The sequence below is a fragment of the Leguminivora glycinivorella genome, chromosome 17, assembly GCF_023078275.1.
Source record: "Leguminivora glycinivorella isolate SPB_JAAS2020 chromosome 17, LegGlyc_1.1, whole genome shotgun sequence".
In the NCBI taxonomy this organism is placed as follows: Eukaryota; Metazoa; Arthropoda; class Insecta; order Lepidoptera; family Tortricidae; genus Leguminivora; species Leguminivora glycinivorella.
The window spans coordinates 18,030,647-18,101,815 of record NC_062987.1 but is presented as its reverse complement, the minus strand read 5'-3'; the positions used below and the strand labels follow the sequence as shown (position 1 = coordinate 18,101,815).

The window sequence follows — 71,169 nt, the reverse complement described above, 5'->3', positions numbered from 1 at the left end:
ACTTCACTTTCTCAAAATGCCTAAAATAAAGTTTCCATGACAACTGTATTTTTACAGTTTTTCATAAATAGTCAGCTGTATGTACTTTTTTTTTTTTTTTTATTATTATTATAAATGGGCTTACTCTTGACCACAGACTAGCCAAAGGCAAAGACGTGGCCTACGATGGAGTGAGCTCGCCCAGAAGATGCCTGTTCACTCTTGATTTGAAGGTTGCCGGGTTATATGAGCTCGGAAATATAGCCGCCGGCAAGGAATTCCACTCCTTGGCAGTGCGCATAAGAAAAGAAGAAGCAAAGCGCTTCGTGCGGATTCGTGGAATATCCACTTTAGTAAATGAATACTAATGTTAATAATAAAATACATTGCAAGGAATATAATGCACAGTAAATAAAATTTTAGGTATTCTGAGAAAGTGTCATATTGAATTTTGAACTAATTAATACATTTCAAATATTGGATTGGATGTAATAGGCCAATGTGATTTTGGCATTTTGATGTATTGAAAATTGGTATTTTTGTAATTTTAGACCTTTTACTACTAATCCGTTTTATCATTGCGACATTCTAAGAACATGGTATTATCAAATTTGGTTGTAACGATCCGTAATCTCCCATGTCGGTATATTCTTTAAAAAAAAAGAAAATTCCCGCTTGTAACAACTTCTTCCGTCACTTACCCTTCCTACTTGACCTATTTATTTACCTAAACATATAGTACGGTAAACAGTAAGTAGTATATTTGATTTTAAAACACACATTCCTTGTATTTCTCTGAGCTCTGAAAGTCTGGACATAATGTACGCACATTTCCTTCTCTTCAAATCTGGACATAAAACACAAGTGCTAAAGCACATTTTGCAAGTCCACATTCCCTCTAATACTTTGTAATTAATGTGTAAAGCATGTCTGTAACAAAGTTGCGAAATAATGGCGGAACAAACTTTGCAACGTGCAGTTTACTTTCCGAGTTTACTTTTGAAATAAAGGAGCTTTTAATTTGAGATTTTGCGCAAAGGATGCCATAATTATTCTACTTAGTACACTTTGGCACAGGAAATTTAAGGATCTCTAAGTTTGAGTTATTGTTAGAAAAGCCTCCGCCACACATAAAGCGTTTTGAGAGCGTAGCGTTAGCGGAGCGCAATGATAGCGGTGCGCCGGCGGTACGCTGGCGTTCCGCTCGCATTCCGCTCGCAATCCGCGCTCGCGCGACGGCGATGCGACGCATACGAAATCAAACCTTAACCTTATCGGTATGGAAGTATGAGACGCGACGGCGACGGTCGCGCGACCGTCGCCCACGCAAGACACTGCGTAAGTAATAATTCGCTCGCGAGATCATCGCAAGACGCAAAACGACAGGGTGTTATAAGTTTGACTTTGTCTGTTTGTGAGTGTGTCTGTCTGTGGCATCGTAGCTCCCGAACGGATGAACCGATTTAGATTTTTTATTTTTATTGAAAGCTGAATTAGTCGGGAGTGTTCTTAGCCATGCTTCACGAAAATCGGTCCACTGTGTCGAGGTTTTTTCAAAATTTTAATTTTGTAGTTGTTATATTTGCACGGGAGTGACTATCTTCCGTTGCTTTTTATAGCCCATCGCTTACTCGCTTTTGGTGGGCCCAGTGCCCTAATCCCTATGGCAAACATTTGTTGAGCATATAGAGATTAATGAGCATCAGTTGATCAATTTTGTTGATCAACAAAGCTTTGCAGCCGGCGTATCATGCTGCCAATTTTATCACTTATCCATGTGGATAAGACATCTGTCACTCTCACACTGACATACTTGCTAAAGCGTGACGGATGCTTTATCCACGTGTATAAGTGATAAAATTGGCAGCATGATACGCCGGCAGGAGACTTTGTTTACGGTTCAACATTGTCAACAACTCAAATGCAAGCGAATAAGAACACTCCCGACTAACTCAGCTTTCAGACAAAAAAAAACTAAATCTAACTCGGTTCATCCGTTCGGGAGCTACGATGCCACAGACCGACACACACACAGACAGACAGACAAACAGACAGACAGACACACACACAGACAGACACGTCAAACTTATAACACCCCGTCGTTTTTGCGTCGGGGGTTAAAAAAGTCGAGTTGTCTAAAAAAGATCCACGCGGTCTGCCGTGTGGACAGGAGGTCATACCGTAAACAATGTTTTCTCAAACATGCAATGAAATATTGTCTTTACGTTCCTTAAAATGGGCTGGGAAGTATCGCTTTTTGGGCGCAACAACTCGAGAGGACTGTAAAGGGATTTCATATTATTTTTCAGGCCTAGGCCTGCAAAGTAACTTTTTTTTATAAAGTATTGTCCTTTAGAGCATTTTTTTTTATTTCATTGTATGTTTGAGAAAAGCACTATACATGCCTCGGCGTGAAAACGGATTCCCGGCCACGTATCCCTATCCGGCCTCGCTCACACGCTCGCTCGGCCGTATATACCCACTTGGCCGGAAATCCTCATTTTCCCGGCCTCTGATGTAATGTACTATTCCAGCAACTTTTTGCCAGTTGATCAATAAAATTGCTCAACTGATGCTCAACAAATGTTTACCATGAATGTGGCTTTATGTTTACATAAATATTTTTTCAGTACAGATGGTGTTTTTTTACGCACTAGTGCAAGAAGTGGTTCATTATATGCCAGGTCGAAACTTCAGAGGCTCATCTGTACTGAAAAACGTCGTACGATACACGTGCGAAAAGGAAATTCGTAACTCGTGTCGATTTAAAACACTCCCTTCGGTCGTGTTTTAATTTATCGCCACTCGTTTCGAGCTTCCTTTTTTACGCACTTGTATCGTAATGTACTATTTTGTATTCTGGTCTTCATTAAGAAATATCACATAATGTATAATCCACAATTTTTTGTGTTTTAGGAAATCAAACGTCTATTCTGTCCCTTAGAATTTAAGTTATAGTGGGGACGTTTATCGACAAAAAGAGGCCAAACCTTTTTTTTCTTGACCAAAGCATGAAACTTGGCACAGTTGTTCCTCATATCAAAATAAGCCGATTAAGATCGGGAGCCTTCGGGAGCCTCCCCCCTGGGGCTCGGGAGGGGGGGTCAAAGTACCGCTTCACCCGGCTTGCTTTGAAAAATTCTAACATACCCCGTTTAGTTCATAGGTCATGTTTGGTATCGTTTTCGAGTAAATCAATAACGTAGAATTCATTTTTGGTACTAAAATTATAATTTAATGGTAAATAAAATAAAAAAAAATGAAAAGTTTGAAATTTTCATCTATCATTTACAAATTCAAGTCATCATAAATGTCAAAACTGTTTGCTTTTTCTACAAATAAAAAATATGATATGAAAGCCTATTTAATATAGATTATGAATAATGTAACTTTTACCCACCTTTACTAACGTTAAGTTTTGTAAAAAAAACCTTTAAGCCGCGCGGCGTCGGGACGCCGCGAGCGTAATTTTAAAATGCCTTTATTTTAAAAAACTATTAGAACCCGTTTAGCTATTAGGTCATGTTTAGTATCGTTTTCGAGTAAATAAATAACGTAGAATTTAGTTTTGGTACTAAAATGACCATTTAATGTTAAATGAAATTAAAAAAAAAATTCTGTGAGTTGCAAATTCAAGTCACCATAAATGTCAAACGGTTTGCTTTTTCTATAAATATAAAAATATGATAATAAAGCCTATTCACAAAGGATAGTACGCGTTCACCTACGCGAGCTTAGACTGTGTGCGGGGAACGCGCCTCTTTCATATATTTGATCGCCAGTGTCAGAGGTGTGTTAATGCATAAATAGAAAAAGATTCATTATTATTGACTCCGGTGTCGACAACGGCAACACTCGGGTCGGACCACACGATCTAAAGACCGACTGTACCTGTTATTTATTCATTGTAGTGAATCCTGAAAGAAATTTATATAATAGTATTTTATACAATCGTGATATAATACAAAACTTTTCAGTCGAGTACCATGTGTAGTACGGTACGAGAGTGAAAAGCTTAATTATATCACTATTGTATACAATACTTTTTCTACGAGTCATCATCTTCATCATCAATGGACGGAAATATCACCATTCATGCAAGTTAAAATTAATGTCAATAGAGTCGTTCACCGTTGTATCAACATCGAATTACCTAGCAACCTATTGTTTGTAATAACCGTCTCTAATTGGCCGATAACGCGACAGATAAAAAAAATGTGTTTCAGATGCAGGAAAATTTGCCAGATATCGCAAATTAGTATAGAAATTGTATGAAGTTCTATTTTTGAAATTATTATAGTTAACTAAAGTCAATTATAATGAGCTTATTATAATTGAGTCGGAACTGCCATAGAGTATCCAACACTGAAAAGTTAGCACTTATAGTTTAGTCTGTGGTGTCCTAATTGACAGATTACTCATACGCATACTATACATTCCCTTCACAGAGACATAGCTGGGTACATATGGAACTGCATAAAGAAGGCTCTACCCTCTTTATGCAGTTGCATCGGTGTTTGCAACCTGATTTACATTTACATCTTGTAACTTCTAAGCATATACTGGCCACTTCAGTGTTGCCTGACTGGGATGGAAGGAAGAAGGAGACGAATACCACACTACCCATTCGTCTCCTTCTTCCTTCCATCCCCAAGAAGACGGACTTGGCAAATTTTGGTGTGGCACCAACGCCTGACTCCAAACAAGAACGCCCTGAGTCCCATTTCTCAAAACTGAAAGTTACAAGTTACAAGCGGAAGTCTCTTTGCAACTTATATTAGACATTGACAACCAGTTGAAAATTGTAACTTGTAGCTTCGAGAAATGGGCCCCTGGTACACTGAACGCAGTATATGCTGATGCAAGGCAGCCTCTGAAGGAGGTATGTTCTCCAATTGTCGATCTTTTCTGGTACCTAAAGAGGTAGGTACTTCGACCACTCATTCACCGTTACGCAACGACTTGGTCTGAAACAATATGTGCATTATCATTTTAGAGTCAACAACTATCAAATTACAACTTTTTGGTGGATCACGTAACCTTCAGTATTACCCACTTACGTTACGTATCATACAAAATTATTACAAACTTTAGTAGAATCTGATTTGCCTCTGATATTGCTCCATCTTGTAATAGTTTGACACCTTGGGAGGCCTGGCTAAGCTTCAAAGCCAAAAGAAAACGTTTCTAGATTAGACATAGTATGGGATAGGTACGATAAACGCAGCTTGAAACGATCAACAAGGGAGAAACCTGGCCACCCAAGGCTTCAAACTATTACGAGATGGAGCAATATCATAGATAGGCTAATCAGATTCTACTAAAGTTTGTAATTATTTTGTATGATAGGTAAGTGTGTAATAGTGAAGGTGATCCACCAAAATGTTGTAATTTGATAGTTGCAGAATCTGTTTAAATAAAATGACAATGCACATATTGTTTCAGATCAAGGGTCCTTACGCAGCAGTGAATGAGTGCCGGAAGAACCTCTTTACTAGAAAAGATCGACACTTGGAGAACATACCTCCTTCCGAGGCTGCCTTACTTCATCATATACTGCCATTTGTCTAAGACTGGGGCTAAAGACATGCCAACCACACCCTTGCTGCCGACGCATTAGGACACCACGGACTCCACTGCCAGTCTAGTGCTGGCCGAATTTTGTGACACGCTGCACTTAACGATTTAATCCGCAAGGCTCTCCGCACAGCGAACATACCGACAACCCTCGAACCTGTCGGCTTGTCAGCAGCAGACGGAAAGCGGCCTGCTGGTTGCTCGCTTTTGCCTTGGTTTCTGGGACGACCCTTGGCGTGGGGCGTGACCTGTGTGGATACCTTGGCTCCGTCCAACGTCTAACGTTCGGCCCAGAAACCAGGGACTGCTGCTGCAAAACGCCCAGTTTAAACGCGCAAATATGCATTTTTAAAAAACAACTACATATTTGCGGCAATTGCATTTGAAACATTTGGACCATGGTCATCAGACACCAAGCAGTTCGTGAAGGAAGTTTCCACCAAACTTGTCTGGGTGTTTGGTGAGAAAAAGCAAACAGTTGACATTTTTGTTGACTTGAATTTGCAAATCATAGATGAATATTTTTTATTTATTTATTTACCATTAAATTATAATTGTAGTACCAAAAATAAATTCTTTGTTATTAATTTACTCGAAAACTATATCAAACATGACCTAATAGCTAAACCGGGTCTAATAGAGTTTTTAAAATAGAGGTATTTTAAAATTACGCTCGCGGCGTCCCGACGCCGCGCGTCTTAAAGTAATTTTTTTGTGGAACTTAACGTTTGTGAAGGTGGATAAAAGTTATATTTTTTATAATCTATATTAAATAGGCTTTCATGTCATATTTTTTATTTATAGAAAAAGCAAACAGTTTGTCATTTATGATGACTTGAATTTGTAAATCATGGATGAAAATTTTAAATTTTTTTTTTTTTAATTTTACTTACAATTAAATTATAATTTTAGTACCAAAAATGAATTATACGTTATTGATTTACTCGAAAACGATATCAAACATGACCTAATAGCTAAACGGGGTCTAATAGAGTTTCTAAAATAAAGGCATTTTAAAATTACGCTCGCGGCGTCCCGACGCCGCGCGTCTTAAAGTAATTTTTTTGTGGAACTTAACGTTAGTAGAGGTGGATAAAAGTTATATTTTTTATAATCTATATTAAATAGGCTATCATGTCATATTTTTTATTTATAGAAAAAGCAAACAGTTTGTTATTTATGATGACCTGAATTTGTAAATCATGGATGAAAATTTCAAATTTTTTATTTTATTTTATTTTATTTACCATTAAATTATAATTTTAGTACTAAAAACGAATTCTACGTTATTGATTTACTCGAAAACGATACCAAACATGACCTATTAACTAAACGGGGTAAGTTAGAATTTTTCAAACCAAGCCGGGTGAAGCGGTACTTTGACCCCCCCTCCCGGGCCCCAGGGGGGAGGCTCCCGAAGGCTCCCGATCTTAATCGGCTTATTTTGATATAAGGAACAACTGTGCCAAGTTTCATGCTTTGGTCAAAAAATTTAAGGTTGTGCAATAAACTCCCCAGCTATTATAATTTAATCGAGAATCGAACTGTGCTGTAAATTTATGCCAAATATTACCAGATAAAACTGTATAAATCGACGTAGTTAAACTTAATTGTAAGATTAATGTAAAAAACCTTGTAAAGAATAGTACATTGTAAAGTTGATGTTGGAATAAATGGGATAAAATTAAACAGTTTTTTTTTCTTAGTGCATGGGAATCGAAAAGAAGCAATAAACTCAACTTTACAGTGAGTTACAAGTGCATCGCGAATTTATCAATGAATTAATTAATAAGTAAACGCATAAATGTGACATTAGCAATAAAGTTTTTTTTTAAATATAATTCTATAATTTCTCTGTGGAATTTTGCAGCACACTGTACCTCTACCATGACTATACCCCTAGTGCAAATAGGTCTAATATCGAATTAAGAAATGCGCAATCCGACTAAAAGCCACCCTTCAGCAATGGAAAAAAGCGCTAGAAGACAATGGTCTACGAATCAACCGAAGCAAGACTGAATATCTCAGTTGCAACTTCAGTAGCCAACCGTCATCTGATAGTGTGATAAGTATTGACGACCAGCCATTACCAAAAGTCAACCGATTTAAATACCTCGGATCGATTCTAACAGATAACGCAGACATTGACGCAGATGTATCACACAGAGTAAATGCGGTAGATGGAGATCACGCACCTCCAACACTGGTGTTTCGGGTGTCCATAGGCGGCAGTGATCGCTTACCATCAGGCGACCTGTTTGCTCGTTTGCCTCCTTTCCCATAAAAAAACCGGCCAAGAGCGTGTCGGGCCACGCTATGTAGGGTTCCGTAGTTTTCCGTATTTTTCTGAAAAACTGCTGAACCTATCAAGTTCAAAACAATTTTCCTAGAAAGTCTTTATAAAGTTCTACTTTTGTGATTTTTTTCATATTTTTTAAACATATGGTTCAAAAGTTAGAGGGGGGGGGACGCACTTTGTTTTCCTTTAGGAGCGATTATTTCCGAAAATATTAATATTATCAAAAAACAGTTTTAGTAAACCCTTATTCATTTTTAAATACCTATCCAACAATATATTACACGTTGGGGTTGGAATGAAAAAAAATATCAGCCCCCACTTTTCATGTAGGGGGGGTACCCTAATAAAACATTTTTTTCTATTTTTTATTTTTGCACTTTGTTGGCGTGATTGATATGCATATAGGTACCAAATTTCAGCTTTCTAGTGCTAACGGTTACCGAGATTATCCGCGGACGGACGGACGGACGGACGGACGGACAGACAGACATGGCGAAACTATAAGGGTTCCTAGTTGACTACGGAACCCTAAAAAGCGTACCTATAAATTGTAAAAAGCGTAGGTACATTTATCCAGGAAACCCTGAAAGGTACGAAAATAAACTAGAAGCTCAACAAATCTAATAAAACACGAAAAAAGCTGACAACGCCAAGCTAAGGGACAAGGGACAGCCCTAAAATTTTAGCACCAATTTCCAAAGTCCCGGCACGATTGGTCTTATTTTAATTTGAAGTGTAACTGGAACTGGGTACGTAGCCAAATGGACAAACGCTTACGATAATATTGTTATCGTAGCCATATCTATCTCTCTTCCGTATTGGCGCGACAGAGCCAGAATGCGTTTTGACCTATATTCCCTGTAGTCTTACCAGTTGAGACTTTGCTTTTTTTTTATGAAATAGGCAGCAAACGAGCAGGCGAGCCGCCTGATGGTAAGCAGTCATCGCCGCCCAAGGACATAAGCAACATCAGGGGAGCCACTTATGCGTTGCCGACCTTTGTGAACCCTAAATACCTGCTTCTTAAAGAACCCCATGTCATAGCGCAAGGGAAACACCTCAGAAGGTAGCTCATTCCACAACTTGCACGTTCTGGGTAAGAACGAGCGGGAGGCCCGTTTGTTCTTGGTATGCCACGTGTCGAGAAAGTGAGGATGAACTTTGTTTTTTTGGCGGGAGGTGCGGTGATAGATTTGTACGAAACCAGGCGCGACAACTGTTTCGACGGAGCCCCGAGCGCGGGGCTCCTATTTCTAGATTGTTTGCCCTTCGGGCATCTATTTACTTACTATCAGTAAGTTTATTGGAAAGAAAATTCCCAGTGGTTCAATTGGTAAAACTACGCGGTAAGACTAGAGGGACCGTCAACGATTGTAATTTAGGCTAGGCCGGCTGGAAACGAGACCGTCCTTGATTGGGCCAATTTGCGAGGGCGCACAATGCGATTGTGAACATGCTGGCCTTAACTATTCATGAAAGATTTTCACTCGACCGGGCTATCGAATTCGGAAGGTTTCTCTTTCGCAAGTTTAATTTAATTTTTACCACACCAACTGGTAAAGGCTTTCTTTGCTATTCGAAAACAGATAACAAAATTGCATTTTATCCACAAGGAGGCAAAGTAATTTCATACAAATTTTAACTCCTTGTCTTAATCGGGCTGCTAGATTTTACCTATAATAGATGATTTTGAATCATAAACATATTATTGAATAAATTGATGGATTTCATTTATTTTGATGTTTTATAGTCAGTATTTTGTTCGTGTTGGTGTGGTGAAAAATTTTGTGTTTATTGGAATCTTTCGCTTGCTCAGGTATCAATATTGGCACGTGCGGTTAAACAACTACTTTGCCCCCTTGTAAAACAGATAACTATTATTTATTCAATTCAGACATCAAATGGTCCAAGAAATGTGTTAGTTAAGTCGCTTATCTTATTATCTATGTTAATAACAAAATCGAATAAGTAATATTTAATAATTAAAAGTGACTTCGTCCTCTGACTCATTGCCCATAACAGCGGACAATCTTTTTTGCTATCATGTTCAGAATACTGTTGCTACTGCCGTGCACTCTGTCAAGCAGTGAGGCAGTTATCTTGCGCCACACAGCATCGAAGCATCTGAAGCGCCTCTGCAAACATGGTCGACGCGCTGCAGAAAACGGCTGAGCGGCTGAAAATGACAGATAATGATGGTTTAACTCCAACTAACACATGCTACATTAGAATAACAGAGAAAGATACCTATTATAGTTCGAATTGCGATTGTCGCTATGGTTTAGCAGTCAACGATTTTATCAACACAATCTTAGGGAAAATTCCATATTCATACGACATTTTCACAATTTATCAACCTTGTCGGTAAGCCTCATTTTGTATTAGTTAAGATGTGTTTCCAAAACGTCCCGCTTGGTGCGCTGTTTAAAATCCCAACAAAAAGGCTTATCGGAACTCGTGCGCGTGTTAGTGCGTTTTCACATTATCCGATCCGATATTGGATGTCGGACCGATGTCCCATACATTTAAGCCATCTTTGATTTTTGCCTTTGAAATCGTTCCGGCTTCCGATATCGGATCGGATAATATGACAACGCACATAATGAGCATTTCTTTTTTTTTTGCCACTTTTATGAAGTGTGATATTTTTGAAAAAAAAAATCCTATTTCTACTCAGAATTACTAGCTTTTTCAATCCTAGTAGTTTAAAAAATTGTCCCATACGATTTTTTCTTATTTTGTGACACTTTTTGTCTCCCAGTGAGATTGAAAGTACTCGTGATTCTGAGTACAATTGACCTAAAATTACCTAAAACAATCAAAATTTTTTTATTGGCAAAAAAAAGAAATGCTCACTTTACATTGCATTTTGGAAAAACATTTACCTACACTATGTGTTCATGAAATATGCCGGTAGTCGACAATTATGAGTGAAATCTAAGGTCTGACTTATCTGGTTCAAATCTAACTAAACAGCCATGCTTTTTACGCTTTGTTTACACTAATTTTGAGCTGGAATTTGGACTAGCTACTAGGTTGAAGTGGTATTCCGAATGTATTGTTTGCTTTTCAATTTTTTCGTACAGGAGAGTTATTGGGTGATTGAAATTTTGTGATTCTCCTTGGAATGAAGAACAATGGCTTTTTATTTGGTACTAATTACGTAAGGTAAGATTACGATACTTACATTACCTACCGAGTTTCTGTTATTAATATGAATTTTTCACGTTTTAAATAGTTATTAGTTCTAATGAAATACTTAAATCGAGAGCAAAAATTTAGGTAAGTGCAAGCTGTGCAAGGACAGACTCCAAGTAAGGCAAAGTTCCACGTTCCACGAATCATTAAATAAAATATTTCCAAGATAAATATTACTTTCAAAGTTTGCCCCGAACCGTTCAGACCTAATAAATCAGCCCGAAGAACATTTACATGGGAAACGAATTCCTATTCCGTGGAATAATGGTGAAAATGAATAAGAAATAAGTAACTCACAAAAATAATATCATATCAATCTCAACTTCACCAAACTTTTATTCATTTTCACCAAGTTTTTATCTTCTAATATTTTATTCATTCGACTTCATTTTGTAACTACTAGCGCCATCTAGGATTCTATGTAAAAACTGTAATGTAACAACAATGTTTTGAAACCCATTTAAGTCAATTTGTTAATTTTAACCATAAATCAGAGGTCTTGAATGTGTATGAAATCATTTCCAAATAACAATTATTTATTATTGTATTATTTGTAACATAAAGTTTTCGTGTTCACAAAGCTCTTGGTCTACTAGAGCAGTAAGAAACTTGGCTACTCACCAACAGGTGGCGCTAGTAGTAGGAAAAAACAACGCTTTATGTCACGCCCAAATATAAGACTACTGATAAACGATTACTTGTTATTGTGAAATAGAAATGACGGGCCACTATTTCCATAGAGTCTTCTTATTCATCACATACACAATAAACCATTCCTTTATAATTTTTCATTCTCAATATATTTTGCAATAAAAATGCAACAAGAAAATGACATTACAGTTGTCTTTCAAGTCTTTTCCTCGGTAACGTTAGTCATCTCGCTCGCACAAGCGCGACGCGCTTACGCGTGCGAGAGAGTAAAAAAATGTGTCTACCCAGTTTGAAGTACAGCATATCAGCTGACAAGCAAAGCAAAACAGTCGGTGCGCAACCATCTTGTCAAAACTGGAGTCGGACACAAATAAATATTATAAAATGTCCTAAATCGCTCGTAATGACATAACATTATCTTCGTATTTAGTAAAGTATTGTGTTTAGTTCACGTTGGTGTTATTTTCAACGCGGTTATTATACATTTTGCTCAATATTTCGAGTTTTGTGTTGCGTCAAATGACGTCATGTATGTGATTATTAAACACGTATCGTGGCTGTCGAGTTTGTAAGTATATTCTTTTATTTCCTTGTTGATATTATTGGATTATTTCTAATTGGGGGTTATTGGAAAGCGTGTGCGGTCGCTGGTTTCATTCATGATTAGTGTGGGAGAGTGCGTTTCTTTTGTATTTGCGGTGTTTTTCATACGCGTCGATTTGGGTTGTTGGCAGTTTGCAATGCCCTTGAAAATAATGCAGCAAAAATCACGTTCCTAGCCGAAACGAGCAGTGAATCTCACTTTCCGTTGCATTCATTATGTCGATGCTATAAAGTGATTGAAGTGCCAATTACCTATATTCGCCGAAGCGCGCATAGCAACCGAATGTAACGTCCCCTAAAATTGGAATCGCGCATAGAAAGTGTTGTTTTGTATGAAACATTAAATAACTCTGCATATAGGTACGGTGCCGCGCTAAAAATAACGCTATATCAAACTCGATTATGTTATACATTATGTTGTAAGCATGTCACAAAAGGAGTTTTTGTATTAGACTGTGTAACTACCTACACGATCGTTAACTTGTAACTTTCCAATTTTTATCGAGTGGGGTCGAAACAATATGATATTTTTGCTGTTTTGTGGTAGATCTCGACAATACATGACTAAATAGCCATATGCTAATCATCTCTGTAATAGTGGGCGTGTGTAATCATTTCATCAATTGTGTATGTGTGGGTACTTCCCCATATAGGTAGCTGTGTAGTTGTCGCTAATATAGACATTCTGGCGACCTATATCAATATCACAAAGCTTATTTGTGTAATATATAGCTATTACTTAATTAGAGAATATTATTTACAGTTGACCTTATACAAACACTACTTTCTAATACGAAACGTATACATAAAACAACATACCTATTATTTTCTCTTGACACTTGTATAGTGACGTGCCACGTTTTAATTGGTGCCCATTATCGGTTTTTCTGTTTCAACATTCATATCGACAAATTAGTTATTGATAGCGCCATCTATATGTAAATTTTGAGCAACTGCCGACTATCTCAAACACGTGCGAGAAGAAAAACTTCAAATAAATCAATGCCGTTTTTTATAACATCGCGAAGTGGCTTCTTCAATCAATATTTTAAAGGAAGTCTCGAACGTAGACTTGAAATAGAGTGGCTTTGTTTTTTCGTTACGATATTTCAGGTGAAGCGTAATAAAAATCTAAATTTACTACTAATCATTTTTTATGGTTACTTTTAACAAAAAAAATGTTGTTTATAATAAAAGGAAACACTTGTTCAAACGTATAATAATGACTCCTTTCTAATGAGACAGACCTGTGTATGTAGCGAAATGCACAAACGCTTACGGTAATATCGTCATCGTAGTCTATCTCTATCGCTCTTCTGTATTGGCACAACAGAGCCAGACTGCGTTTCGATCGGTGTCTAGCGCCAACGATTACCATTTGGCGGACCGGGCACCATTCTTGTTTACTTCAATACCTTCGTACCTACCTGTTTGAACCCTACGAATTGTGATGCTGTTTGTATTAGTCCGTCGGATTAAGCATATTGGTAGAACGCTCTATTGGAAATTGAAATGACAAGACCCCCCTACCTCGGCATGCCTGACCTAGATATTGACCCCATACCGTGGAACTTTAATCAGTATCGATTAGATACTCGACTTGTAGACACTATTTGAATATTTTTTCTTAAGTGGCACTTAGTTTCTTGTCGTCTTCGTATCCATATTTCGTAGCTACAATGGAGTGCCTTTCGTTTTCTAACCAACCAATAGCATGTAATCGGTCGGACGTTTTATCGCATTCACCTATTTATAATCGCCGTAATTTAACAAAGAAAATATAATTGTTTTATAGTAGTCATAATTTAAAATAACCTTAACCAAGATAGGTACCTACTTCTGTTTTTATCTCAACTTTAATTATAACATCTATTGAAGATAATAAAAACTGATTAGAAACACTTTATAATTAGTTCCTAGTAGTTAGGTTGTTTCAGTACTTTGAAACAATCGTAAACCATGACATACACTCGAGTTTCTTAAGCTAAATATATATTTTAAAATAAATTATTTCTTTGCATTTATCCAATAAATGCGGGAATTTCATAAAAGACCCAGCGACATTCAAAACGTCAAATTTTAAAAGGTTGCAATTTTTTTTTATTATTTTGCAAAGTTTCTGCAGTTCAACTGAATCTGTTTAAATGTAGTGTTACAATAACATTTTCATACAGTGAATCATGTCGTTTATCAATACGGTTTAATGAATAGTTGCTAAGTCCGCCATTTGTCATGCTAAACACGTGAACAAACATGGGATAGTATATATTCATATATTTTACTCAAATTATCAATATTACATTGTGTTAAATGAAAAAGTATAATACAATTTAATATTATTCGTAAAAGAATTTTACAAGAAGAATTTTACGTATCTGTTTTTGCTTATTTATTTTTGTCTTCAATGAAACCGATTTATCAAGATTTCATTACGTCTTCTGTCCCCAGTGTTTTAAAACTTGAGCCTACTAGATGCCTAAAAGCCTTGTGAAAAGGCATTTCGAGCGACTGTATTCAGATTTATTAGATTTCTGCGGGCCGATTTTTGAATCTCACGCGTTCGAATTCAGAAAATTGTCACTGAAAATAATAGGCAAGTCACCGTTGTCAACCGGTATTTTAGTGACAGTGAGACTCAAAAATCGTCCCCCTGAATTGCTTATTATTTTCAGTGACAATTTTCTGAATTCGAACGCCGTGAGACTCAAAAATCGGCCCCCTGAGCTAAATTCTGTGATTCTGTGTGATGAGGCTAATTCATAGGTATAATAATAAAAGGTATAATATACTAACTCATATTGCAGCAATATGCGTATTCCATATTTCTAAACACAGAAGTGACGCAGGCACATTTGCACAAATCTCACTACAAAAAACATTTGCGTTGCGTGCATTAAAATTCTGATTCTCTTCCAAAACATTGTGCAAATTATTCATCTCATTTTTCTAAAAACTTGGCCTCCGCAGGTCGTCGTTTACATTAAACAATACACATATTTTTCTTCAATAATGATTATGCTAATACTCTAACCTTATGGTATTTGGAGATGCGAAAACAAGCCTGTAGTCTGCAAGATTTGTGTACATCATGCACATGAACGGCAAGAAATAAGACGGTTTACTAACAATACGTGTTGTGGAATTGAAATTACTCGCTAAATATTTGTGCTCTAAATGCTTTTCCGTTCTTAAATGAAGCGCGTATTATTTAAGTTTTCATGGACGTAATATTTGCTTATTTGTGATATTTTAGATCGTAATTTTATAAAAGTCAGAAACGTAGTCACGCCTAGAAGTTCATCAAAAGTTGACTGTTTTCTTTCACGACTTTCTTTAAATACTTTAACAAAAGCTATATTTAGTACGTTTTTATAACATTTTTATTTTACATTGTTGGTTCGGTCGAGTTCACAAACATCTATACATATCAACGTGTCAAAAATATAATTAGTCGTCTCTAAGGTAAACAACAAGGTCGTTTATATATATAATATTTGTAAAGATGTTTGTGCTCCTAACCACAATTTTTAATTATTTGTGTACATACTTCTAGACCCTAACGGTGCTCTCACACTGACTGTTATAAAACGTGTGACAGGGACAGCTCGATGACATGCCCATCCAGAGCACCATAAAATAAAGGAACACCTAGCTAAACATGTGTATTAATTGAACCTAATAACCATATATTTCAGAAACGTTATTTGCGTCGTGCCCGAGCAAAACGAGCGTTACTTACAAACAACTTGCCTTTATAAATAGCCGGATATGTCTGCAACTGTTCTAATTAAATTGTTTACGCTTTCCACCGCGTTTGTAAAGGATTAACTTGTCAAACCGATCACTTTCGGCTTTATTTGGTAATACTATTGTTTGACTTTTTGACGTTTTTCTGATATATTTTTTTTGCTAGCCTATAATGGTGTCCCACTGCTGGGCAAAGGCTTCTCCCCTTGACCTCCATGACTCCCGGTTTAGTGCCTCTTCCGGCCAGTTAGTGAGAAAGGTGTCTAATAGGTCGTCCCTCCATCTCCTTCTGGGCCTTTTTTGAAATATTAGAGTTAAAATAAAAAAAAGACCCAATGTATCATTTTAAAAATACCAACTAAATAAAAAATTAAAACTATTTCTAAACTATTCTATTTTGTTATAGATGGATGCCCAAAAAAAATACTAATTTCTGCAATAACATGCAAATTTTGTAGGTATGTTTAGTGTGTACTATGTTGATCTACTTGATCTGCTATTAATAAAACAAAATTATGTCAGAAACTACACAAAATGTTTTCAACAACTATAAAAATTACAAATAATATTTCCCGTCCTGCAAACACACCAGCAATTAAAATGGGCCATAAAATATAATCAAATATCACTAATGAATAACCGCTATCGTCTATACTATACCCGTTTCGTTATCAACTCAGAATTTTCCTGCATTCCTTTTAATAGGTTTAAACTTTTATCATTGTATTTTGGACCATGCTTTATTCTGAACTAGGTATACAACTTCTGCACAGCTTGTTTCAATCGTTCCATTCGGTCGATTGTCAAACAAAGACTGGACGAATGGGATCGGGCAGAGGATGAACTAATTGATTAAATTTATTTTAAACTGTTTTCTTTGTGACACGACTGACACGCTGTTAGCAATTAAGCACGTCGTCCGCTTAATGGGAAGGTTACAGTAAGAAGGTACATACCTAATATACAGTATATTATAGGACGTTCTTACACAGATTGACTGAGTCCCACGGTAAGCTTTTAGGCTTGTGTTATACGATATATATGATATACAAATAAATACGTATATACGTAGAACCCGGGACCGCGGCGTAGCAGGCAGGGTCACTACGCGCTAGGCCAGACCGATCGTCGTATAACATACAATTTTATTTAATTAAAGAGGGCGCCACTTTCTTTGCAACTGTCAGATGTTTGTTGTAAAAATGCTTAAACATGGCAACACTGAAACTATTTTTTTTATGATCACGCATCACGACTGATATATTTTTTTGTATAAGCCCCTTATATTCACAGAAACAACCAAGACGTGATGCTATTTAGAGTTGATGATACCTTTGTTACCAGCAGCGATAATATTTCTATAGCCCTGGTTTATCTGATTTTCTTAGTTTGTCATCGAATTATGTCTACCCCGTACTATAATAAAGGATAGGTCTCTGACCTATCCTTGTTAATAATATTTTTTAATAAAATATGCATATTGAAACAAACTGAATTTTTTCCTAATATGTTTTATTCATAAAACTGGTTGTATCGTTTCCATTGTTTCTATCAATATCAAAATTTTAAGAAGTGTTATTATTATATTGCTGTTATTTGTGTATATGTATAATGTACTTCAAAATAGGTATCTATACTATCTACCACGTTAGAAAGTGTTTTCGTAAACAGTGGAGATTGCCAAAAAGACCTACGTTTATTTCTAGTATTGTATTTATTATACCTAAAGCCTGTATACTATGGGTACTAAACTAATGTAATATGCATTGTACCCAGGGGTGGGAACCTAAAATAATTAACAATTAACATCGAATTTATGACGACAGATTGACCTTCAATTAACTTAATGTCTGTACTCGTTATAGGCATCGTTGCCAGCTTGTTGCCATGCGAGTTTAATGTTGTTTTAATAAAAAATTTAATCGCATTATAAATGGTCTCAATGGTCTCATAGACAACGAAAGCATTTTGACAGAGACAACAAAAGTCTGGTCTGTATTTTTGGGATTTAACATACTAATCGATATTTTTATTTGTTTAACCATTACAGCACTAGGTGTCATTAGCTGTTGTTCGTTACCTTTGAGTAATTATGTTAACTAGAGAGGGCACCTCAACTTGATTTTGTGTAACAACACTTAGAGCCGTTCGGCACAAACGCGCTTAGTCTGTGCCGAACGGCTGTGGTAGATTGACGTATCGCAATAAAAATATTTCGTCTAAATAATGCCCTCATATGTAGTGAGGTACTGTACAAACTGCTCAGGAAAATCTAACAAAAGCCAAGGAGTGACTTTTCATACGTAGGTTTACTGCATTTTTGTTTAAACACGCTTACTTTTTAATAAATGTGTCAATATAAACTCATGCCGAAGCGCCATGTTGCGGCGGCCATGTTTCGTTAAAACCAAAGAGTAAAAATGCAACAAAAGCAGACGTGACAATATCGCAAGTTAGTTCAATTCCTATCATACATTAAATTATATATATTTATCGACGCAAAAAAGGTTATTTAATTATTATTGTCAGAATCGCACAGTTTTCCGACATGTCCGTCTATAACAGATTCTCAATACGCGTGTCGAATTTCATGTGAGTATGTAACTTTAAGTGCAGTACTTAACCTGCCTGAATGAATTTGGGTAGGTAGACGGTCAAGCAAATTATGAGAGTATAAAAACGCGCGAAATTCAAATTTTCTATGGGACAATAAACCCGCGCCCATACATACATGGATATAGATAAAGTTATGTATGCGACTATACATAATTAGGCATTAAAACACCCATGTTATCTTATTAACACAACAAAAACAACACTCGTGTTTTAATGCCTACCATTATGCAAATGTCACATAAATAACTATCCAGTTGCGGCTACGTGTACACATGTATTATACGCTCAGTCCGTATACAGCTTTATAGGTATGTGGGCATTTAAAAAAATTGGGACTCACAGAGTTGTTAAGAAAAAGTTAAATCGCTGTCAGTTTTGCAACGATAATTAGGCATGGAATTTTAATAAAAACATCGGTTTTGTTTTCATTATGTAAATTATACTAAGCTATAATCTAAATTCCGAACGTGAAAAAGTTTAGTTTTAAATACAGATTTCAAGCTTGATTGTCGTTACAAAACTAACAGCGATTTATGTTTTCTGTTAACAACTCACGCTAATTGAGAGTCATAAATTAAAAAAATGCCCATGTAAACCCATGTCACTTCTATACTACGACTTCTAATCTATGCACTCTATGCAGGGCTCATCATCGCGACCGAAAGGTCGTAAGCGCCGAGTAAAATCGTAGCGCTTGCGACGTTACGGAAGCAGGCCATTGGTTCACACCCCGCCCCCTGGCCCCGCCTTCAGCTTACAGGCTGTGACACGTTCGTTGTTTGCTATAGCTCCTCTATACAAAGTAATAATTACTCAATGGTTCGTTACCGGTTTTTTTCTCATCGCTAGATCACGAAATTTTTGTTTTTTGACTATTACAGCGTTAGGTTAGGTATCATTGTTGTTAGTTACCGGTTTTTTTCCATCCCTAGATGATTTAGCAAAGGGATTTTAGTAAAGTAAAGCCATCCTCTCTATTAAAGTTTGGATATTTCTTGATCTCAATGGCCTCTCGCAACATTCTGGGTATATATCGCTTCTCCTTAGCGAGAACCAGAGGCTTGTCAAACTTTATAGCATGATTGACTTTATCCATGACATGTTCAGAGACTGCAGACCTTTGCCGACGGTGCTTGATATCCGCTATGTGTTCCTTCACCCGTGTGGAAATGCTTCGTTTCGTCTGTCCCACATATGACAGGCCGCACTCACAGTCTAGCCTGTACACTCCCGCGCTTTGTAGAGGAGTTTGACATTTCACAGGCCTCAGGAATTGGGACATCTTCTTCATAGGCTTGAAATAAGTTTTAATAGAAGCCCGTTTCAAGATGTGGCTGATCCTATCTGTGACCCCTCTAACAAAAGGGAGAATTGCAGATGTGTAAGGGAGATATATACCCAGAATGTTGCGAGAGGCCATTGAGATCAAGAAATATCCAAACTTTAATAGAGAGGAATTTTGTGTAGATTAAGGGATTTTAGTTAAAATGTTGTTTATTGTTAGTTGAAGCATAGTAATTCTAGTGGTACTCGCTAAATTCGATAACAAACTAGTTTCCTTCTGATTTATCAGTTGTGAACCGGAAGTGTGCAAAAATGTTGTCGATTCTCCTGATGTTAATGAGGTAGACGATGAATACAAATGAAATTAAAGGGCTTATGATCAAATCAACGTTATTACTGGTGACCGGTCTGGCCTAGTGGACAGTTAGTGACCCTGCCTACTAAGCCAATGGTCCTGGGTTCGAATCCCGGTAAGGGCATTTATTTGTGTGATGAACACAGATATGTCAGATATTTCCTGAATCATGGATGTTTTCTGTATGTATATTTTTTTTTATTTATTGTTCAGAACACATACAGTCATATATCAAATAACATAGGTAGCAAACATGTATAAGGGATAAAGACCTATTTATACAAAATATTACATGTATAGCTTTGCTTAGTTTGGGGCTAGGTTGATCTGTGTAAGGTGTCCCCCGATATTTATTTATTTTAGTAGACTTGATAGATAACATTATTAATTGCATTTTTAAGCATGTAAACGCTAGTTAACAAGTTGATTCGGTGATACAATAACAAATATCTCAAATAAGATCACAGCAAATATACAAAATATAATAACAACCGTGACACATCATTCCGAGGTCAAACATTAAACACAAAGTCAAAACCATACAAAATACCCAGCAAAAATTCATGTCATATCTAAAATAATTCCTACACCAGTCACCAATTCAGTTCTCTAGGTGAAAGTGTTAAAATTAAAATTCGTTTGGATGGAGTGACTGTGACGTTTTTCATCTTTAAAACTGGCGTATCGCTGATGGATGGGTGTAATGACAGACTGTGACGTCACCGCGATGTTTTTTGCGCGCCGTGCGATATTGTCTGCCAAAAATTTGTAAACAATGGGACGAACTTTTGTTTTTAGAGATGTTTTTGTCCCTTTCGTGACGTCCAGGGGCGGCTCACTTCGTGCTTCTTTCGTACATCCGGCGGCCGCTACATCGCGGCCCATACAGTTTGACGGCCTTCATGCTACGCAATAGAACTTCACGTGCGGTCCGATGATACTTGTACTATAATATATACTAGAGATGGGCCGAATATTCGGTAAATATTCGGTATTCGGCAAGATTTTCAATGTTCGTATTCGGCCGAATAATTCGGTAGCATTGCCGAATATTTACCGAATAAACAAAGTAAATAACTAATGAAGATCTTACGTATTCCATTGGATAATAAGCTCCTATTTTAGTAGCTTTCTAAGGAACTACTAAAAAGAGTTAATTAATACATCAAAATATATATAAAAAAAAAACCGTAGCTTAAGAGTTGAGAAGAGTTCAGAGTTGTTTTAACTAAGTTTTAGTTATCCACTAAATCATAAGAACATAGTTGTAGTAACATATGTAACCATTATCATTTATCAATCATTTAATAGTTTTAATGAACATCCGCTTTAAAAATATGGCGTAACCGAATATTCGGCCGAATGTTCGGTTCGGTAAGAGCTGAACCGAATGTTCGGCCGAATATTCGTATTCGGCAAAGTCCATATTCGGCCCATCTCTAATATATACTGTATCTGTGCTAATACAACTTTTTACATACGATACAACCGTAATAATATGTATCGTACGGTTGTTTCTTTATTCTACTATATTAGATAAAATCGAATATTATTCGATTTTATCTAATATAGTAGAATAAAGAAACAAAGTTCAAATATACGTAGTATTATGCTAATTACGGTGACATTTGCGGAGGCGATTAGTCCGTAATCTCCTCCATTAATAAAATAAATAAATAAATATAATTATATTCATCCCCTTTTATTCAAAGCACGACACACAATTTTCTATTTTTCTGTTTTTAACTTATCAGGAAGTAAAAATAATTATAGACAATATCCTTTATCTCTGTAAAGTAACTGTGTGCATTTCTTATCGGGAATAGTGATGTGGCTACTTTATCTGTTTTTGATTTAGACTCGTCGCTACTTGTTTGTTTACCAATGACTCATGTTCTATATATGTAACATAGTTTATTGGTACAAATATATACGCTTAGACATCATGCTCACTATCTTGTAAGTACTAGCTTTTGGCCGCGGCTTCGCTCGCGTTAGAAAGAGACAAAAAGTAGCCTATGTCACTCTCCAGTCTCCATCCCTTTAACTATCTCCACCTAAAAAATCACGTCGATTCGTCGCTCTTTTTGCCGTGAACGGACAAACAAATAGACACACACACTTTCTCATTTATAATATTAAATGTGGATAGTATGGGTATAAGAGTTTTCTTGTGGAAGTGAAAGTTCCCCCTACCTAGAATATCGAAAAGTCTATAAAAACATAAAATTGTGGGGCTTATCTATCTAATTTCCTACAACTGTATATTAGTCTCAGTATCGTAAGCCTTTGAGCTTCCTACGTAGCCAAATGCACAAAAGCTTACGATAATGTCGTTTTCGTAGCAATCTATCTCTATCGCTCTTCCGCATTGGCATAACAAAGCTAGACTGCGTTTCGATCGGGCATCGGGCATCGGGATTTATTGAAATTAATTTCCATAGAGTACCTAGTCTGTTCATATTCTTTGATGAATACTTTTGCATGTTAAATTGTATCTTGTTATTTAATGCATGTTAGTTATAAGATGTAATGTTTTGAAAAGAAGTTGCCCGCCGAGTTTCTTGCCGGTCCCATAGTGGATACCCCCCTCCCAACTGAGGGGGGACTGAAATCTTCTCGAGGCTGAGGCGTAGGGTTAGAGCCGGCGTAGCTTTATTTGACGTTCATATGCGCATTGTAATATGCCTACTTGAAAAATAAATATTTCATTTTCATTTTCATTTTCATCGGCGTCTATCGTCAACTATTGTCATTTCGGCTAGGCCGGCTGAGCCTCTAATCCTATACGAGTTTTAGACGTATAGAAGAACACGGTTACTTACTAGAACCATAAATGACATACATTTTCCGATACGTTTACTCTAACGAGTAACGTATTCTAAACACATGGCAACTGGCCTGGCCCTGTAGCCGAATGGCATTTCTACGACGCGAAACGCCGCGAAAGGTAGTCTGGCTCTGTCGCGCCAATATGCAAGAGCGATAGAGATCGATATCTACTAGCGTTTCGTGAGCGTTTGTGCATTCGGCTACGCATGCGGATTCTAATGGGACGCTGGCTAAAATTGCTGTACAGAAATTTTAAAAACAGTAATGTTAGTGATTTAAAATAAGATTTGACCTTGCCGCGTCGATTTCGCACGCTAACAGCAAACGCACACACGGCCTCTGCTGTCGGCCTTGACCTTGCCAGCAGGATTCTGTCAAAATTAACAGGTGATGCTACCTCTAATGTATCTGTGCTCACAGACTTTATTTTAGACGGTCTTGCAAATCTTGTCACTAAAAAAGGCGCGAAGTTAAAATTTTCGATTGGAATTAAACATTTTCCTTACATTTTCAATCAATTTTTAAGTGTTATGGTTATGGCTCGTCGATGATTCCGCCAACTGTCAAGGTTTAGGAAAGCACGCGTTTTATGATATGACAATAGGGAACTCGACTGATTTAAAATAAATATATATTATAACCTCAAAAGTCACTATTCAAAGTTTTAACTGTCATTTTTATTTCACCCTGTATGTATTTGATTATATGTATTACAAACAACGGTAATTGTTACCTATACCTGTTTATTGATTCCATATCGTCACGGCCTGAAACTTGCCGCGCCGTTGATACGGTATCAATGTTAAGGTCAAATACATTTGAATAAGTGTCTTTGTCTGCTTTTGTATAATCTTGCTTGTTTTTATCAAGTCAAGATAACATTAACAATCTTACGCCGTGTCTTGCGTGGGCGACGGTCGCGCGACCGTCGCCGTCGCGTCTCATACTTCCATATCGATAAGGTTTGATTTCGTATGCGTCGCATCGCCGTCGCGCGACCATCGCGCGACCGTCGCTCACGCAAGCCACGGCGTTAGATTAGGGATGATGACTACATAAAAAATGGCATTCTGTTTAGTCCGTCAGTTAGATCGTCCAAAAATACTCAACACATATTTTTCGCTTTTTCTTAACAAATGAAAAAATACAAAGATATAGAACATCAAAGTTCCGGGGTGGATGCTAAAATTGTACCTAGGCGTGACGTCGCGCGAAACTTCAACGCACTGTAATTCTTTGATAATTTACCGACGGACTAATTATTTTTTTTAGTCGTCTCGCCTATTGCTTAGTAATAACAAAAGGGCTAAAAAGAGTGTACACGTACCTACAGTCTGACTAGTAAGACTAGAAATTAAAAAGAAACAACATCGTAGTGTCGCCCCGTTTTGTCACACGTAGGTAAGGTATTGATTAGAAAAGGATGACGCTACAATGTTGCTACTTTTTCATTTCTACTCGTTTTAGTGAGACTGTGATCTCCTAAAACTAATTGTTAGGTAGAGCTACTTACTTAAAACTTCCAGTTAAGAAGCAGTAACGCCAACACAACATTTTTGAAGCAAATGTTACGGTTTTATGTTTTTCGGTTTAAATCGATTATGGCCCATCACTAGTTACAACTGCAGGCCCCGCGAATACAATTGTAGTAGTCTTTATTACTCTTTATATATGTACAAGAAAAGGGTTGAACTTTCTCAGTCGCACCCTAGTATACATAGTTACGTGGGGCTGAACGTGGATATCATGTACCTACATAAAATAACAAACAAAATGGAGTACTATTAGTGGCCAAGTCAGGAAAGCAGATTTGAAATGAAAACGCGAGCGCTGCGAGCGTAGAATTTTTCCTGAGTAACGTTCTAAAAGAGAACTGACACAAATAGTAAGCGCGAGCGAAGCGAGCGCGAGTTTTTTTTTCCTATTAACGCAATTTATTAAGCCTCAACCCTCTAGCGGGGAAGCAGCAAGCTTCCAAGCTTTGATCAACTGCAAAGCTGCGGTCGTTGGCATATTTTGGGGTATTTTGACTTCACAGGGCGCCTATGTTCCCGACTTTTAGGCCTTATATTTCGCCATCACTATTATTTTTATAATACTAGTTAGAATTAAGATATTAACGGCGAACTCGATCGTCACCGTCGGGATGCCCATTTCGGTATTTTGCCACTAAGTGGCCTTCGGGATCTTAGTCGTTTGAAGTTCGCTCATCATCTCCTGTGACTTACAAATTTGCGCCTCTCTGAGACGTTTTGCGCCTTTGTCTTTATGAGGAACTCCGCTTTGGACTATCGGATAGACTCATATTTTTGCATTTGGATAACGACGTAACTTTGTCGTTCGGCCGCACAACAATGTGGTTCGTCAAGGGCTAGAATCCTCCTTTTACGGCGCCCTAGCAACAGCGCCCTTATGATTGTTGGTATATGTTGGTAATGTGGTGCAACTTTCCACTTAATCTAAATTACAAATCTAGATTTTCAATAGCTGGATTAATTCCCGACTCCTCTCGCCATTTTGTGATATGCGCGCCCACGCAATGTATAATTTTTTTGTATGGATTTTTCCACATTCTCGATTTTGGCGCCCCCTTACCATGTGGCGCCTAGAGCGGCCGCTCCACTCGCTCTACCCTTAATCCGGCCCTGACAAGAACACATAATAAGAGTAAGTTGGAAAAGTTACCGTGTACAAAAGCGAACAATCCATTTGAGGGGGGACCTATGATAAAAAAAAAGTATTGAAGAAAGAAAAACAGAGAACTGTGAAGGAAGTTACTGCCTATATCTGGCAGATTGTTATACCTATAGGTTATATCCGTTATACATCTATGGGTAACCATTAAGTAGGCTTAATTGTTATTTTTTTCTTTAGTCGTTCCCTCAATGCTGAGGATCGTGACATGCTGTGTGACGTGAGGGTGTCACTCGTGCAGTTATTGCATGGGTGCAGTAATTTGAACACACCATCTAGTATGGTTATAACTTATAAGTATGTAGTTATTGTTTTGAACCAGTACATACCTGTGACGCAGTTAGAAAAACACGAAGTTTTCCCAAAGGAAACAATATTCATTGACCGCAGTCTGTGGTTTTTATGAATAACCTAAACAGTGTCAGTGTCGTTTGAGGTATACAAAATAAAAACCGCTACCTAAGTGTTGCAATCAAATAATATACCTAGATTTTTGTTATTTGCATCTCGCTCGTACTCATTTATTGCAAGCGAAATGGAGAGACAACAATATCAATTCAAGCTTTTAATCCGCTCAAACGCTTGAAACGCTTTTTGTCGGATTAAGGAATAGATTTTAACCAGGGTTCGAGGATATATATCAATGGATATATATATATATATATATCCATTGATACACACCATTGATACATTGATTGTTATTGATTGATTGATATGGATTGACACGATATATATCCGATAAATATCATTTTTTTATAAATATTGCCTTGTACTATTATATATTCTGTGATATTGCATTGCAATACAAAAGTGTTAAAAAAATGTAACATTGTTAAAAATATAGTTTTTTTTTTGTGTTTGTTACTGTTTTTCTGCTAAATGTTATGATTTTTAGTAGAATTTTCCTTATCTTAAGTAATAAGTTGTATTCATAAATAATGCAACAAAATAATAATATGCCTTCCATACAAAATGGATATATATCAAAGTTGATATATATCCGATATATATCATAAATATCGATATTTTGATATTTATTATAAATATCGGATATTTTCGAACCCTGATTTTAACAGTCATTCTTACACGATAGAGATAGTACTTATTACTAACTTTGATATGCTGCCCTACCATCAGTTTCTAAGTTGAATAGATAGGTAAGTGCTACACACTTATTATAGGCGAAAGGAATACTGTCGAGCTTTCGTCGCCCGCCAGAAAATGAAATATTAAATATCATGTACTTACTTACTATATTTCGCACATCATAATTTTTTTTTTGCTTTATAAATAATTAAGTAAAGTCGACAATAAAAAAACTTAAATCAACCTAAACTTGTTTAAAAGGATGCGCGATTTACATAACCCAATTATGCCGTCGGTCGAAAGCTCTGCGCGCGCGCCGTTTTCACTTTCATGGGCCGACGGCCGACGGCCAGCCTCGGCATACTTCGGCTCTGGGTCAAGGCCCTGGGGTTTATGGGGGCAGGGTTTAGGGGAAATGGAGAAATTGAGGTATATGGGCTAGCCGAATGGTCATTGCAACTAGATATCTAATTATATCGCTCTTGCGTATTGGTTTACAAGTCAAAATATACAAAATTCAGCAGAAATATTCGGTTCGGCAAATGGGCCACAGTTAGGGCACAAAATCATTTATTTACTTTTACACGTCAACATTAGGTACATAGAAATATTAACAATTGAAAATATATAAAATATTAATTCAAAGCAAAGTCTCGAAATGTCATATTAGAATTAAAATGGTCACTGGTCTCGTCATTGAGCATCTGTAATAAAATGATTAATGTCTCATCTCAAGCTTTTGATAATATCTCTTTCGTAGTTATCTATCTCTATCGTTCTTGCGTATTGGCACGACAGAGCCAGACTACATTTCTGCAGCGTTTCGGTGGTGTTTCGCGTCGCAGAAAATGCCATTCGGCTACGGGGGGTGTTATGACGGACACTGGAGAGTGGAGATTACCATTGGAAATCTGTGATATGTCGCTGATACCAAATGTTTGGAGTTTTTAGTATTATCTAGATGGGCATTCGTTGTCTGTGATAAGAAAAGTAGCCGTTAGCATTAAAAAAAATGGTTTTTTTTTTTTGCCATAGGTTATATAATAAATGATTGATTTCTATGTATGGACCGGACTGTGTGGCTACTCCATACAAAAGGAAGGAAGAAAAATCACGGTAGCTTGCAGAACCAGCTAAACGACCTTGCTCTTATGCTATGTCCGTTTGTTAAACTTTATCGGTCGCTTTGACATTCAAAATGTTTTTTTTTTTTTTTTTTAATAAAAACAAAAGGTTTTTTATATGTGATACTTGCTTGCAAAACAGATGAGGAAGTGTTTCTTTAAACATTGTATTGAAAATTTAAAGTAGGTACCAATAAATATATTACATTAAAATATCATACATCTTAAGCGGCTCGTGATGTAAAACACCTATTAAAAATGTAGGTACGTACATTTTTAATAGGTGTATTTTATTACACCGTTAAAAAATTATAGCCTTTGTACCTACTCATTAATTGTGTGAACTTCATTCTCCTTCACGAGAAAAGTAAAATTTAATGACCAATTGATTAAAATATGACATATAATATAATAAAATATTTATATTCGAAAGAATCTGTAAAATTATGTACCTGACAATAGGTGTAATATTTATGTAGTACCTAAATAATAATTTCCTATGATAATTCTTGATTTTTATATTCAAGAATTGAAATTCTTCACCCCGAAATTCTCAAAGGTAAATGTTGCACAAATTCATAACTCGAAAACAACAAAAAAATGACTAAAATACATGGTACCATGTATTTTAGTCATTTTTTTGTTGTACATTCATCAGTACATTCTGATAGCCCGCGATTCTAAAAAAAAAATTTGGACCACCCAGTAATCCCAGTATATGTAATCATCTATTTGCTACTGGCAAAATTCATATTGTAGACGACAAAAATAACGGAATCTTTCCCTTGAAAAGCTAGCAAGGGCATTAGAGCAATTTAATTGTTTTGTTTATTTTCAAACTTTGACATTGAATTGAAATAGATATCATAAGGCATGACAAAAGTAAATCTTTCTAAGATTACATTTGTTTTGACAAAAATTGGGATAGGTACCTAATAGCGCCGTAAAAACTTAATACTCGCCTTATGACTGTCACTTTTTTTAAATGATACATACATACAATACATACATATAATCACGCCTGTATCCCATAAAGGGGTAGGCAGTACACATGAAACTACTAGAGCTTCAGTGCCACTCTTGGCAAATAAGGGGTTGAAAGAAACCGAAACTGTGACATTGCAGTGACAGGTTGCCAGCCTCTCGCCTATGCCACAATTTAACCCATATCCCATAGTCGCCTTCTATGACACCCACGGGAAGAAAGGGGGTGGTGAAATTCTTAACCCGTCACCACACAGGCATTATACCTCTATTTTAAATTATATTTTAGTATAAGTACTTTAAACAACACATTTTTTTTGTTAAGAGCAATGCACGGATTGCAGAAGATGCGGGTTCAAGTACCACCGGAAGCATACATGATTCGATTTTTCCTTTTAATATTAAAATATGAACACATCTAAATATTTAAAATCGTTTTGTTTGTTTCCGAAGTTCCAAAGTTGTACATTGACATTGAGTCGACAAATGAACTAACGAAAAATCGGTAAAATGGCCGACTGGAAGCGCAACACTATTTTAAGGTCAACCCGCAAGAATGTGGTCGCGAGTTATGTGGCAGTGGCACAGAACGTGACGGGGCAATTGAAATTCGTTTGCGGGCGGAAGATAGATGGCGCTGGTTCTTTATGTTAGCTTATTACTGTCAGCACTCAGCAGAAATATATAGGAACGTCAAGATCAAATTTAAGCTTCGGATTTTAAGGTAAATTGAAATCCGTTTGCAGGCGGACGATAGATGGCGCTGCTTTTTTATGTTAGCTTATTACTGTAGCAGTATCAAGAGTAAGAATAATAATAATTTATGCTTTAGATGGCGCCACACCTTTGGTTAATGCAAAACTGAGGATTATATATTTAAATTCCGTGTCGAGAGATGACATTGACAGTCTAGTTGCAATGTGACTACACATTTTATTTTGACAATAATCCGAATTGACAATAAATCTATTCTGTTGGCTATCAGACTGTGATATAAAGTTAAAAGCGCTGGTGGCCTAGCGGTAAGAGCGTGCGACTTTCAATATGGAGGTCGCGGGTTCGAACCCCGGCTCGTACCAATGAGATTTTCGGAGCTTATTGTGCGAAATGTCATTTGATATTTGTCTGTCGCTCTTCGTTGAAGGAAAACATCGTGAGGAAACCGGACTAATTCCCAATAAGGTCAGTTACCCTTCGGGTTGACACTGTTGACAGCTCAAATGGCAGTCGCTTTCGTAAAACTAGTGTCTACGCCAAATCTTGCGATTAGTTGTCAAAGCGGACCCTAGGCTCCCATGAGCCGTGACAAGTGCCGGGATAATGCGAGGAGGATTAGCTCTTTCTTCTATAACTGCTTTACCAACGCTATTTTAATGCTGAGATTCTAAGATCCGCCTTATAGGGCAAGAATTTCCGGTGACGGTAATATTAATTATGAATTTATGACACAATACTTAAAGAATTGCGATCGTAAGATTAATTAGTTTTTATTGATTAATGTTCTATTTTATTTTCCTTATTATATAGTGAAATCTGACCATAGCAACGTAATAATTGCTATTTTTATATAGCGTAATTCTCTCTAAACGTCTTATTTGACTTTTAACCTAACTATAAAATAATAGTTATTTGTTATACAAGGGGGCAAAGTTGTATTTTAACGCCGAGTGTGGAATTGAAAGCGAGTGGTTCGAGAATAGAATCCTGAACTTGCGAGTTTTTTAACACACTAGAAGTTAAAATACTTTTGCACCCGAGTGTAACACAAAACTTTTCCCCTCACTACAGCGAGGAAACTACAACGCAAAAAATGCGTTTATCACTGCTTCCAGTGGTTCCACAGGGTGGTAAATCATCTTAATTACTAGATTCACCTACTTTTGTCAATTTTAAACCAGTTAATTTCACTTTATTCAAGGTCAAATTACTTTACCCACTAGTGGATAAAATGCGTTTTTACCCGCTGGTATTAAAGGACAAAACACGTGTTTCCGAGCTAGTGAGGGGAAAAAGAATTGTGCCATGTCACATCCGCGAAGGTATGCTGTGAAAGTTTTACGTGATAACACCTGTGGGTAAACGAACTTCGTAACCTTTGTTACGACAAAGTTACTCAAGTCGGCGTATTGTCGCTACTGTAGAAACTAAATGGTGAATTTTGTACGTCACGCGGTTAGTTCCAAATTCGGCCACTAGGTTATATAAGTTTGTAGTCTTATTTAAATGTGGTTGCTTGTTAAAATAGTTACTTTTACAGACGTTACTTGTTTTATCTTAATATTAGTAAATATCTGTTAAATATCGCTTGCATAAGTTGCATTTTATATGCGACTTTTACCTGAATTACGGATACTATTACAATCTGAGGAAGATATAATTTGCATTAAATTAGTTCTAAGACTTGTAGCATTTTACTTTTGGAGGTATTAAAACCTAGTTTGGGTATAATTAACTATCTGACACGCATTCTTGGCTCGATATTGTTCGTTGGAGTCATTCTTGCTGTAACCTCTTGTCGATCTTTTGCCAAAATTTTGTTATATATTTAAATGAGTTCAGTTCGTCACTTTTGTTAATTTGATTATAATTATAAACTTATTTAATCGAGTAGTTCAATGAACTTTAAACCGTATCTTCTTCTTCTTCTTCTTCTCAGCATATTTGCGTCCACTGCTGAACATATGCCTCTTTCATGGATTTCCATTCTGTTCTATAAGCGGCGGTTCTGTGCCAGGTCGGCCCTGCCGTCTTTCTGATGTCGTCCGACCACCGTATAATTAACCCGTATATTAAACCGTATAATTGAAACTTACTCAGGCTAATATTAACGTATAAATATAAATCCTATGCCTACATGTACGTAAAACGTGCCCCCATTTAAATTATTATTAATATACCGAATACCGACTTACTACGTATTATCATACTGACACATTTAATTTCTGTTGATGTAGTTTTGCTGCTGCAAAGTCTTGTCATTTAAGTGTAAAATATATTAAAATAAAATATTATAAAATCACTAAAATTTAAATGTCGACCATAAAAAAATGTCGTGCTATTTAAAATTTCTTTAATATTAATGAATGCATTGCAAGTATTGCAACTCTAATTAGAACACAATAAGCGGTAAGAAAAGAAAAAAAGCGCGAAATATATTTTACAGTTTTCCAGATTCCCAACCAACAACATAACAACAGACAATGCAAAACTCGTGTCATCGACCCGATATCGCTGTAATCACGTGACGAATTATTTTGCACTTGGCAAAGGAACGTACTTAATACCGTGATAACGATAACACATGTAAATACACAATCTTGAGTCAGTACCAAAGACATATATAACCCCGTATAGACAGATAAAGTCTAAGAAAAAAACGTACCTCAGTACCATACAGAAAAAGGTACGGTGGCCTAGATGGCATTACACCTTTGGGGTACGCTCAGCTAGATGGCGCTAATATTAATATTTGACATTTTAAAACATATCAAGCTAAGAATATGGGCCAAATTGTCAAAACTGAGGTTCAAAAGTTTTAAGCGTGTGTCAAGTCAAGAGATGGCAGTATATGCACTGTGATTACACATTTTACTTCGACAGTAACTCTCTATAATACTCTATCCTCTTTGTACGGTAGCTTCGGTTTATTCAGATACTGATATTATGTTATTTTTCATCACAAAAAATATTGTTCAAGGACGTTTTTATCTGACATTCATAAAGAAATTCGTCCTTATAAGTATTTAAATAACTACAGGGATGTACTTGCGTTAAGTGCACTCAAACCTGATAATAGGTCTATATTAATGTGAGTACCTACAACCGTTCATAATTATATTTTTTGATACTTACCGGTTTTTCGCAACACTATTTCGATGACATTTGGATTGCTAAAGTATATGCATGGTTTGTAATCGGTTCTAAATTGAGTAATTCATTCTAAGCAGTCAATGCATATTACATTATATTATATTTGTATAAGTAATCAGACTGAGACGTTTTTCTTTTAATTTCAATTGTAATTTAATTTATGTATAAAATAATAAATATTAGTAATAATCTAAGGAAAGTATTTCCGGCTAAAAATTAATTTCATTTCATTTATTTTCTATTCAGCTTTCCTGTCTTCAAAACTTCACTATAGCTGCAAAAGTATTTTGCTTTATATGTATCTACATACAATCTACATATTTAAAAAGTCCCATGGCTCGTTTGTATGTATGTATCAGGATAGACAGTACAAAGGCGAACTTATCCCTTTAAGGGATTTCTTCCAGCTAACCTTTGAGTAGGTGAAATGTGATGAAGAATGGTAGACAAATATAGCACTTAGTACAACAGTTTATAGGAAAGCCCATAAAAATATAAAAGAGACTAAAACAAAAAATAATAAAATAAAATTGGAATAAAAGGTACATCAAATATAAAGAATATATAACAATATATATAGTAAATAAATATATATTTATATATAGTATCTATAACTAGTTACAAACAAGTCATCCATGTTCCGATAGCCACAGCTTTTTTAACTGCCCCTTGAGCGAGGCAACGGACTGCGATTTCCTTAAGGACGGAAGCAACTCATTCCAAAGTTGAACCGCTCGCACTGCAAAAGATTTACTATACGCACGGGATTTATGATGAGGTGTTGCCAGTGCAAGATTAGAACTAGAACGTAGACGATGGCCACTACCGTCCGCCATAAATTTAAATTTTTGTGAAAGATAAAGAGGAGACGAAGGATTAAACAGAACATTAAATAGGAGAGAAAGAATATGCAGATCCCTGCGACGGCGGATGGGAAGCCACTTGAGTTGACTGCGAAAGAGGGAAACATGGTCGAATTTCTTTAGCCCGAATATAAATCTTATGCACACGTTCTGGAGGCGTTCAAGTTTGTCAAGCAGTTCCTGTCTTAGATCGAGAAAAGAAATATCGGCATAATCGAGAAGAGGAAGTAAAAGAGACTGAGCCAACATAACCTTAGTCTGATGCGGGAGGAAGTTCTGCAGACGCTTGAGGGAATGTAGAGAGGCAAAAATCTTACGACTTATTTCGGAGACTTGAGGGTCCCATGAAAGCGTTTGGTCCATAACAATACCGAGGTTTTTGACAGTGGAAGAGAACGGAATCGGAGTTCCCTCGAACAATATATCTGGTAGAACCTGGTGAGGCAGTTTGGAAATGGAGTAAGGACTACCAATGATTATTGCTTGCGACTTTGCGTTTGTCTGTCTGTATATTCGCCATAATCTTGAAAACTACTGAACCTTTTCAATTATACATTCATTCAGTTTTCACCTAATGAAAAGATTGAGGAGGAAAGTTTAGGTGTATATGTTGGTTTCGTCCGAAGCCAGGGTAGGATGGGTGAGCAAATAAATTATAAATAGTTAAATATAATTTGCCTGTATTAACGATATCTGTTTCTGTTTCAGGTAGTTCAACATGTTAGAGCAGGATGGCGACGGCGAGCCGGCGCACCACGCGCGCCGGCCGATGAACGCTTTCCTCATCTTCTGCAAACGTCACCGGAGCGTCGTGCGCGACAAGTACCCCAACCTTGAGAACAGGTGAGACAGAGATACATGTTAGAGCGGGATGAATGTAGGGTTGTCAGTCGTCTGCAAACGTCACCGGAGCGTCGTGCGCGACAAGTACCCCAACCTTGAGAATAGGTGAGCTTACCTTACACAGAAATCTGGGGGCTTACGGTGAACTCTTCGTTGCATTAATTGATAGGCCCTTGTTGAAGTTACCCTGGTGCACTTTGTCCAAGGTGTGGTTTCATTTATATTATATGTAAGCTTGGTTATTCAATTCAAAGAATTTCGAACGAAAATATTAACTTCTTACTCTTAGTACTTAATTTCCTTTCAGCAAATATTGTTGAAAGGGGAATATAAGTTTCTGGGAATCCCCATTCATAGACCATTAATACAGTGCGTAAACGTAATCAGGGCGATAAATGAAACCAGGCATATAATTCAATATTGTTATCATTAATTAAGAGGTGTTTTTGAGTTACTCTTAATTTTTAGCCCATAATTAATTTTTAAAAATTTTCCAGCAGCAATGTACTGTAAACTTGGTTGCGATGACAATCAATGACAACTGTCAACGAGCGTTTAACGCGAATGTGTTTGCATTACGTTGCGGGCCTAATTAATTTGTATGAATAAAAAAAAATATTTCAATTTTAAGTAAAAGTTATCTAATTCCATTTTTTATGTCCTCTATACCACCGTTAAGAGGTTCGCCCGTATTAGGTTTACACCCTGTATAAATACGCATGTTTCATGTCTATGGATGTGAATTATCTTTTTACAAGCTTTTGTTTAACTTGCAATATATTTGCTCATACATAATGTAATTTTGATTACACTATATTGATTTTACGACATAAAGGAAGTACATCTACAATTATCAATGGGCCTATCAAGTCGATTTATTGTGAAAACCACTTGTTATTAATAAGTGTAGCGTGATAAAGTTCCATTAGATTAGATTAGATTTCTTTATTTCATGATAAAAATTACACTATAAATTTGCTACATGTCAAAATTATGTTTATCTTCTCATCATGATCGTCAAAAATTACATAATAAATTCCATATAAAAATAATTGTGTCTCCCAAATGAGACTACTCCTACTCCTTAACAAATCACTTAATTAGGTAGTAAAGATATAATATGTCATGGGTTATGTAGGCAATAATATGCGTTTCTAATTGCAGATCCATTACGAAGATTCTCGGAGAATGGTGGGCCAATTTGGATAAAGAAGAGAAAGCCTGCTACACAGGTCTTGCTAAACAGGTAATTTTCATAACTTGTCGTTGGAGCACGTTTAGAGAAAAACGTAAATCATTGTAAAATGATGTTTCTGTGAAATTAGTTTAGGCTCTTATTTTGGTATTGGTTTGGTTTCAGTACAAAGACGCTTTCTTCAGCGCCAACCCTGACTTCAAATGGTACAAGCTCCCCGCGCCGCCGCTCCGCACCCACACCTCCCGACCCAGAGAAACCAACGAAAAGGCAAGTGACTCCCCCGACATAGAGTACCACGAGGTCGAGCTAGAGAAAACCAACAACAACTCCACCAAGGTCGACCTCAACAAGAAACCTACCGAGAATGTCTTCGAAACTGACTCTAAAACCCTATCCATGTTCACTCCCGGGAAACTGGCCGACGAGGCCCAGATGGGAGGCCTGAGCAGCCTCCTAGCCACCAAGACTGAAACCAAAACTCCAAACCCTTACTACTCACCTCCTTCGTATAAAATGAACGCGATCTCAAACGACAGATCTCATACTATTATAGCGGCGGAGATGAAAAATTTCTCCCGAGAAGAGATGCTACAAGACGCACTCTCGGAGACATCTAAGATTTTTGAAGAGTTCGATGAACAAAAAGGTCGCCTTTATTACAGCGTTCCCAACGACCAACTCACTAATCAGGACGTCATCGATCAGATTGTCGAAAAACGCTATTCTAGAGACGACGAGTACAGCTACCAGCGGCACTGGTCCGACGACGAAAAGAACATGAGATCTGACAGATCGTGCAAAGGGAAGAGGTACCAGGAGTTCATGGCTGGAGGTGGACTGATAGTTAACAAGAGACAGAAAAGAGATTACTCCGACAAGATGCCAGACGAAAACTACAACGCCTCGTGTAGTTGGGAGCCTAGTAATCCGCGCAGCGAAGAGTTCGTCGCCTACGACACGAAACAATCTATGTCTCCTAACGAAACTCCTGCCGAAAGCGAATTTAAAACCGACGACACCGAAGCACCCAAAGCAGACAATAACTTAAACAAACCATTTAAGGCTGCAGATTTTGATTTAGACGCGAAAATTAAAGCGTTGCCCTCACTTAGTTTAGAAAAGTTCCAGCAAAAGAAACGTGAGAACAAACGCAAGAAGAAGACTAACAGTATAAAACCGAAAACTTACGAGAGCCCTCACATAGTGAACTCGGTTCCTAGGCCTTACCCGAGCGACCGCTGGGAGACGGCCGAGTCCTGGCGCCAGAACGTGATCGGCAGTCAGAAACGGAAACCGAGGAAAATCAGCATCACAAGGCTCGAGATCAACAGTTTAATTTCTAGCGTAGATTTAAAGGAAGCGCATAACATCAGCCCCGAGTTCAAGATCGCGACGGAAGCGCCTTGCGCCGTCCAGAACATGGAGATGCGTAAGTCTCCCGGCGACGTGGACCTGCTGGCGCTGGCCACGCTGGCCGAGGTGGCCGCCAGCACGTCCAAGATAGAGGAGGCCACCATCGTCGACAACTTGCTGGCCGCCGCCCACGGCGAACACGCTTCCACGGTATAACATACCAACACCACTAGCCTTAAAAAGATATTCCAAAAATTATTTACTTTATAATCAGATAATATTTATATATAGATCTACTTTTACATACGCATAAAGATTAATATTATTGTACACTTTTAATTGTAGTTTTTATAAAGTAGATTATAGATTTTATTTATATGGAAATAAAAATCTATATATGTATACTTTAGTTGAGTACGGCGTTTAGGCTGCTACGTTCTGCTTTATTAGGAATAAAGGGTGATAGATAGGTAATTATTGATATCACACAAAATAAAAAAGAAGGCATAATCTTATATGTTTTAAGGAATACAAAAGTAATCCCCAAGATAGAGTATATTAATGAAATAGCACGTTCCGAGACAAAACGTGATTTTACTAAGCGGAACGTGGTATTTTCATGTATTCATCACAATTTACTATAAGTTATGAATGCCAAACATAAGTCATTATTTAAGTATATACAACCTCATATTTGTTTTCATGTAACATTAGTTTATTTAAATCGCCTTAATTTAGATATAAAAACGAATACCAAGACACCACATGCATAGACTGCATTGCATTTTTTTAAAGGTGTTACATTTCGGCTAGCACGTCGTGCAGGTTTCATAAATTTATTTTTTATACATACGTTTTATTGCGTGTAAAATTAATCAAGATATTAGAATCGTCACATCGTCCCCGTTTTATTGTGTTTTTGTTAGTAAGCAAGGAGCGGAATTATCATAGCAAAAATAAGGGAAGGGAGCATAAAATGGTTTTATCGACTGTCGATAAAGAAATGAATTAGATAAAAGTAGAGGCGAAAAATATCGATAACTAGAAAAGTAGGAAAATCATCATTTTTTTATGAAATAAAAGTTTGACTTTCCCCGTCGTATTCATTTTATTACTATGTTATTTCTTATAAAGTGCTGCGTTAATTATCGATAGTCAATAAAACATACTGTTCTCTACCTTTAATGTTACGGTTTCTTCTATGATATTTCCATAACTTGGTAATCAGAAATGTATGGAGACGTTATAACGTTTAGTTGAACGCTAGAGTTATCCTAAAGGCCTTACAAGCCGGCCAAATTTATTTGCGAGTAAAACTCGCAATTTAGCACTTGTGATAAACCTTTTCTAAGAGTTAGATGATAATTATGTTTCTCTTATCAATCTTTACTTTCACTCATTCTCTTTTATAAATTATTGTTTATTGAGATATCTACATTTTACTACCTTCTAAATCTTAAAAAGAACATTATCATTTTATTAACTCTTCATTGTTAAGTAATATACAAATTAATTGTATCCCTTTAGGTACCTGAAACTCAACAAAAACTTCATGTCTATCATGAAACAAAAAAATTACGAACTGTAATTTTAAGTTATTTTAACCAATTTTAAGTTCACACCATTGTCACTAGCTTATTTTCGGAACAGTGTTTCTCAAATAGTTTTTTTTTTTTTTATTTATTTGTGATGGACTTATTCTGTGATTTTCTGTCGCCTATGGAGTTTCCTGAGGCCAATGAGCTTCTGTTGCAGGTCTAGTCTAAAATGTATTGGAATAATCAAGTACTATATTCGAAAGTGCACTTATATTTTTTAAAGTTACAGACATAGACACGCGCCATAATGTGACATGCTCATCCAAAGACCAAATGTATTTAGCATAGTATAGCTAGGTAGGTACTGTATAATATTAAATTATATAAGTGGTATATTATAGTATCTATCATATATTTAAAAATAAAAATCATAATAGTTATACGACATTACAAATGTCCGGATTTTTATAGAATTAAATGTAGCTTGTTGCATTTTTTGTTTTAAAAACCATGTGCTCTTCATGGGGCTTAAATTTATTTGTTGATTTTTTTTTTATAAAGATTTATGGATTGTTACGTTTTAAATAAAATTGGTGAGCTTTTAAAGGTTCCTAAATGAGATTTAAAATTTGGCTTGGTCAGTATAAATGTAACATCACATTTACTGAGTATCTTATGAGTAGATTGCCTTGTGTAAGACGAAGCCTTATTTTACCGCACTAGAGTTAAGAAAAGTTGAAATGGGGCCAGTCTGCGGTCGGGCGATTCGCACTTGTTCTGAATCGATCGTCTAAGAAGATAGGAAAGAGTAATGGACACGTTAAGTGTAAATTAATCAGTCAAAAGTACCTTTTGACGCACTAAGTCCATTATCGTATTGGTGCTAAGAGATCTGTTTTGCAAATTCCATTTTGCTGCCTCCATTGCTAAAACTACTTCTATTTATCGCAATGGATGGTTTATAGAAGTGATATATCGAATTTTCGTTAATTTTAAGCCATCGCTCGCAATCAGATTTCATTAATTAGTAATTAAATTATTCAACTCGCAACTTGGTTGCCAGATGGATACAATTGTTTTGTTAAGTTTTGTAAAAAAAAATAGTACGCGTTCACCTACGCGAGCTTAGACTGTGTGCGGGGAACGCGCCTCTTTCATATATTTGATCGCCAGTGTCAGAGGTGTGTTAATGCATAAATAGAAAAAGATTCATTATTATTGACTCCGGTGTCGACAACGGCAACACTCGGGTCGGACCACACGATCTAAAGACCAACTGTACCTGTTATTTATTCATTGTAGTGAATCCTGAAAGAAATTTATATAATAGTATTTTATACAATCGTGATATAATACAAAACTTTTCAGTCGAGTACCATGTGTAGTACGGTACGAGAGTGAAAAGCTTAATTATATCACTATTGTATACAATACTTTTTCTACGAGTCATCATCTTCATCATCAATGGACGGAAATATCACCATTCATGCAAGTTAAAATTAATGTCAATAGAGTCGTTCACCGTTGTATCAACATCGAATTACCTAGCAACCTATTGTTTGTAATAACCGTCTCTAATTGGCCGATAACGCGACAGATAAAAAAAATGTGTTTCAGATGCAGGAAAATTTGCCAGATATCGCAAATTAGTATAGAAATTGTATGAAGTTCTATTTTTGAAATTATTATAGTTAACTAAAGTCAATTATAATGAGCTTATTATAATTGAGTCGGAACTGCCATAGAGTATCCAACACTGAAAAGTTAGCACTTATAGTTTAGTCTGTGGTGTCCTAATTGACAGATTACTCATACTCATACTATACATTCCCTTCACAGAGACATAGCTGGGTACATATGGAACTGCATAAAGAAGGCTCTACCCTCTTTATGCAGTTGCATCGGTGTTTGCAACCTGATTTACATTTACATCTTGTAACTTCTAAGCATACACTGGCCACTTCAGTGTTGCCTGACTGGGATGGAAGGAAGAAGGAGACGAATACCACACTACCCATTCGTCTCCTTCTTCCTTCCATCCCCTTCTTCCTTCCATCCCCAAGAAGACGGACTTGGCAAATTTTGGTGTGGCACCAATGCCTGACTCCAAACAAGAACGCCCTGAGTCCCATTTCTCAAAACTGAAAGTTACAAGTTACAAGCGGAAGTCTCTTTGCAACTTGTCATATTAGACATTGACAACCAGTTGAAAATTGTAACTTGTAGCTTCGAGAAATGGGCCCCTCGTACACTGTGCGCAGTATATGCTGATGCAAGGCAGCCTCTGAAGGAGGTATGTTCTCCAATTGTCGATCTTTTCTGGTACCTAAAGAGGTAGGTACTTCGACCACTCATTCACCGTTACGCAACGACTTGGTCTGAAACAATATGTGCATTATCATTTTATTAGAGTCTACAACTATCAAATTACAACTTTTTGGTGGATCACGTAACCTTCAGTATTACCCACTTACGTTACGTATCATACAAAATTATTACAAACTTTAGTAGAATCTGATTTGCCTCTGATATTGCTCCATCTTGTAATAGTTTGACACCTTGGGAGGCCTGGCTAAGCTTCAAAGCCAAAAGAAAACGTTTCTAGATTAGACATAGTATGGGATAGGTACGATAAACGCAGCTTGAAACGATCAACAAGGGAGAAACCTGGCCACCCAAGGCTTCAAACTATTACGAGATGGAGCAATATCATAGATAGGCTAATCAGATTCTACTAAAGTTTGTAATTATTTTGTATGATAGGTAAGTGTGTAATAGTGAAGGTGATCCACCAAAATGTTGTAATTTGATAGTTGCAGAATCTGTTTAAATAAAATGACAATGCACATATTGTTTCTGATCAAGGGTCCTTACGCAGCAGTGAATGAGTGCCGGAAGAACCTCTTTACTAGAAAAGATCGACACTTGGAGAACATACCTCCTTCCGAGGCTGCCTTACTTCATCATATACTGCCATTTGTCTAAGACTGGGGCTAAAGACATGCCAACCACACCCTTGCTGCCGACGCATTAGGACACCACGGACTCCACTGCCAGTCTAGTGCTGGCCGAATTTTGTGACACGCTGCACTTAACGATTTAATCCGCAAGGCTCTCCGCACAGCGAACATACCGACAACCCTCGAACCTGTCGGCTTGTCAGCAGCAGACGGAAAGCGGCCTGCTGGTTGCTCGCTTTTGCCTTGGTTTCTGGGACGACCCTTGGCATGGGGCGTGACCTGTGTGGATACCTTGGCTCCGTCCAACGTCTAACGTTCGGCCCAGAAACCAGGGACTGCTGCTGCAAAACGCCCAGTTTAAACGCGCAAATATGCATTTTTAAAAAACAACTACATATTTGCGGCAATTGCATTTGAAACATTTGGACCATGGTCATCAGACACCAAGCAGTTCGTGAAGGAAGTTTCCACCAAACTTGTCTGGGTGTTTGGTGACATACGCATAGGCTTTTACATCATATTTTTTATTTAAAAAAAAAGCAAACAGTTGACATTTTTGTTGACTTGAATTTGCAAATCATAGATGAATATTTTTTTTTTATTTATTTACCATTAAATTATAACTGTAGTACCAAAAATAAATTCTTTGTTATTAATTTACTCGAAAACTATATCAAACATGACCTAATAGCTAAACCGGGTCTAATAGAGTTTTTAAAATAGAGGTATTTTAAAATTACGCTCGCGGCGTCCCGACGCCGCGCGTCTTAAAGTGATTTTTTTGTGGAACTTAACGTTTGTGAAGGTGGATAAAAGTTATATTTTTTATAATCTATATTAAATAGGCTTTCATGACATATTTTTTATTTATAGAAAAAGCAAACAGTTTGTCATTTATGATGACTTGAATTTGTAAATCATGGATGAAAATTTTAAATTTTTTTTTTTTTTTTTTTTACTTACTATTAAATTATAATTTTAGTACCAAAAATGAATTCTACGTTATTGATTTACTCGAAAACGATATCAAACATGACCTAATAGCTAAACGGGGTCTAATAGAGTTTCTAAAATAAAGGCATTTTAAAATTACGCTCGCGGCGTCCCGACGCCGCGCGTCTTAAAGTAATTTTTTTGTGGTGTTAAATGTTTGAGAAACACTGATGTTTGAGAAACACTGATCTATACTTTTTATTAGTTAGGCCATAGGGCATAATAAAGTCGGCACCCAAAGTGTATTTGGTTCCAAAGTATATATTGTTGAATGTTTTGTTACTGGAGAATGTGGTTCGATAATTATTATATCCTTTTATTGTAGAAATAAAGTTTATTCATATTATATGGTTGTTTAATTATCCGCCTTGCTCCTCTGCATAATCGGTTAAGATTCATCAATAGAAAAAAATATGAAGAACAACAATTTTTATTATTTCGCGATTTAAGAGTTGGTCATATATCAAAAGTTTCTAAGTATGACCTCAATTCACCCCGTTAAATATATAATAAATGCAGGCGACTAAACAAAAATAAACACCTGTATATCATGATACACGCCATCCTGTATGTTTGCCATGCGAAAATCACAAAATTATGTTCATTATATTAAACCGGTAAAATATCGATATGAGCACAACACTAGTCGTAGCCAAGAATGTTAAGTAGCTAACACACGATCGCTCCGTACCGCGACCATCTGTCGTCGTTTTAACACACCAGCAAAATACGTCTCATAAACGTCGAATGAAATTTGTCAAAACCGAGTTCGTTGGTTTGTTACGGATTTCGGTGATAAAATTAATTCTTATTTATCCGTGTTGTTATTCATAAAAAGTGTGGTTTATGCTTACGACCCCGTGCAGTTTCAGTAATCGCTTCAAATCTGGATGACAATACAATGATCGCGGCATCTGAACCGTTGGTAAGTTATATTTAGTTTTACAAAACAAAACATTCCTATCTTTACTTTTATTTCTAATTTTACATATAATTTACGCTACATAACTGTTATAACAACATATTTTTACAAAATCATTCCTTCCATTTTTTGTTTTGTAAATTATGAAAGTAGAATTCATATCAAATGTTCACAATTATGGCTCACAAACAACGAGCGTATTTTGCCTCGCAAAACGCTCTGTACTTTAGGAAGGTCCTCGCCACATGAAATATGGCCTTATAATTATGTGTCATCTTTGCAAGGTGGCTTCAGTCTATGTGAACTTGCCTATAAAAAAAATATTTGTGTAGGAGTTTGTGCCGCATGGTCGTACCGTGCTAGCAAAGCATCCTGAGCAAATCTACGGGAAGGCCAACTCCTCGACGTCTGAGAACTCGCTGCTGTATAAGTTGACCAACTTTGCAATCAAGGATGAGAGCCTGCTTGAGACTAAAGAGGAACAGGAGTGGTGGTGTGTTCGAGAGGTCTACTATAATGCTAAGGATGGTGAGTAAATGTCTAGCATGTTTGATTATCCTGTTCTGAGTTATCTACTAAAATTTCAAAGAAAGCATCTGTCTATCTAGTCTATCTACCATTATCTTTTACCTTTAGTCAAAATCCTATCTTCCTTTCATGTCTATAACTTTCGAATCTATCCTCTTCCAATGCCCTTCATAGTTAAGTGTTGTTTTGTCTATAAATAACAATTTTTTCATGTTCATTTCAGGACCCCAATCCTTCCCAAAATCAAAATTCTCAGTTCACCAAACATTCTTTACATGCTTTGTATGTTGAGAAACGTCATCATTGGCAAAATCCACCTCAGAAAATAGACCGAGAGTGAAAGCCTATAAAAAAAAACTTACTATATGTAGTTAACATATTATTACTACCAAATAAAAAATAGAAACTTACTGTATCATAGACCAACACCATGTCTCAAAATTAAATTTAACAGTCTTTGCCACAACTTTTAATGCCATTGCTACCAAATGAAGCAAAGGTACTATGGAAATTGGCTGTTGATTTACATAAATACTTAAATAAAATAAACACATACTTATGGCCCCGTTTGGTGATGGGAATATCACCACCCCCTTTCTTCTTGTGGGTGTCCTAGAAGTCGACTGTGGGATATGGGTTTAGTTGTGGCGTAGGCGAGAGGCTGGGAACCTGTCACTACAATGTGACAATTTGGATTTCTTTCAACCCCTTTTTGCCAAGAGTGGCACTGAAACTTAGTAGTTTATGTGCTCTGCCTACCCCTTTATGGGATACAGGCGTGATTATATGTATATGTATGTATGTATGTACATACTTATATGCATAGAAAATACCCTTGACTTGAAATATTGGTGTGCTAGTATGGATAGTTACAAAGTAAAATAACATACAATCACGCCTGTATCCCACAAAGGGGTAGGCAGAGCACATGAAAGTTTCAGTGCCACTCTTGTCAAATAAGGGGTTGAAAGAAAACGAAATTGTGACATTGCAGTGAATGACAGGTTGCCAGCCTCTCGCCTACGCCACAATATCCCATATCCCACAGTCAAATCATAACAATATCACTTTCAGATTTCGAAGAAGACCCACCAAGCCCTAAAGACACCAAAGAAGATATGTCCGACTCTTTCCAACCAACAAGCCGTCTCAAACATGATTTCACCATATCTATCAAATCAGAAATGTCCGGAGTGAAGCGAATGGATACGGAACCTCCATCAGGACCATCTAGAGCGAGCAGTGCAAACAGCTCAAGTAATATATCGAGACGGTTTAAGCTGGATAATGGTCAGGGCGCTCCGAGGAAGAAGAAGTTCAATCCGAAGACTGATTGTTGTTACGAAGAAGAGTTGTATATTAAGGGATGCACGGCAGTATGGTCTAAAGGTAAATTATGTTTCCATCTAAGGGCCAGTTGCATCAACCAAATTTGACAGACACATCATCGTCACGCAGCAGACGTCTAAATCTACCTAAATACGTCTAAATATAACAAATTTGTCTGCCTGTGAACGAAACGTCGGGCCAAATATAAATGTAAGTCTTACGCGATTAAGTCCCGTTTTACTTTAAAAATATGATTGAAAATCGTATACAAATGCAACCTGACTATCAGGTTCTTGGCCTTGAGTGTTTAATTGAAAACAGAAAAATGACTGCTTTGGACAACACTCAAACTTACGACCTTGAGTTCACACTCAGGCTGGTTTTCCCCCTATTCAATGTTTGATCAGTATTAATTATGCAATAAATATTTTCAGGTCTAATTTCCACACCAGCTACCAAGCTATCCTCCGCAGAGCACCGAGAAACCATCGCCTGCTACACCATAGACAACCCAATCCAGCATGCCACCTTCGCCGACTTCCACATCGCCATAAACAATACCATGCTCCTAGACGCTCTGAACTCACAGATCGGAGATGTCAAAAAAAATATCAAGATAGAAGATTCTACAGCACATCTCACGACAACTGTCATGCCTTCGATTTTACTCATAGACAACAAATGCCTCAGAGTATATGCTATGGATGGCAGGGAATATATGACCAGTATTCCCTTTCAAGTCAAAAAAGTATGGCCGATGAAGTATGGAGTGCTTTTCGAGAAAGAAGCGACGCAATTAATGCAGAATTCTATGCTCCCGACTTCATTCTCAAAGCTTAACGAGTCTTATAACAGTACGTTTTCGAAATCGAAGACGTTTGGGAATATGAGCGCTAAGCTAAGACAAGAGTCTATTTCAGGTTACGACCAAGATGTGCCTTTACCTACGTGCTTCTCACTGAGCCATCCTTTAGATGAAGTGTGCCCTATTTTAATGAAGTCACCATCTCATGGCCTACAGTATTATAACGATGGCGATTTACAGATAATCTTCGTTAGCACAGAGCCAAGTATAATCTTACTATACGATTGTAAACTAGCAACTCATTCATTATGGAAAATTCGGAAAACAACTCGAGATGAGTGTTTGTCAATGTGCCCGAATTTGAATTCAACTACAACTGTTTTCAGCCAATCGGTTGATTTTGGAAGCCCGATGCATAGTAATATAGGCCGGAACACAACTAATCCGTTGACAGGCAGTCCGTTCCATTCAAAACGACTTGGCACTCCGTCCCGATCAAGGCTTGACAGTCCGTTAGCAAGTGTTTTTCATCAGCAAGGCTTGTCACCGCATCATTCGATCGGTCAAGCATCGTCTACATCCATGATGGCGAGCAACAATGTTCAAACACCACCGACTCTGCCTTTGTATCCGGATATCTGCCTCGATCACATTTGGACCGACAGCCAAACTATCCGTAGAGATCCCATAGAAAACTCAACCGATATGAAAACGTTTCTACATACAGATTTAGTCAGGCACGAGTATTTATGTTTCATGGTGAAGGTAGCGGGTGTGAGTAAGTTACAGATACTGAGGCTTCAGAAGAGTCATTCACAAGGGCAGTTGTGTAAGACCAATTTGATAGTGGGTACGATATCAACAGTGTTGGCGAAAGATGCTGTGGTGCTGGAACATTTGAACATGATAGCGTTGATTGATGAATCAGGGAACATTATTTTGCAGAGTGGGAATCATGTTGTTGGGAAGGTAAGTGCTAAGATGTTCTAACTTTCAAACTGAGTTTTGAGATATTGGCCGTTTAATACACTCGTGGTAGGTAGTCGTGGTTAATAAAACGTACATAAAGAAAGTAAAAATGTGCCAACTCTCTTTTATAAGTATTAACTTCCACTATTGTCCCAGAGCTGTAAGAACCTCTTTTTGACACATGACAGCGTCCACAATACGTAAACTCGCGCAACCTAATGAAATTTTAAATAAAATCCTGTAATAATATTTAAAAAAATCAAGTACTTAAAAACAATATTTCGCTTATTTTAAAGATAATCTTACACATGTTACATTTTTGCGGATCTTCGTTAGTGAGTATTTTACGATATTAATTTATCACGCAGGATTTACTTATCAGCAGCAGAGATTTCGATTCAAATGACATTTCAGTAAGTTGATAGAAATCGTATATCGATTCAACCAATTCGAAATTAATCGTTAGATTTGGCAAACAATACGTCTTAGCCACATCGCAACATACTTCAAAACAAATGTGTCAAAAATGTGAACTTACAGATCCGGGACAATATGTCAAAGTATTAAAATTTTCCTTCTATTTGAATTTACAATTTAAGAGTTGATAAACATTTTTTTGCCTACATTAGGAATTTAGGACACTGGTTATTGGGTTTTTGAGGTGATAATGGACCGTAACTGACTTCCTAAAGTTAATATAAAAAAATGCTTATAGATAGTTAGGTATTCAACCCCCCAGTGTGGTGACAGGTTTAAAATTTCACCACCCCCTTTCTTCCCGTAGATGTCGTAGAAGTCGACTGTGGGATATGGGTTAGATTGTGGCGTAGGCGAGAGGCTGGCAACCTGTCACTACAATGTCACAATTTGGATTTCTTTCAACCCCTTTTTGCCAAGAGTGCCACTGAAAGTTAATAGTTCATGTTCTCTGCCGACCCCTTTATGGGCTACAGGCGTGATTATATAAATAAATAAATAAATATTGGGTACACCTTACACAGATCAACTTAGCCCCAAACTAAGCAAAGCTTGTACTATGGGTGCTAAGCGACGATATATATACTTAAATAGATAAATACATACTTATATACATAGAAAACATCCATGACTCAGGAACAAGTGTCTGTGCTCATCACACAAATAAATGCCATTATCGGGATTCGAACCCAGGACCGCGGCTCAGCAGGCAGGGTCACTACCGACGGAGCCAGACCGGTCATCAATATTTTATATGTATGTATGTATGTAGGTATTCATCTTACAGTACTGTAAGATGTAAGACCGAAAAATAGAGCCAAAAAGTCCTCATGTGGCACCCCAGAGATGGTTCAAGAGCTCAACGCCCACCACTCAAACGATGGGAGGACGAAATTGTAACCACTGTAGGACCTTTCTGGACTAGACTGGCCAGGCAGAGGAAATACTGGAAAGAGCTGGAGGAGGCCTATGCTAACAGGCACACTGAACTACGCGACTTCATCTAAACAAACAATCATAAACACTAGACCATGTTCAGAAGAAAAGGCTAAATAGATAGAATAGACTTTTTAATGTATTTAACGGCACTGCCTATCATATAGTAGGTAATAAAATACCCATCGCTTATTGTAACTCGCTTTTTGTAAATTGGAGAACTATAGGTCTATAATTAATACCGCTTTCGCAATATAGCTAAGTTTACATATGTATATTGTATGACTGTTTGTTCTTTAATAAAAAAAAAAAAAAATAGATAGAATAGAATAGGTATTCAACCATTTTACTTCTTCCAGGTTCACGTAGGTGGCGTCCTAGCCCGCTTAATAGACTCACCATACACAAAACGCTCGGCATTCCAATCGCCGTTCCCTAGGCGCAGCAGCTTGCTACCGTCGCGCTGTAACGAGACCTTTGACGACTCGGCGCTACATTTGTTGTCGCCCGTACCTCATTTGTCTGCGTTTAGAGTGGAGAAAGAGACTTTAGGTAAGCGTTATTTTGAGTACACTGGGCGAAGCAGCTTGCTATCTTCGCACTGTAACGAAACCTTTGACAACTCTGCATTACATTTGTCGTCGCCCGTACCTCATGTCTCCGCGTCTAGAGTGGAGAAAGAGACTAGGTAAGTTGTTATAAGGATGACTTATAAATGAGTACAGTAGGCGAAGTAGCTTGCTAGTCTCATTAGAGTTGTGCTTGCTCGTTCACTGAAAAGATCGCTCCCAACTAGTACGATCTCCGAAGTGTACTAGTTCGTTCTTTTAGGACATTTAGTAATACACCAATAGAGCGAGAGACAAATTGTGCAAATGGCGTAGCCGAGAGCTGATCGGCCGTTTTCGCGCGCTCTCGGTCCGAGTCAGTCGGTTCTAGTTCGGTTGCGGTCGGATCACACGGATCGCTTTGCTGTCATTGTCACTCCTCGGCTCTTCGCTCCCATTCTGTTGCGCGTGTGTGAGTGTACTAAATGTACTAGAGAGCAGAATCATTTGGGAGTAGTTCGGTCTAGTACAGTGCAGGGAATCGTGTCTTTTGTACTATTAGTACATGTACTATACAAGCCTAAGTCTCATATTGTAAGGAAAGCTTTCACGACTCGGCGTTACGTTTGTTGTCCCCCGTACCTCATGTATCCGCGTCTAGAGTGGAGAAAGAGACTTTAGGTAAGCGTTATTTTGAGTACACTAGGCGAAACAGCTTGCTATCTTCGCGCTGTAACGAAACCTTTGACAACTCTGCGTTACATTTTTTGTCGCCCGTACCTCATGTGTCTGCGTCTAGAGTGGAGAAAGAGACTTTAGTAAGCGTTATTTTGAGTACACTAGGCGAAACAGCTTGCTACCTTCACGCTGTAACGAAACCTTTGACAACTCTGCGTTACATTTTTTGTCGCCCGTACGCCATGTGTCTGCGTTTAGGTAAATTGTTATAAGGATGACTTATAAATGAGTACAGTAGGCAAAGTAGCTTGCTAGTCTCATATTGTAAGGAAAGCTTCAACGACTCGGCATTACATTTGTTGTCGCCCGTACCCCATGTGTCTGCATCTAGAGTGGAGAAAGAGACTTTAGGTAAGCATCATCTTTAGTACACTAGGCGAAGAAGCTTGCTTCCCTCGCACTGTAACGAGACCTTCGACGACTAAAGGTCTTTGCCCACTACACCGTACCATTACCATGACCGTGCTAGGAGCGTATCCGGCACTGAATTTTACGCGATACGGTCTACTTTGTCCACTGAACGTGTCGAGGGCGATAGGGATAGGGATAACGCTTACCTAAATATCCTTACCGACAATAGTTGCCGGGCCGTGCATGGCACGCGACATGCGTTTTCATATAAAGAATATCTGGCACGGCAGTGCACCGCCAAGTCGAGCAAAGAGAGGCACGGCCGTACCATCCTTTTCTCGAAGCATTTTTTTGACGCGACAAGGCAAGACCAGTGGCCCGTTTCTCGAAAGGTACAAGCCTTGTATTACAAGTGTGTTTCCATGACAACCCATACGATTTGACAGTTCGCGCACTTGTAATACAAGGCTTGTATATACCTTTCGAGAAACGGGGCCCTTGTCGCGCGCGAGTCCATACATCAAGCGCGACTTCAAGTATGGACTCGCGCGCGACAAGGCAAGTTGTGCTAGAGGGGACTGTGCTGTCATGGTATGGTACGGTTTAGTGGGCAAAGACCATCAGCGCTGCATTCGTTGTCGCCCGCACCCATGTGTCCGCGTCGAAGGTTGAGAAGGAGACTAATAAATAAATAAAATAAATAAATAAATATTATTGGACATTCTTACACAGATTGACTGAGGCCCACGGTAAGCTCAAGAAGGCTTGTGTTGTGGGTACTCAGACAACGATATATATAATATATAAATACTTACATACATAGAAAACATCCATGACTCAGGAACAAATATCTGTGCTCATCACACAAATAAATGCCCTTACCGGGATTCGAACCCGGGACCGGGGGACTAATGTTGATTTGATTGACTTTTGAATATTTTAAAACCGACGTTCAATACATTCATGCGAGAGTAATATATTTCACACTTGTGTAATGCTGAATTTCATAATTTTATAGACTTAGTAATAATCAAATTTCTAAACTGAAATAGATAACATACACTAAAGAAAAAGCAATCAAGCCCACTGGTGGCGAAGCCGGGAATCGAACCCGGGTCTCCAGCTAACGCGGCTGACGTTATAAACCGCTACACCACCTCGACCGCCGAGGTACCCGTCGAAATTTCTCTAGTGTATGTTATCTCTGAAGGCTAGGCGTCTTTGACCAACTCTGAGGGTGAGCAATTTGTGCTTGCACCTCCTATATGAATCCTTTTGCAGGATTACAATAAAAAAACAAATAAAAATAAAAAATTTAATAATTAAATTTGTTCCCTACATTAATCAAATTTCTATCAATATATATCGCATTTACGACCGGTCTGGCGCAGTCAGTAGTGACCCTGCCTGCTACGCCGCGGTCCCGGGTTCGAATCCCGGTAGGGGCATTTATTTGTGTGATGAGCACAGATATTTGTTCCCGAGTCATGGATGTTTTCTATGTATATAAGTATTAGTATATTATATATATCGTTGTCTGAGTACCCACTACACAAGCCTTCTTGAGCTTACTGTGGGACTCAGTCAATCTGTGTAAGAATGTCCTGTATAATATTTATTTAAGAAATTCTCGGAGCTGTATTACTTAACAATCAATAGTCACCTTACTATTATCAGTACAACTATTATTGGTTTTTTGCAGGTCTGAAAGGTATAACAAACGCGTGTGGGGCCCGAGCAACTCTAGTATTCGACAACGGTTCGATGTACCGCATTTCTCTGCCAGTGGTCGCCTGCTCAAGATTATTGGAATGTTGTCTATACGCGTTACAGGCTTTACTGCCTAACGATATAACTATGCAGGTAAGATATTTAATATATTTTTAATTGGAAACCATCTTTTCACAATGATTTGCTGTAAATTGAGACACAAAATTGTAGAAAATATGAGGAGTGTCTTTTCAAAAGGGCTTATTTCCACTTTGAACTTTTTTTGGGAAATCGAGAAAAACATAATTCCACGGTATTGATTTTGAAATTAATATTTAATTTGCAAAATTGTAATATTGTAAGTTGACGTTAATGCTATGATTACATCAAACGTAACATGTGTACCTAAATAAATATTTAATTACCATATATTTTTGAGAATTAAGCACTTTTGATGCGAACTTTTGGGAATTAAGCCCTTTTGTTGTGGCCTTGCAGCGTAAATGTTATTATTTTAGAATAGTTTTATTTTATTTTTTGATTTTGTATTAAGTTAGTTGATATCAATGTTGTTGTACTACATACATTGGTTTATCCACATAAATAATCATTACACATTTTTCAAAATGTGTTCTAAACTTTGATGTTACTCTTTTTTTTTTAAAGATCAAGGCGAGATTTTTGAGCTTTAATCTCAAAACAACACGTAATTTTCTATACTAAAAAAAACTGCATTCATAGTTAAAAAAAAGAAAAAATGGAAATAAGCCCTTTTGAAAAGACACTCCTCATATGTAAACTAGATTTACAAGCTTATGTACAAAGTCTCACATCCATTTTCCATTCAACTGAAATTTGGTAATCATTTAATGCAATATTATGATGACATGAAGCTAATCTGATGCCATCATTCGTCCTCATTGGGCACGGAAACTCTGTGGGAACATTCCATGGACTGTGCCGTACAAACGCATTATATTTCGTGTGTTGTGATTTTCTTTTGGCAAGGGATCATTTCTCTGTATACACATAGAGAACTTGACTGTAGTTAATTTATACCTTGCACGAAATAAAGCATCGTATAATTATAAGAAAAACATGGGCAGAAGTTATTTTTAAATCCAATTTATATTTACCAAGTCAGGTAGACATATAAAGTAACCGAGTTGACCATGACGTCACTTAATTTGATTTTATATAAATTCGATATTAGCAATTCGTTAAAATTCGTTTTGACAGTTTAAAAAGAAGCTGATTTGACTAGGAGGCAAGTAGCCTATTCTGCACAATGAATGCAAAGATCCTCTTGACAAAGCCATTTTTCTGAAAATTCACGTTTGTGCTGTTTGTACACCAAAAACGGATTATTTGTCAAAAAATCTATATACATTACATACATAACTTTAATGTTTTTACGACAGGTGATTATAAAATGGTACGGCGTGCGCAACGCGCCCGGCACGCAAGATCTCACACCACAGCAAGAATGGTCCATGTTCTCCAACCTTCTGCTCTCGCTCATAGGTAATTTTAGCCGCTAGTTTATTAAGTAGGTAATGTTACAAAATCCACCCAAGTAATACAAGAAGGTAGTACAAAATGTATAAAAGTCATAACATGGTATCGTCCATAACAGTCACTGCGAAAGTGAAAGGCGAATTTATGAATTCATTCATAATTTCTGCATGCAATCAGCTCACTGTACACATGAATGCTCTTATTTTATTTCTTGAATTGGAACCCAGAACCCTCCAGTCTTGCAGGCATAATACTAACTTGGCTAATTTATATAAAACTAGCTTTTTCTGCGGCTTGCTCGCGTTAGAAAGAGACAAAAAGTAGCCTATTTCACTCTCCATCCCTTCAACTATCTCCACTTAAAAAATCACGTCAATTCGTCGCTCCGTTTTGCCGTGAAAGACGGACAAACAAACAGGTACACACACTTTCCCATTTATAATATAAGTATGGATTTCTGATGAACTTTATTTTTTTTTTCTATTATAATGAAAACATAAAGTGTGTAAATTATTATTTCCACAGAACTTAATTTAGATAGAAGAAACAAATTCATATATTTGTATAGGGGCCGAGCGTGTCAAATTTTGTACTGAAGTTGATTCTTGCCTGTAATTTTAAATATGTCTCAGGCTCTTGATTGTTTATAATTTTTGTGTTGTTGCAATTGAATATCACGTAACGAGGCATTTTTTATGTTTTGGTTGACTTCAACTTACAAAAATTGACGCCCGAAAGCTGCAAGCTGCGAGTAAAGACTGACAACTCAGTGGATTTCATTGAGTTCATTTGACACGCTAAGTAGATACGGTTGCTTGATCTATGGTATATATGACATCTGTGATTATTTCATTGCTTGGCTCGCTTGATGGTAATTATAACCTGTTTAATTTTCACAGGATACGACGTCGAAAATCTCTCCCAGTCACATTGCGACGAACCCGAAGAAGAGGTAGCCACAAAAAAACAGAGAACATCCAGCGACGGAACCGCCGAAGACTGGGAATATCTCCTCAACTCCAAACTGCATAAAGCCGTTGGGAACTCATTATCCACAATATTAAACATGACTTTACCTCCCGGAGACGCGAAAAGAAGGCTAAAAAAGAAAGAAACTGAAAAACAAACTCAGTTCAATACTAACGCGGTTCTTTTCCAATATACTGTTCAAGTTCTATACGCTTTCCATTTGATATATGAAGAAATAAAGTTAAACACTTTATTATTCAGTGATCTGAAACCCTTATCAGCATTTTTATATCAAATAGCTAAAGACCTTCGTCTTGATGGTTACGTTAATCATTATTGGCTGGATTTCCCGACAGACTTCAGTATTGACTACAATGTTGATGACTCGCAAATTACTGAGAGCGTTTTCACGAAGTTGTCTCAGCCGAATTATTTTAATAGTGAACCGCCGAGTATATTTAGCTATCTGAACGCGATGATGAAGGATGTGGATGTCGGATACTATCCGTATTTGACGGATGTTAATGAGATGTCTAAGGATCTAATTGAGGTAAGTCTTTTCAATTCAATTCAATTCAAAAATCACTCACTAACTAATCACTGTACTAACGTGAATAAACTCAGAAGAGTCTATTCGCTTCGTATGGATATACGACCTGGGACCCGTTTCTCGAAAGGTACAAGCCTTGTATTACAAGTGTGTTTCCATGACAACCCATACGATTTGACAGTTCGCGCAAATGGAAACACACTTGTAATACAAGGCTTGCACCTTTCGAGAAACGGGCCCCTGAAGTTCAAGGCCATTTTTTTTTTTATATTAGTTGGCGATTTTCTTAGCATCTTATCGAAAAAGTCCAAAGTATACCAAGCTCCTCTTTTTTTGGAGTCGGTTAAAAAAATGGAGTAACCGAACTAAATTCGACTGTGTTTCAATTGAATTTAATACGATTTATATATATGATTTATTCCCGTAATACAGCAAAAGCAGCAAAGTATTGAACACATAGTAGGAATTGCAATTAATGTATGTACATACAGAACCGACATTATTAATAAATGAATAATGTACGTTATAATGTTGCTACGGCCATTTTATAACGATTTTACTTGTTCTAGATATTATCCATCGTGGGCAATGGACGAAACTGCGGCGTTCAAACAATATCGCGACGAGACAGTATGGCGGCCAGTACACCTCGGCAGCGCCGCGGGAACACGCACTACCAAGCTGTACTAGCCATGGTTGAGAAAGGTAGTTCAATATCTCATAATTAGAGGAAAAATTAAAAATTGAGACCTCCGATAGGACTCAAACTTATGCCCTTTTTAGTTTCGCCATGTCTGTCTGTCCGTCCGTCCGTCCGCGGATAATCTGTCACCGTTAGGACTAGAAAGCTGAAATTTGGTACTAATATGTATATCAATCACGCCGACAAAGTGCAAAAATAAAAAGTAGAAAAAAAATTTTATTAGGGTTTTATTGTTGATGCATAATTGCATATACATAGTATTTAGATAGTGACTTATATCTACTTGAATTTCTGCGTTATTTTCCGCACCAATTGTAAGTTTCTGTTTGGTCCAATGGTTGACTGGTAGAGAATGCCTTAAGGCATTAAGTTCGCCATTTGTACTTTATGTTGTGCAATAAAGGTTATATAAATGCTTTATAAAGATCTTCGTAGCAACCACTTTTGCATACTTTTATATTTTAATTAGAGATGGGCCGAATATTCGGTAAATATTTGGTATTCGCCAAGTTTTTCAATGTTCGTATTCGGCTAAATAGTTCTGTTGCATTGCCGAATATTTATCGAATAAATAACTAATGAAGATCTTACGTATTTCATTGTATAATAAGTTCCTATTTTAGTAGCTTTCTAAGGAACTACTAAAAAGAGATATATTAGTACGTCAAACCTGTTGCCTGTGTGGTGACGGGTTAAGAATTTCACCACCCCCTTTCTTCCCGTGGGTGTCGTAGAAGGCGACTATGGGATATGGGTTAAATTGTGGCGTAGGCGAGAGGCTGGCAACCTGTCACTGCAATGTCACAGTTTCGTTTTCTTTCAACCCCTTATTTGCCAAGAGTGGCACTGAAGCTTTAGTAGTTTCATGTGTTCTGTCTACCCCTTTATGGGATACAGGCGTGATTGTATGTATGTATGTAGTACGTCAAAATATGTAAAAACAACCGCAGTTTAAGAGTTGAGAAGAGTTCAGAGTTGTTTTAACTAAGTTTTAGTTATCTACTAAGTAAATCATAAGAACATACTTGTAGTATTAGTATGTATGTATAACCATTATCAATCATGTCATAGTTTTAATCTTAACATCCGTTTTAAAAATATTCGTATTCGCCAAAGTTCATATTCGGCCCATCTCTTTTTAATACGTATTGTATTATGTATAACCTTAGCCTTACCTTAGCATAGCTTTGCTTGTGTTATGTATTTTTACTGTTCTGAATTTTATGAACCTCCAGGTCTTTTTAGAGTAAGTTTGCATGCGTATATTTATATGCACCCTTGTCATAATCATAAGTATGAATGACTGTATGTGTTCTAAAAAAAAACTTTTCTCAAACATGCAATGAAATATTGTCTTTACGTTCCTTAAAATGGGCTTAAATTGCATGTTTGAGAAAAGCACTATACATGCCTCGGCGTGAAAACGGATTCCCGGCCTCGTATCCCTATCCGGCCTCGCTCGCACGCTCGCTCGGCCGTATATACCCACTTGGCCGGAAATCCTCATTTTCCCGGCCTCTGATGTAATGTACTATTTCTGCAGGCCTAACCCCCCGCGACCTAGACAACCTGCCCCCCGCATTAGCGCTAGCGCTGCTGAGCGTGTGCGCGCGCTGCAAGGCCGCCCCTCCCCCCGCCTGGCCTCCCGCCGCGTGCGCGCTGGCCATGCGCGAGGACCTGGCCGCCGAGCACCGCCACAAGCACGAGTACATGGAGTGTCAGTATTACCTCCTGCGCTGAATTTCCTCCAGTAGGTTTACTGGGTGAAGGGGCATTTTTGAACCCAAAAGGCATTCTATGAAATTGGAATGGAGCTTAAGGAGCACCTCAAGTTTTTCAGCAGACCAACTTTATAGACAACCTCTCCCCGTACTGTAAGTCTGGACCTGGCCTCCGAGCACGAGTACATGGAGTGTAAGTATATTACCTCCCTTTTCGCTCTTACGAGAGCTAGACAACCTCCTTGAATACCGGAAAGGTGTGAATTCATGAGCCTTAAGAATGTAGGAGGGGCATTTGTGAGCCCAAAACGCATTCTATTTAATTGGAATTGGCCTTAATGAGAATAAAGTACCTCCAGTTTTTCAGTAAAAAAACGTTATAGCCTCCCCCGTTAAGAGTATATTACCTCCCTTGTCGCTCTAGTTGGTCCAACTGGAGAGCTAAACAGATTTTTAGAGTAGAAGGGGCATTTGTGAGCCCGAAAAGCATTCTATTAAATTGGAATTAACCTTAAGGAGTGACTCAAGTTTTTCACTAGAAAAATTTATTTTTTCGGCATCTTGGGGCGATATATTTAGTATAGACAAAACGCTAGCCTCCCTACCTCCCTTGCTGCTCTAATAGGTCCAACTATAGAGCTAGACAGATTCTCAGAGTATATGGGGCGTTTTTGAGCCCGAAGGGCATTCTATCAAATTGGAATCGACCTTAAGTTGTAATTCAAGTTTTTCAGTAAAAAAAACTTTATAGTCAGCCTTCCCCCGCGTTACTAGTGCTACTGAGAGTGCGCACATGGAGTGTGAGTACTGTATTACCTCTTACGCTGACCTTGAAAGGCAAAAGCCTTTTAGAATGTAGGAGCATTTTTGAACCCGAAAGGCATTCTATGTCAACCTAGTCCTGTGGCAACATTCTTATTTGTCGTCAGTCGATCATAAAAAACTGCAGACGGAAGCCATTTATTTCGGAATAATGTTCAACTCTCAAAATTTCAAATTTGTGTCCTACGATCGGAAAGCGTCAAGTTTCAGGCCGCTGCGCTAAACAAAGTTACAGTTTCCCGGTTCCGTCGAACAGAAAAATTATACACGCACCTTGGCCAGTAAATAAGCGGCCACAAATATTCAACTTCGTGCTTTCTCTCGTTTAGTAGAAAGATGTGTTTGAGTATGCTATGTAAACATTTATAATCCTTTACAGCTCTCGCTCTGGAGGTCCTAGAGAAAGAGACAGCATACTCCTTAAACAGTGCGCCCTCAGAGGAGCCTCAGTCGAAGAATGAAGACAGTGACACAAATACGGGAATGGAGCATCTTAATACTAAGCTGCTGAGCTTACTGTATCCTAGGGACCACAGGTATGTTTTCTACGGAACATTTACCTAATTTCGGCATTGGTTTAAAGTCAAACTTTATTTTGAGTGTTTTTGCTTTACTTAAAAGTATTTGGAGTCACTAGGTTGTCTAGAAGAGATTGCTCTATTGCGATAAGACCGCCTGTTGTCTACCATAGTTAATTAAAGTTATGTGCTTATTTTTTTTAAATGTCATCTCATCTTGTTATGTTGGTGAGCAATAAAGAATATTTGTATTGTATTAAATCGAACTTCTAATAAGCAAGTGTCAGTTTACCGGGTGAATCGGGTTTAACGGTCAGGGTTTTGAAGGTTTTAACATTCACCAAAAAGCGAAAAGCATAAAATCCATTATTACTTGTTTACCCTTTTGATTATGGTTAATTAATTTTAAACCAGCCTGTATTTACAGGTGAACGATAAGTCCAAATATTATTTTAGCATTTTTTTCTGAAATGATGTTTAGCAGGGTTATACAGTTATTAAGTCGTTTATAACACCATAAGGTATTTAGATTCAGATTTCTTTATTTCATGATAAAATTTACACTTTAAATTTCCTACATGTCAAAATTATGTTTATCTTCTCATCATGATCGTCAAATTACATAATGAATTGTAAATAAAAATAATTGTGTCTCCCAATAACATATTTTAATAACATTTTTTATCATAACATATTTGTTTACACAGAATGGCAGAAGTATTCAACCTGCTGCAATCTTCTATACCTGTGACCATAGACTTGACGCAGCGGCCAGAAGTCTCAGACCACGATTTTATCGAGGAGCAGGAGAAGCATCTCTTCGCTATTAGCACAAGGACTATGGCACTGCCTGTCGCCCCTCACACGCTGCTGTGGCCCAACTTCCACAACGGCGTCGCCGCGGGGCTGGCGCTCGTGCCCATGACCGGGACTAGCATTGATTCCAGTTGGGTCGTCTATAATAAACCTAGGGTAAATTTTTACAACAACAAATAACATGCTTCTTTATTTTAATATCATGATATAACGTCAATGCACATTTTGAAAAAAAAATTCTAGGCGTCATTAGTGTAGTTATGATAGTATTTAATTGGTGACAAATCCTATATAAATTATCCTCATGAAAAAATAAATATGAAAAGTATAAACGTTCGTCACATTTTTTCGACAACATCTTTTTTTTTTTTTCAGGGCACCCAAGAAATGTCAACAGAGCACGCCGGCTTCCTCATGGCGTTAGGGCTGAACGGGCACCTGAAAGACATGCCCTTCATGAACATGTACGAATACCTCGTCCGCTGCAACGAAATGATCAGCGTCGGGCTTCTTCTAGGCATCGCTGCTACTTACAGAGGTGAGTTTCTATCTGAGGAATGTCTTTTCAAAAGGACTTATTTCTATACCAACATGGGTTATTTCTCTAGGAAGACATAGATAAAAATAACTGTTGACTTATAGAAATAAGTCCTTTCGAAAAGCACTCCTCATCTGTATATCATAGGCCCTCAGTTTTAACCCGGCAGCACTCGTTAGCATAACACCAGACGAGAGAAGGTCACAAAAGTATATGTAGTGTGTGCTACGCCTGTCTGGCACAGCGCGCCGCCAGTACAGTGCAAGGATACTGACGGGGTCGCCATGTAATGTGTGATGTAAATATAAACAACAGGATTGGAGTATAGGCACTGGTCCCACCGCGAGCTAATAAGTAGTAGTAGTAGTAGTAGTAATCACTTTATTGTGTACAACAGTTTATATACAACTAGCTTTTACCCGCGGCTTCGCCCGCGTAATAAAAGTATTCATTAAGATTTTCATTTGGATCCGTAGGGACCGTAGGTTTCTCTGTAGGTATATTTATCTGCGATTATTTCGATTGCACATAATACTTTTGCTTGCAATGATTGTAGAAATATTACACATCGACCACAGCGTAGGTAATTCTATATACGCTGGAGAAACCTTTATAAACATCCCACATGGCCCGTATTTAGACACTATGATCGGTGGGTAAAAAGTACTTTTTTCTATTATCCCTTACAATTTTTTACATTTTGCTTATACTTATCGCAAACGTAATCTTCAAGCAAGCAAACAACGATCGTCTTAGAGCACATTGATTGTAAGAGGCCGCCGACCGATTATCCGTATCCCTCTAACGATACCCATATTATCCGTATCCGTATCGCTATCGCTATCGCTATCGCTAACGCTATCGCTATCGCTATACCTATCGCTATCCCTATCGCTATCCCTATCGCTATCCCTATCGCTATCCCTATCCCTTATCAAGATGTTTAATGATATAACACTTTAAGTTCTCGCGCTTTGTACACATATTTAAAGTCACATACAGGTCGAACGCGATTAATTAACATTATTTTTACCTTTTTTCCCAACGTTTCGGCCAGGTTGCACTGGCCGTGGTCGCGGAAGACTGACGTCCCAGCAAAATGTCACCGGAGATGTAAACAACACAAAACTACCCGATATTAATTTATATAAATGTTCGGGGTAGACAAATAAATATAATCTACCCGCTTTTAGTTAATGTTTATTTCCCACCATGTTTATTTTAAAGGTAAAAATAATGTTAATTAATCGCGTTCGACCTGTATGTGACTTTAAATATATGTTTAATGATTTCTTATCAAGTGCTAAAATATAAAGTTTCATGGTTTTATCATTTAAAATTAAGAAATCCCATACAAACTTTCAACCTCTTTTTCAACCCCTTCATCCCTTTTTTTCGAAATAAAAAGTAGCCTATGTTCTGTCTCAGGGTCTAAAGATTGTCTGTTCCAAATTTCATCAAAATCGGTTGCGTGGTTTAAGCGGGAAAGCGTAACAGACAGACAGACAGACAGACAGACAGACAGAGTTACTTTCGCATTTATAATATTAGTATGGATTTGTAGGAATAGAGATACAAAGGCGAGCTTACCCCTATAAGGGATCTCTTCCAGCTAACCTTGGAGAAAATACCTAACCTTAACCTTACCCTTGAATAAGCTATGAGCTATCGGCTATAAAGACGAACAAAAAATAAGCACTCCCATGCAAATATAAGAGACGCGGCGATTTTGATAGCTCACCGCTGGGCGAGTAATTATAAACATCGCCGTGTCTCTTTTATTTACACGGGAGTGATTATCTTTTGTTCGTTTTTATAGCCGATAGCTCATAGCTCACTAGCTCGCGGTGGGACCAGTGCCATAGATCTATAATGTCTAAAATAACATATGTAACATGCTTAAATAGTCTTAAATTCTTAATTTCTTAATTTGCTTATCAATACAATGCCCAATATCGAGTCTGCCGACGTGGCCTTTAATAAATAAAAAATAAATACGTATACAAGAATTGCTCGTTTAAAGGTACATATTAAATATAAATAGATAGAAATATTATAACTTAATAACAAAAGACTTGAAAAGTAGCTATATAATAATTTTTAAGAAAAAAAAAACCGTCGCCTTTCGGGTTCTGGTGAAAGCTACTTGCGAATGTTGGATTATGTAGAAATGTGTAAGTATTTTTTAAAACTGCTTTTAATGCTTTAATTATTAGATAGAAACACAAATTAATATACGTATAACGTTAAGGTTTGAGGAGTTTCCTCAATTCCTCATGAATCCGATTATATTATAAGAAATCGAAGCTTGACAAACTTTGACTTCAAAACATATGCTTAACAAACATAACTAAATAAATGTCACTGTTCTGAACTTAAATGCATGCTTTTCTTACAAAAATACCAAAGTCACTATGAGTGTGCCGTTCAGGTTTGAGGAGTTTGGTTCTGGCCATCATCAGCAGTTCCACTGCACCAAATGTCACTGTTCTGGACGAAAGTGCATGCTGTTCTTATAAAAATACCAAAGTCACTATAAGTATGCCGTTCAGATTTGAGGAGTTCGGTTCTGACCATCATCAGAAATTCCACTGCACCAAATGTCACTGTTCTGGATGAAAGTGATGCTGTTCTTATAAAAATGGCAAAGTCACTATAAGCGTGCCGTTCAGATTTGAGGAGTTTGGTTCTGGCCATCATCAGCAGTTCCACTGCACCAAATGTCACTGTTCTGAACGAAAGTGCATGATGTTCTTATAAAAATACCAAAGTCACTATAAGCGTGCCGTTCAGATTTGAGGAGTTCGGTTCTGACCATCATCAGAAATTCCACTGCACCAAATGTCACTGTTCTGGACGAAAGTGCATGCTGTTCTTATAAAAATGGCAAAGTCACTATAAGCGTGCCGTTCAGATTTGAGGAGTTTGGTTCTGGCCATCATCAGCAGTTCCACTGCACCAAATGTCACTGTTCTGGACGAAAGTGCATGCTGTTCTTATAAAAATACCAAAGTCACTATAAGCGTGCCGTTCAGATTTGAGGAGTTCGGTTCTGACCATCATCAGAAATTCCACTGCACCAAATGTCACTGTTCTGTACGAAAGTGCATGCTGTTCGTATAAAAATACCCAAGTCACTATAAGCGTGCCGTTCAGATTTGAAGAGTTCCGTTCTGGCCATCATCAGCAGTTCCACTGCACCAAATGACACTGTTCCGTACCTAAATGCATGCTGTTCCTTTATTAACACAAAAATCACCATATGTATGCCTTTCAGATTTGAGGAGTTCCCTCGATTTCTCCAGGATCCCATCATCAGAACTGGGTTCTGAGAAAAATGGGACCAATCTGTATGTATATACATTCAATCAAAAAAAAAATTTTCAAAATCGGTCCAGGAACGACGGAGATATCGAGGAACAAACATAAAAAATAAAAAAACATACAGACGACTTGATAACCGTCCTTCTTGAGATATGAGGCGACGGTTAAAAAGTAATTCTAATTATTAAAGAAAAATAAATATCTACAATACTTTGTCCTCAGGCACCATGGACCTCCAAGCCACAAAGATGATGAGTATCCACCTTGAAGCGTTACTACCACCAACTCACGTCGAACTCGACATACAGCACGGAATATTAGTATCAGCATTACTGGGACTAGGTCTGGTGTACCAAGGAACACAACACGCTCATTTGGCACAAGTTCTATTGTTGGAAATTGGTACGTATCATTCATTAAAAAATTTATGTTCATTGGTTTACGGCCTGGCCACGACATTGGTCTAAGCGCGACGGCGGTGAGCGGCAGCCATACGTGCGAATGAAAAGTCCCATCGCTGTGTCTCGCTCCGATGTATGGCCGCCGCTCACCGCTGTTGCGCTTAGACCAATGTCGTGGCTGAGCCGTTAGAGTCACTGCTGCTAAGGTTAAATATAATGTGAGCCGATATCTCGAACAAAACCGACTCATTGTATATTTCGTCACGTTTCTCAACGATTGTGGCATAAGTCTTGTTATTAGAATTTGTTACGTTTTTAGAAAAAGTATATAAACATCTTACACGTAATAAAAGTATCAGCATTACAGGGTACGTAGCCAAAAGGCACCAACGCTCACGAAACGAAACGCTCGTAGACATCTATCTCTATCGCTCTTGCGTACTGGCGCGACAGAGCCAGACTACCTTTCGCGGCGTTTCGTTTTCGTTTCGGCTACGGGGCCTAGTATTGGTACTAGTGTACTAAAGGTCGCAACATACTTATTTGTTATCAGTAATGCTGTTAGATTACCAATTAATTTTCATCATATCTTAGCATTTGCGTCGATTTTCGATTTTTTCACAAAAGTCTACGAGATCGTCTATAAAGGAGTGTAAATTATCATACAGTCGGAGTTTGAAGTCTTTTACACCGATATATGGTATATCGTCACTACTTTGAAAAAATCTCGTATCTCACGCTGCTCCTCAAAGTTAAAACGCAGTAAGTCTATATGCATTCCATACATACTTACTACAATTTTCTTTTCATTGACAGACGAAGATACGAGTTTTTTTTTAAAGTAGTGACGATATGTCATAAACAACACATTGATTTTAATTTAATATTAACAGGCAAGCCACCAGGGCCCGAGCCAGAATCCTGCGCCGAACGCGAGGGCTACGCTCTCGCAGCGGGCTAGCTCTCGGCCTAGTCTGCGTTCGAGCCGGTAAAGACGCGCAACCACAGCACGCGACAGCTTTACGGACGTACATGCTTGGTGGGGAACGAGTCACCAAGCCAGGTATGTTGTCTACGTTGACACATCAATAGCGCGATGTAGGAATCACCTCTGTCTGTACAGCGACACCTAGCGGCAGAATAAGTCAGCTCTGTGACTAGTCTGTGTACGAGCCGGCAAAGACGCGCAAACACAACACGCCACTGCGTTACGGACTTACATGCTCGGCGGGGAACGGGTTACCAAGCCAGGTATGTTGTCTACGTTGACACATCGATAGCGCGATGTAGGAATCACCTCTGTTTGTACAGCGCCACCTAGCGGCAGAATAAGTCGGCTCTGTGACTAGTCTTTGTACGAGCCGGCAGAGATGCGCAACCACAATACGCGACTGCTTTACGGACGTACATGCTTGGTGGGGAACGGGTTAGCAAGCCAGGTATGTTGTCTACGTTGACACATCGATAGCGCGATGTAGGAATTACCTCTGTCAGCGACACCTAGCGGCAGAAGAAGTAGCTCTGTAACTAGTCTGTGTACGAGCCGGCAAAGACGTGCAACCACAGCACGCTACCTCCTTACGAACTTACATGCTTGGTGGGGAACGAGTTACCAAGCCAGGTATGTTGTTTACGTTTACACATATCCTTAGATGTAGGAATCACCTCTGTCTGTACAGCGACACCTAGCGGCAGAATAAGTCAGCTCTGTGACTAGTCTGTGTACGAGCCGGCAGAGACGCGCAACCACAATACGCGACTGCTTTACGGACTTACATGCTTGGTGGGGAACGGGTTACCAAGCCAGGTATGTTGTCTACGTTGACACATCAATAGCGCGATGTAGGAATCACCTCTGTCTGTACAGCGCCACCTAGCGGCAGAAGAAGTAGCTCTGTGACTAGTCTATGTACGAGCCGGCAAAGACGCGTAACCACAACATGCCACTGCGTTACGAACTTACATGCTTGGCGGGGAACGGGTTACCAAGCCAGGTATGTTAACTACGTCGACACATCGCTAGCGCGATGTAGAAATAACCTTTCTCCATTCAGCGCTACCTAGCGGAGGAATAAGTCAACACTGAGTAAGCCAATCAATTTTTAGGGATATCCAAGCCGGTTCTCTTCTCATTCTAAACTTACTGGTATATCAGGTCTAAGGGCCAGTTGCATCAACCGCATTTGACAGACACATCATCGTCACACAGCAGATGTCTATCGAACTTCCCATACAATAAAATTTAACGCTTTAACGGTGTCAGACGGTTTGGTGCAACTGGCCCTAAATCTGCATTGGATCGCCATTAAAAGTGTGACTTAAATACAAGCTAGCTTTAAAATTAAGTACATATTATATACTGGTTAACTGAATTCGTCGCTAGCTCTTTGCCAATTCTTGTAACGTTTTTTCAGGCGCCCAACGTGACAAATTCAAGCAAAGCTCGTCCATCCGTTCCGGCGGGGGTGTGAATCTCGACGTGACGTCACCCGGCGCCACGCTTGCTCTGGGCCTCATCTACCTGCGCTCAAATAATGAAGCCTATTGCTGGCTGGCTAGCGCCGCCCACTACTGCGTATCTACTGGATTTTGTACGCCCTGATCTGCTCATGTTGAGGATCATCGCTAGAGGTAAGTTGACAAAATCGTTCGCTAGATGTCGCTGAACGGATCAGCGCGTTTCCTACATCGCGCTAATGGAATGTCGACGTAGAATCTTTATATACGGGAGCAATACGTTGCTTATCCTCTATGATCTGCCTCTGGCGTGATCTCAGCCCATGGCCTCATCTTAGAAACTTCAGCGGGCCGTCTGTCTGTACTGAAAAACGTCGTACGATACCCGTGCGAAAAGGAAATTCGTAACTCATGTTTTAATTTTACGCCACTCGCTTCGAACTTCCTCTTATCCGCATTTGTATCGTAATGTACTACTTTAGCTTATTTTATGGGAATATTTTTCTAATTGCATGTGCATTTTGTCACCAGGCCTGATAATGTGGGACAGTATAGAAGCCAGTGAAGAGTGGATTGAGAACCAGGTGCCTTCCACCATCAGACCTTACTGCTTCGTCAAGCCGACTGATGAGAACATCGACTATGAAGCCATGAAGTAAGTAACCTTCACTATACAATACAATACTCTTTATTGCACACCTCACATAGTACTACACTACAGCGCGTAAACGTAATAAGGGCGATAAATGAAACCAGGCGTATAATTCAATATTGTTATCATTAATTAAGAGTTTTGTGTGTGTTTTTGATTTACTCTTAATTTTAACCCCATAATGAATTTTTGAAAAAAATCTCAGCAGCAATGTACTGTAAACGTGGTTGCGATGACAATCAATGACAACTGTCAACGAGCGTTTAACGGGAGTGTGTTTGCATTACGTTGCGGGCCGAATTAATTTGTATGGATAAAAAAAATATTTCAATTTTAAGTAAAAGTTATCTAATTACATTTTATACGTCCTATACTCACCACCGTTAAGAGGTTCGCCCGTATTAGGTTTACACCCTGTATAGGCACAGAATAAGTAATAATTAAGTATTAAAAGTACTACCGTTCGGAAAGGCCACTTCCGGGTTTGTACCCGAAGTTTGACTGCGGTTCGGGGTGTTTTTAGGGTTGTCAAAAATGGAGGAATTATCTTATTTGTACATGTAGTGAATACAATGGCGACCGGTCTGGCCTAGCGGGTAGTGACCCCGCGTGCTAAGCCGCGGTCCCGGGTTCGAATCTCGGTAAGGGCATCTATTTGTGTGATGAGCACAGCTATTTGTTCCTGAGTCATGGATGTTTTCTATTTATATATTTGTATATTCCATACTAGCTTTTACCCGCGGCTTCGCCCGCGTAATAAAAGTATTCTTATTGAAACGTTTACAAAAAATAAGATTTTCATTTGGATCCGTAGGTTTCTTTGTAGGTACAGATGTCCGCGATTATTTCGATTAAGGTAAAGCGGGGCAATTCTCGACTGGAGGGCCATTGTAACTGATCTATTTGCTGTACGGTCCGGTTTTGGCTGACTGTACCTTACACATATTACTATTGCTTTAAAATAAATTCTTGCAATGATTGTAGAATTGTTACAAAGCGACCACAGCGTAGGTAGTAGGTACGAATATGTATGTATTTTACCTATTTAAATATTTATACTGGGGAAACTTCATACAACCCACATAGCCAGTATCTCGACGCTATGGTCGGTAGGGTAGAAAGTACTTCCTTGCATTATCGCTTACAATTTTTTCCATTTTGCTTATACTTATTGCAAACGTAAACATATAAAAGGCAAGCAAACAACGATCTTCTTACAGCACATTGAATGTAATAGTTATTACGGATGCAGGATACTCGCCTACTTACTAATACCTTCCCACTGAGCCACCTGCATTTTATCCCCGTCCCCGTCCCCTATTTCTATCCCTATCCCTATCCCTATCCCTAACCCTATCCCGTTCCGTCCCTGTCCCTGTCCCTGTCCCTGTCCCTGTCCCTGTCCCTGTCCCTGTCCCTGTCAAATTATCATGCTAGGAGGTGAACTATAAAAAATCCTTTCTTAGTGCTCCTCTAAGGAACTTCCGTGTTAATTTGAAATCTCTTGAACCAGAAGTAAAGATAAAAACTAAAGCTATACTTATGGCTATTTTGGATATTTTAACCTCATTGCACAACAACAGGGGAGAATATTTCTTTTCCACCTCATTAAATTTTAAAATCGTTGTATTTATCGTGATCAGCGACCCGATAAACCATAAAAACGATACCCATATTGTGCTTTTGACTTTACCCCTTTGCACCCCTTTAGGGGTCAAATTTCTTTAGAAATCCTCCTGTGAAGTTTCGAATAAAATAGTCAAACTAATCTTGTTTCCCCATACAAACTTTGAACCCCCATTTCACCCTTTTAAGAGGAGAATTTTGAAAAATCCTTTCTTAGTGCTCCTCTACGCCATATAAGGAACCTTTGTGCCAAATTTGAAATCTCTAGGACCAAAAGTTTCGGCTGTGTGTTGATATGTCAATCAGTCAGTCAATATCTTCTTTTATATATTTAAACCCCATTGCACCACAACAGGGGAGAAGGTATTTCACTTCCGCCTCGTTAGATTTTAAAAACGTTGTGTTTATCGTGATCAGCGACCCGATAAACCATAAAAACGATACCCATATTGATTTTTTGACTTTATCACCCCCTTTTCACCCTTTTAGGGGTTAAATTTTCAAAAAACCTGAAACACGTAGTCTACTGGGGACGCTATTGCACAACACCCTGCATTTTATGATTAAGCACTGAGACTTGGCACAGGTTGTTCCTTGGGTGGCCCTGAGTAGATAAAGATCGGGAGGCATTGAGAGCCCCCCTTAATTTAGGAGGGAAGAGGGGGGAAGGCTGGCGCCGCCGCGCTTCCTTTGAAACCATATTTCTCTAAAACTATACAAAATAGGGCATGCGATATATCATTTTCGGATAAATGAAGGATGAGGAATTCATTTTTGGAACAAAAAAAATGTATTTTAGAACAAAAATACAAAATAAAATGGGAAAATCTGAAAATGAGATTTTTTTTTATACATATTATTGCACATTTTATGAAAACTGTAATGGTTTTTTCTAAATTAAAAATATTATTTAATAGCTATATTTATCTAGTTTTAGAAAATGTATAATTTGTTATGGAAATATATTATAGGACGAGTGATAAAAAATAATTTACATCGCCCGATAGGGTGATTTGAATGCTCATTTCAATAAGTTTTGTCAATGATTTCAGGTATAATCACTATTTTTAACACACGAAAGCCGTAATCATTGTAGTTTATGGCTATTTTAGTGATTAATGTACTTAAAATAAAAAAATACAAAAATTTTAAAAAATATTAAAAATGTGATAATTTTTTAAACATTATCCTATTTTGTTCTTTCTACACAATATATATCTAAAAGCAATAAATATCAATAAAAAGCCACATTTATGCAGTTTATAAAAATATATATTTTGTTATATAAATATATTACGAAACGCGAGATAAAAAATAATGAAAATGAAAATTTTTATGTACGGGTCAGCTTGCATTATTCGATGAGGTGAGGTAAAGGTACTACCCGCTATGCAGTGGAGTTCGTCTAGTAATACAGAAATATACTTATTCTAATAACGTTTACACATGTAGGTATATCACGACCCAGTACAGAAAATTGTAAAAGTCCTATAATATAGATTATTTTGATTGTAAAATAAAATTGCATGTGACTTATATTGCAAAAAAAATGTCTTAATCACTTTCTCCACTCCTAAAGCAGTTCTGCATGTATAGGCTTGAAGATTTTTTAGTTTACTAGCAGAATTTAGTTACTTCCTTTGGGCCCCCTTAAATCGGTTTTACCCATCCATAAAAGATAAAATAAAAATCGTCATATTCTTCCTTTCAGTATCAATGATAGTTAGTTATTGCGCAATAGTGCCATAAAAAATAAACTAGATTCGTATTAGCATTAAACATTAATGATTTTTGAACTAAGACATTGCTTTTGTACAAAGGAGAACCTCAAAAAATGGTCTGACTAGACGAAAACATGTGTATCGGGACTAGTACTCAAGGCTCTCAAAAAGTGTAGCTATTTTGAGTTATTCAATAAAACAACATGAATAGTCTGAATTTAATTATGTATATATCACAACATCCACTGCATAAGCACATCAGTTCCGCACATTTAATTTAAAAGTCTTTTTTTACGATTGCACCTTACGCGGCACTGTTTTTTACAGCTGCATCCGACAATTTCGAGGCATGTTTCTGCAGCAACAGGCAACGTTGCGGGCAAGTAGGCTCCCAAATCCCAATTGTTACAGACTTTCGTCCAGCCACAAGTAGCAAATAATGGCAAATTTTGAATTGGGTTTACTTAGTTGACCCCATAAATGGATACCTTGATATACCGGTGAAATGCTGTTAATTTGGCGGTCTTTTTTGGTTAATAACTATTTTCGGCACTCGTTAACCAAAGTACAGGACGCAGATCTGGGGGCCGATTTTTGAGTCTCACTGTCACTAAAATACCGGTTGAAAACGGTGAATTGCCTATTATTTTCAGTGACAATTTTCTGAATTCGAACGCCGTGAGACTCAAAAATCGGCCCCCTGGAATAATAAATATGTCAAGTAAGAATTATCCATAAATTATGCAAATCATATAGATAACTACTATTTCACAAGATGTATTAGGATCAGATGTATATATCTGATCTATCATATCAATCGCTCATTTCATGTAATATAAATAGTTAAATTCAGACTATATAGGAGTATGTTGT

At 37.7% G+C, this 71,169-nt stretch overlaps 2 protein-coding genes across 2 annotated transcripts in view; both read left to right on the top strand.

Annotated features, from left to right (window-relative positions):
* The first annotated feature begins 12,019 nt into the window (after positions 1-12,019).
* Positions 12,020-39,186, top strand: LOC125235254. Its single transcript, XM_048141749.1, has 4 exons — positions 12,020-12,272; positions 34,471-34,605; positions 35,770-35,851; positions 35,966-39,186. The coding sequence occupies exons 2-4, from the start codon at positions 34,481-34,483 to the stop codon at positions 37,370-37,372; spliced, it is 1,614 nt and encodes a 537-aa protein (XP_047997706.1). The 5' UTR covers positions 12,020-12,272; positions 34,471-34,480; the 3' UTR covers positions 37,373-39,186.
* Positions 39,187-43,411: 4,225 nt separating this feature from the next.
* The window catches only part of LOC125235120 (anaphase-promoting complex subunit 1), a 52,815-nt gene continuing 25,057 nt past the window's right edge, over positions 43,412-71,169 (top strand). Inside the window, 19 exon segments of the mRNA XM_048141556.1 lie at positions 43,412-43,572; positions 43,902-44,097; positions 45,172-45,486; positions 45,861-47,200; positions 48,973-49,165; positions 51,953-52,113; positions 53,382-53,484; positions 54,378-54,997; positions 55,567-55,702; positions 57,244-57,417; positions 58,623-58,779; positions 59,469-59,733; positions 59,953-60,115; positions 63,662-63,841; positions 64,734-64,790; positions 64,793-64,903; positions 66,255-66,382; positions 66,384-66,471; positions 66,829-66,952. Of these exon segments, the coding sequence (XP_047997513.1) occupies positions 43,549-43,572; positions 43,902-44,097; positions 45,172-45,486; positions 45,861-47,200; positions 48,973-49,165; positions 51,953-52,113; positions 53,382-53,484; positions 54,378-54,997; positions 55,567-55,702; positions 57,244-57,417; positions 58,623-58,779; positions 59,469-59,733; positions 59,953-60,115; positions 63,662-63,841; positions 64,734-64,790; positions 64,793-64,903; positions 66,255-66,382; positions 66,384-66,471; positions 66,829-66,952 (4,535 nt within the window). The 5' untranslated portion in view covers positions 43,412-43,548.

Coding starts and splice junctions, on each gene's coding strand:
- LOC125235254 (XM_048141749.1), top strand. CDS start 34,481: ATGTTAGAGCAGGATGGCGACGGCGAGCCGGCGCACCACGCGCGCCGG. Junction 34,606..35,769: donor TACCCCAACCTTGAGAACAG/GTGAGACAGAGA, acceptor TTCTAATTGCAG/ATCCATTACGAAGATTCTCG. Junction 35,852..35,965: donor ACACAGGTCTTGCTAAACAG/GTAATTTTCATA, acceptor GTTTGGTTTCAG/TACAAAGACGCTTTCTTCAG.